We start from the raw sequence: 72089 nt of genomic DNA, 5'->3' as shown, positions 1-72089 counted from the left end.
TGGCTATCCACAATGGTATCGCACTCGGCGGTGCAAAATTCACATTGCAGAGGATCCATACTCGGCCATATATCTCATATTTCGGAGTGTCCTTGGACCAGAATTCTTGTGGGGCAAAGGCCCAATGACCCACAGCACAAGCCTAGCGAGCACAATATAAATACTAGCCCAGCATGACACAAAATATAACAATGTCCAACCATGACTCCATTGCTTCTATCATCCATGTTGTCGACTACTCCGACCGAAGAAGATCGTCTTCAGACACAGCTTCTCTTATCCATGTTGTCAACTATCGAAACCGAAGCAGACGTTGGCACCCCAAACCAGCACTGCAGACTGTGATAAAGTTAGATCAGCATTCATGGTTGACACAACCCTCTCCTCAAATAAGACTCAGAAGCAACGAAGCATGGCCTATTGCAATAAGACTAGGAAGACATCACCAAATATAACTAGCAGGGAGATTCATGGCCAAGTGATAGCAAGGCAAGATCATGGTTAGAACAGAGATATCAAGTCTGGCGAGAGAGTGCAGCAATGATCTGGGGTTGCACAAAATTGGAATTGATCCCAAGATCAGGTCAAAAAAAGGCTAAATCTTAGCAAAAGGGAGCTGGTCTCTGGCCGAAAACACTGGAGGCCAAGAACAGGATTCATTTTCCCTGAATTCTCTCTCTCTAAATACCTATTTGGTTGCCCTTAATGGATGGCTAGGGACTTACTTTCACCAAAGTGACTTCAGAAATTAGGAAGCCAAAGTCACTTCCCGCAATTTTGAGCCTAATTCCTCTTACAGTAGAAACTCACTTCAGGCCACTTGGGTCACTTTGACACAACCAACGTATACTAAAAAGAAATTATCGGTGCCCGCTTATGAAAAACCAAATATGCCCTAGAAGAAAGTAATGGAGAAGCCAGATCCCTTGATTAATATCTTAAATTTGAACATCTAGGTATGGAGGTGATTAAAAGAGAAACTTTTATGATGCAAAATTCAAATAAAAGAACTTATGCGCATGCATGCCTAATTAAATAGGACGACGGTATTTCTTTACCATACATACTAGTTGTCAGTTCTACTTTGGACTAGTTGCAACCCGAAAAACTTCCGATATCTCGTATGACCACATGATAACGTGAACCAATATATGATATGCTATCGTTATTTAATTAATAATTAGATCAAAAGAGGATGCATGATAAGCAATAATAACCAATCTATCACATTAAATTTGCAAATGACACAATCTCGCTTTGTGATAGGTCTTAATTTGACTCATTAAATTTGTTCCTCACCAAATGACATATATGAATTCTAAAATATGGAGAAACATGCATGCCCAACCAGATGTAGCAAACACTAGTAGGGAGAATAAAGTCATCGGTTAGCACATATTAGTGCATGCCACCAATCAACCTTCAACGAAGAGTCACAATATCAAGCTACAGAGTAGTTCCACCATATCAAACTACAAACAACCTAATAAAAATTGAATTAGATTGCTGGTAAAATTACCTTGGTCAACCATGTTCTGCTCTCTACTCCTTACTTTTTTAATGAGCTTGCGAAAGCTATCCCCAGGTTCTTTGGGGATAAGGATGAGAAGCAGCAGCTTTTCCACTATGTTGGCTGGGACACCATCATCATTCTAGAGGAGGCCGGTGATCTCATCCATCTGAAACCCTAAATGAGCCAAAGTTGAAATCATGGGTAAGCATGTAATGAATTTATTGCAGAACTCTAGCTCAAGTTGGGCTCAGCTACTGCCATGGAGCTACCTTGACCCAAAAGGCTCTTCATGGTTCTGGAAGTTTGTCACTATGCGTGATCAGAAAATTTGATCAGGATTAACCTACAGCACAGGTAATGATCAATCTGCCCTGATGCTAGACCACGTACGCTTTTGATTGGCCTCTAAGGTATAAGCCTACTTTTATAAATCCTGTAATTAATGAGGTTTATGTTGTGGACCTTATTATCAATAACAAGCAGAATGTGCCTAGACTTGGGGGACATTTTTGATGCCTAGATTGTTTGAGAAAATCCTGGATAAATCGATGGAATATTTTTTTGTTCATACAAACCAAAAAGATCGATGACTTTGGGTCCTCTGTCGTTTGTATTCTTCCTTCCCCGCCTATTGCCCTGACTTCTTTTATTGTACCGTACTAAGTAGCATAACCACTTTCAGTCGGCTAATTCGTATAAAGCCATCGAACCCTAAATGGTAAAGGGTTCTCCAAGATCCATCTATAATTTGGTGGCAGGCAGCCAGGCATGCGTGCATATGGATCGGTTTGGATCAAAATAAGTTAACAAGATAACCACATCATAATAGAAATCAATATCCATTTTGAGAATATATTTTGTAGGATGAGAGAGAGAGAGAGAGAAGAGGGGGAATAACATGCACTTACATAACATAATTAACATATATAATTACATAGGCTGAAGCCAATACAAACAGAAACTGTAAGTTTTCCTTTTTTTTTTTTTTTTTTTAACGGTCGAGTAGTATCTTGTTTGATCCCTAAGATTTGATTTCTGTAACCAAGCTAGATGATAATATGAATGAGGTAGAATAAATCCAACAGTCACCGAGTAGCAATTGTTCCTCCAGCAGTTGCATCAGGCAGTTGAAGACTGACACTGTACTGGTAGCTACTATTCTGCTCGGCATGATTGAAGATGAATGCTAAGGTAGCTTTAAAATGCTTCAGAGCAGCAGTTTGTCCTCGACTCTACACCTGACAGAAGATGAACTGTACACTACTAATGTTTCTGCTTTTCTTGTTAGCAGTTGGTCCCGGGCTTTCAATCTTTTGGCACCCACAGCAAGTTGATGATGCTTACACCTTCCAAACTTGCAATCATGTTCTACTCAGCTAAAGATAAATTAAGAATGATGGTCCGGCTGAAATGATCCAAAGCAGCAATAGTACTTCTTCCCCAACCTCGCGATCCTGCCAACAGTCCTCGATCCCCGCCCTTGGGAAGTCCTGCTACCACATGAACTACTGGAAGAAGATTGGTCTGAATGACTACCTGGAGATTTGCCGGAAGTAGAAGCCTTCCTGTTATGAGATAGCTCATAAGCAGAAGAGGAAGGGCCGAAAGTCCGTGCCCTTTCAGGGATTGGATTGGCAAATGTGCCCCCTTCAACCACTAGATTACTGCTACTGTTACGGCAAACTGAGCCTGGAAAAGACATGAACAGAATCTAATTTCAGGGTATCTTGAATTGTCCATTCAAGACTAAGAAAAATCTACAGATTGGCACCACACAAAAAGCAAGAAGCTAGACAGTTAAAAGATATAGATCTAAAGGAAATCAAGAAAAAGAGGTAACAAGCAAATGAAATGAAACAAATAAAGCACCCTGACAATATTCAAGTTGGTATGTGAAATAATAATAAAGCTTTGGCTTAATAAAAACAAAAAGAAAATCCACGATACCACAAATTAGCTTATGCTGATATAAGTTGGTCTTAGTAAAGGCAAAGGAAATATTAAAACAAATGAGAAAGCGATTAAATAATGATATAGATCGAGTTAACCTAAAGTGCTTCAATGAGAACTGGACAATAGGGATGTGATGACTGAGATAGATCGTCATCTCCGGGCGAAGATGAATAAAGAAGTATCGTGATGCCATTTAAATGGATATGGATGATGAGAAAACCACAACTACAACAAATGAGAGCCAATCAATGGCATTAAGAGAGTGAGTGATGGAACAAAGATTGGGAAAAACGACAGCAGTATCTTATAGATAATTTGATCTAACAGTAGGAAGATCAATAATGGACACAATTATATACAATAAACTCGTGTATAACCTAGGAGCGGAAAAAAAAGGAATGTAATTAGTGGAATAATATGATATAGCACCACCCCTAGTATAATTGGAAATTACATGTTGCATATACATTATATATAGAATGCTACAATTGTTAAAGACATACACTAAGTAGCTAATAGTGAGAATTAGTAGAACCTGAGGCAAGAAAAGGATTCTCAAGTTTATACAAAGGGTACTTTCTTCATAAAGTAGATTGCTCAAAACTAGAAGATGACTTGGGTACAATCTTATTTTTGGATGATAACAAGTTAATGAAGATACTAGATTAGATAAAATGTTGAATTTGCGGGAGGAAAACCTTCACAAATTAGGGTCTAACAATGAATAAGAGAATAAAGTGTAAACAGGATGAAATTTAACGAACAGTAACAAAAATGCAATCATCTATCATGATTGATGATGATTGATAAAGATTTACTATAGAGTGATCATTAATGTTATTTTGAATGCAATACAGAAAAAGGAGAGATGGATACAAAATGAAAAGAAAGAGAGCTCAATGAAATATAGACATACATTCAGGGTGATAAGTGATTGGCATGTCTTCAGTTCGAAGAATATAATCTGTTGGATAACAAGCCCCAGCATGTTGCATAGTTCAAATGGTTGGGCTACATATACATCTAAAAAATAGTAAGTTCAGCATGCAAAGATAAGAACTTTCAGGTGGGCAGGACAAACAATGAGGATCATTGAGGAATTGTAGAAGTTTAACCTATTAAAGCTGGTGATGAACAAAATGCTGAATGGAAAGTGTATCTGTAATGAAGATTTGGGAGGCCCTGATAAGAAGAGGGGTTAGATCTATTTGTAAGTGTAATGAAAGAGAAGGGGAGGTCTTAGGATAAATAAATCAGAGTCGTGGTGGATACACCATTTAGAATATCTAATAGCAACTAGTAATGTATCCTGTTATCATTAGATGGTACTAGACTTTGACACAGTCAACAGACATGAAAGCAGGTCTAGATGGTCATAGAAAGGAACAGGGCCTTGACTTTTTGAGAAGGGACATTTTGGAAAGCATCAAAAGTGGAGTCTTGCTCAGGGTTGGAGTCCCAACACTGAGTGCATCCATTATACATAGAGAAGAGATACAACTATATGTATTTGTAAAACTGACTTTAAAAGGTAGGGACAAGACTTGCTGGTTATTATTATATAAATTGGCATGTGCTAGGATGCTAGGGGCACCGTAGGCTAAGTCAAAGCAAAACGTATCAGAACCAGACAGAATAAAAAAGTATGTTCGGCCAGCAGCCCTCTTGAGATGTCTATGTTTATATAGATCTTAGATAAATGCAGAGCTATTTGATGAACATGTGACTACAGAGGGACAAGCATACCAGGTGGTGGCCTGATAACCACTTGATTTGATTTGATGGATGCAGAGACACTGTATCTGCAATCTACATGCTCTTCTTCCACCCTCGGGATATGTTCATTCTCAATATCCCTCAACAAGGCATCAGCATCAAAGCATTCATCAGAGTTTACTGACATGAGGCTCGAGTTGTCAGAACTGGATGAAGATGTCCCCGGACTATAAAGGTCATTCAGTTCCAAGTAGTCTCCCTTAGAAAAATCACAAGTTGCATATACATCCTCAGCAGAACTATCAGTTTCTGGACCAGTGACGCTTGCTCCAGATAATACTGATTGCCCCTGCTGATCCCTGCCAACCATCTGTCTTGGAATAATATAGAACCCAAAGTAAATATATGTATACTAAAAGAAATTAACCAGACATTACTCTCATTAGATTGGATAAAAAAATAAAAGCTTCGGTGCCTCCTACACAGAATGATACAATGTAAGCTAATAATTATCCAACAAGTGAACGCCAAAATAGGATAATGAGCAAACAACATGATAAAAGGGCAAAAAGCAAATCATGTATGTGAATGTCCAAAACAAAGACAAGGTTCCTAATCTTACTTTTGATATGCCAATAATGACCCAAATTAGAAATTAGGAGGATACCAACTAAAAACTACTCTTAAAAATACACAAGAGGGTACAATGAAAATTGACAGATTTCAAAGGCGAATTGGAGTTCGTTACATGAACAAAGCACCATAAAAAATCAATTAATGCAGACAAAGGATTGTCAACAAGAAAAAAGAAATGACTTCTACCTGGGATCTGTTTACAGCATCCCTTGAAGACAAATTGTTTTCTTCTTGTTCTAGAAGATTCAGCAAAACACATTCTAGGTAATCACCATCAGCGGCATCTGCAATTATAGAATTATGCTGTTCCTCATGATTTGGCCTTTCATCAATTTGCAAAAAGACTCTACACAGAGAACAGTGGTCCTGTAAAAATCATGCGAGCGCATCAATATTCTATTGGAAGGTCGCGTGAAGGTTCAAACAATAAAAGCATCATCTCAAAACCAAGCACAGGCTGCCAAATATATATAGTACCTGCTCTATATTAATTCCCTGGCGTGTCTTTTGTTCTGCTTGATATTCATGCATCATCCACTGAGTTTTATTTCCATGCGGTGCTTTCCCTATATAAAATTCCCTTGTTGTTTTTCTGCCCACAGTAGGAGTACTTGTCAATATTCTGAGATCATCCATAGATTTCCAGTATCCAGTTCTTGTCACTTTAAATTCACAGTCACCATTCAGAGATTGTGGATCCTCAGGATTGAACAAGTACCACATATCTTCTGCACAACAAGTTTTCCAGTGTCAGCTACTTTCTAATCTAATTATTATTTATTAGTAAATGTAAAGTGAACCGAGGAAAGTTCTGATGCCAGGAGAAGTTAAAGCCTATATGTCTTGACATGGAAAAAGATTTATGCAAAAAGAATTTATTTTTCAGGACTTCATGTACAGCCCTGATTTTAATAGCTAGATGGCACCAGTTGACAATATTAAAATTTCTCTTCTTTTTCCACAAATTGCACAATTCTGATGATTAGAAACACCATATCTAAATTATGTCTGGCCACTTGGATCAGTTAGCATTGGATTTCAGGAACATTTTTTTTTTAATTTTAGGAGATCAAGGCTCACCACAAAAGATTGCCCTTTGCTCCACAAATAGAAACAGTTCAGATATGAGTGACAGATGAATATACATAACGCTTGCAGGCAGTATGTGACTAGTAACGAAAGTCATCTAAATTTCCATCATCCTGAGTTTCAGAATTTGAGTCATTCATATAAACTTGCTCGCTTCATGAGTGTCCATTGCAAATAGCTAAATGTAAGACACATGGTTCACATTATTCGAGGATTCTCTTTTTGAAGTGAGCATCCTGCTAGCACTTAGTTTTAGATTCTTTTAGAAAAGTTGGAAAAAAACTTAGTTTTAGATTCTTTTGGGAAAGTTGGAAAAAATATTTAGGGTTCAGCTAACTACTTTTGGAGGTTATGCTTCTATTTTGTCCCTGTTTGATGCCACAATCAACAGAGCATTCGAGGATTTTATTCAAAATGAACAAAGCCTGAAAGCAATGACTTCTAACAGTTCTTGGTGGCAAAGACTTTGCCAAAGATATCTTCCTCACCCTTTTCTTGCAGGTTACTTCAAGTTTTATGCAGTTCACCTTCATACTTTAGTTGGAATTTCGTTAGAATCATTCATCTACTACCTCTGAATTACTAGTTATTCGCAAACCAGCACCATTGTACCGAGACAATATATGATCTTCTAGTCCACTATCTATCTTTAGGAGTTCTCCCTTGTCCTTTGCAAACCAGCACCATCTTATTTAGACAAATTTTTGATCTTCTAGAGCACAAACCATCATTAGGAGTTCTCCTTTTTTTCTTTTTTACTTCCTTTGGTCAAAAAACCTGAAAAGCCACTGACCCTTTCCTTATAAACCTTGAGTAGGTCTATCACTAATTGATTTCTGGTTCCAGATTCTAGGTTGAATATTCATCACATGGCCACACTGTGGTAGTGACTTCTCAGGCAGGCCTATAGCAATGACAACAAGATCAACTGCCACTTCAAGTTCCCCAAGAAGCCAGTAACATAAAACATGGAGCAATGATGTAGATATTTGGAACTGATGAAATTACACGAACTGACAACCAAGGTACTAAAGAATATGATCAGCATGATTAATTGACATCACAAATGGACCATCCAAAAATAGTAGGGTTCATCATGAACTTACCAACATCAAACTTGCAACTGTGCCTTAAATCAGCAAGATCCCTTTCTTGACAACATCTAACATATCTATGTTCAAAAACTTGCACAAACATGATGCTTTTGCAAGAAAAGATGCTTCTTTTTTTGGGTATGAGTGGAAGCTTATTAGGTAGGTTACACCCTAATGAAGCATGTAAAATGGTATGATATCGTGCACTTTACCAAGATAAAGGTTAACAGCAAGCTGGCATAGATAGTGTCGTGTATAGAACATGTGGTCTTTTTGAAGGCAAGCTCATATATGAAGGAGGCTCATAAAAAAGATGTAGCCAATTTTGGAACACCCAACAATTATGCATGGAAAGGAAAAGAAGTTCCAGAAGAAAGGAACATATCACCTCGACTTGTTTGGATTTTTTGTTTGATCATCTGCTTATTTATCAGCATGGTGATATTTATTTATGATGAAATTCTAAGTGCTCACCATTCAATGTTAGCAAAAACCATAGACAAGCCATCCATGCTTTAAAACCTAGGTCTCAAAAATGGTGAGGGACGACAACTCTGGCTATAAAACTTATCAAAAGGACATGATGACTAAGCAGTGGTTCAAACAACCTTTATTTGGATCATTTGGCTCTGATTCAGCAAACAGACTCGCAGAGAAGTGATCAGTAGGACAGCATGTTGTTTCAGTCTATTTCTGAGCAATGAAACAAAATATCAATTCCATGACTTCAATTGAAATGCAAAGCTACCATACTTCACAGAAAACATACCAATTCGAGCCTGAACGCCGCTGAAAAGGCAGGAAGAAAGGGAGAAGGATGAAGAATCAAAAAGTCAAGTAATCATATAATTCAAGTTCTATAATGTAAAACACCAGAGATCATTTCATGATTTGATCTCAAGACTCATAGCCAAAGTGTACAACAAAACCAAGGATTTTGCAAAAGGAGGCTGGATGTGACAAAAATATTCTCAATGATTCACAGGCATATTAAGGGACAAGCTAGCAAGATCCCATGACGATTCAACCCTCTGAACTAGCCACTGACCATGTGATGACAAAGAATATGCATAAGAGGTTGAATATGAACCCTTTCAATCATAGAAGAAACATCACAGAAATCATCTCCAAGCACTATTTATCTGCCCGAAGAAGAACAACACAAGCATGTAATATGAACAATCTAAGACCAAACCCAAGTTGTCCTTGAGGAGGTGAAAAAGATCCCAAGACTTCATCAAATTCCATGGAAACTTTGAATATACAGACAAATTAAAAATCTTGAAATTCACCAACCCTATATAGAGGCAAGCTTAGCAAGGTTATGAGAACTAAGTTAGCAATGCCATGGACCAATTTGATAGCTAATATCTTTTGCAAGTTATCTGAACATCCCCCATTTCTACGACCATTGAATTTGATTAATGCTGAAAACTGAAGTGAATGCAAATGTCATTATGCCAATAGACCACATATATAGCAATCGTGAAAGAATCACACCTTAAGAGGAAAAAGTTCATCAAGGGTGCCTGAACAAAAAAGAATATATAGAATATCTATGAATGGGCTCTATTCACCATGACCCCGGTGCCACAAAACAACAACAAGAAGAAGAATCGAAAAAAAAAGTAGTTGTCCACACTCAAGATGTGTTACATGAGTTTTTTTCAGTTTTCGATGTCAGCTGGTGTTCAAGCTGCATTTGATGATGTGATCCTCAAAGATTTCTAAATCTTGGTCAACCAGGTGTTGAACCCTGGGCTTCTCCCCAGTGCAACCACTGAGGAGAGGGGGACAACAACCAATGAACCCAATTCATGTTGGCATCTGAAAGCAATTATTAAAAGGTTCTTAAACCGCAACAACAAGCAACAAAGAATGATGTTTGTCCTCGAAATTCTGACATTTTATCACAAAGAAAGACACTCTTTGATGCTAATCTAAATACAGTGCAATTTTGTTTCCTAAAAATTCCATTTTATCATAAAAAGAATCATCTCAACTGACAACCTTCCGATAATTGAAGAATGAAATTAATAATTGCAAGTCTAAGTCACTTAACTAAACCAACTTCAAGCCTGCAATAAACATTGTCTTTACCTGACTCACATCATCATTGCTTACTCAATGGATCACGAAAATTTCTGTCTGATCACATGGAGAAAAAGGCCATAAATGTTTGGAAAGAAAATATGCAAATCTCATATTCAGGATTCATGTCTCTATAAAACCCTTAAAAACTTCAGATGCATAATTAGACAGCAAACATATATATGCATTGTTTGTGTTATGTGCATGTAAGAATACACAAGAATCCTCCTTCCTTTTGCACTTCATCCCAGTCACTTCTACTGGTTGATGACTAAGCTAACACAGAATCTCCCATATTTCCCTTAACTAGTTTATATACACAAAGTCCCTTAACTAGTGTATATACACAAAGTCACTATCCTAAGTATCTTTACAAAAATTGCAAATTTAGAACCTACAACAGAAAATATGGGCAGCAAAAGAATGAAACAAGTACAACACAAGCATTAAAACATAAAGATGAAACTCTGCTTAATTCATTTGTAAATAAATCTTGTTTCCACAAATATTCTTAAGATTTCCTGTAGACCCAGAAAACTATCAAACCACAGAAGAACTTAATTTTCACCCCAGAACAGCAAAAACCATGATCCCTTAGTGACACTGTGCTCCAAAAGCTATCAATATAAAAACCAAATAACATCAAAAAGGAGAAAAAAATTAAGAACGTAGATAGATCTATTCGAATTTTAATGGAGAAAATTAAGAACATATCAATATTAGAATTTTGAAGTACCTTCAGTATAAATGCAAAGTAGCACAAGGAATTAAAGAGGCAACTCTTAAGTATGAACCAATGCTAACCAGGAGAATTCCATGGTTCGATGCTGAAAGGGCTCACTTCAGTGATCACGTTGTCTGGGACGGGATCCCCAACCTTCCTTCCTCCCAAGAACAGTACAAGTTCTTCGTCAGTTGAAGATGCATTGATATCCAGTGGCACAGAGAAAGGCGCCGAAGGACACATGGCGACCCTGATTTGGAACAAGAAACCCTATAAAGGGCAGCCACAGCTAGTATATTTAGTAATTCCCCAATTTATCCAATCCGCCAGGTGCATCCAAAACAAGGAAAAATGTATCCAAAACAAGGAAATTAGGCTAAATCCTGAGATTTGAAGCTTTTTGCTCAAAATTATGTTTCTTTACTTAAAAAATGTTATAATACAGTTCCCGAGCTGATTTTTTTTCCGCATGGGTTATGTCAATTGCCCCAAATAGTAAACTTAAAATAAAAGACAATAAAATGAAAAGAAACAGAACAACCGAGAAATCTAGATATTCGTCTATAATTGGAATTGATTTTAAGATTCTAGATTGGATAACATTAAAAAGAAAATTCTTCATTTCTGTCGGAAAACATAGAAATTCCGCACAGTTTGACTCACCCATACGCAAATAAATCTAAACCAGTCCATTTTTGAATAATACTATGGTTCGATTCAAGAATAATTCCTCAAATCTTTTGAATATGCCGCCATGATTCACCACAAGAATTCTTCATAAAGTGAAAGAAAAACCACAATTTTAGGCCTGATTCTTTCTTTCTCAATACTTCTTCAACGATTCAAAGAAAAATCCCCATCGACCCAAAGATAAGATCTGGATTCGAGAATCCAGAACAACCAAAGAATCCCTCGAATTCTCCTTCCCATATCAACACCCAAAAACATCAAAAAAAAAAAATCGAGAATGATTGTCCGATTCCTCCGATCAAAACATCTCAAACAAACAATCAAAATCAAGAAACTCGACAATTTTTCTCCAATCTAACCTCAGAGCCGATCTATCGACGAGGAGTGGACGTAATAGTCGAGTGACCTACGACTCCTCTCTAGCCCCCCCTCGCTCGATGGCCCGAAATGAGGAAATAAAGGAAGCGAGTGGGGACGTATTTATAGGCGCGGGGAAGGCAACTCTACTCTGGCTCTTAACCATGGTTGTACCTCAGCCACCACGCAGTTAATGTACTGCCCTGCCACTCCCCCCCAGCTAAGTCCGCCAATTTACCGCCGTTACCCCTATTCCCATGACGTGTACCCCAACCGCGCTGTATAACAGCCGTTATCTACGTCATCACTTTCTGCTGCGTTATCGTAAGTTTTAACGGCTGTTATGACAGCTGTCAGCACGCACCGTAAGTGGTGCGGAAGCCGTTGAAAGTGGCTGCCGTTGGAAAAGTCAAGCACTGTTTGCATCCTTGGAGACTAATTAGATTATCAATCTGTTTTAAAATTAAACATAATAATCTGAGGAAGATTTAGAACATGTCTTTGCTTGTTGGATCACATCTTTTGTATGGAGTGCATGCTTGATACTGAGTCAGTTCCCGCACTTGACCATTTTTGTAATTTATTTGTATACTTTAATTTAAAAATATTTAATTTATAATGTATAGTGAGCTTAATTGACGTTTGGCAGAGCTTTAATTAGGCCAAAAAGCACTTTTTGACTCTCCAAAAATACTTTTGGATGAAATATAGGTGTTTGGTAAAAAAATCAAAAAGTTATTTTAGCTTTGTCAGAAAGCTAAAATAGCTTTTTGAGAGAATTTTGGAGCTTCTTCAGAAAATCACTTTTAGCATGCGTCGGAAAACTGTTTTAATTTATAATTTTTTTTTCGAGACTAAAATACCCATGATAAAATATTATAATCACAGAAAATATCTCTTTATATTTGTTAATATATAATGATAATAATGATAATATTTTATACCTTTATTATTATATTATACTATAAATATAATATTATATTATCTTATATATTGATATGTTATGTTATACAATATCAAATTAAGTTATACTATTATGCTACAGCATACAATATTAGATTATTATATTATAATCATATTATATTACATTACAGTAATATTATACTATATCATATATTTATGTATTAATATACATTGTATTTTATTATGTTCTGTTGTATAATACTATGCAATGTTCTTTATGATCATTTTGTCATACTAAAAGTAGTTTCTCAGTTTGTTTACCAAAGACATATTAAAGTTCCACGTTACTTTAGAAGTTGACCTGTTGGGCCAGCTTCTTTCTTCTGATTTCTTTGACTGTACTCATATACGTGTGGTGTGAGAAGCCAGTGTACCAAAAAAAAAAAAATTCTACTTCTGAAAGTTCTACTGCCAACAGCTTTGCCAAACAAGATCTTAAAAAGATGCCATATACAGCATGCAAGCTTGCTTATCGAGCCAAGTAATTGGATATACATACAACTATATACAATTCTTATCATTTTAATATAAGTATTCTAAATTGATTTAAAATATTGATAAGTATACGGTTATTATTATGAGCTCAAGGCTCAAACATCACTTTTTAAGTTTATTTTATCTTCATTTAAGTTTTAGTTAATTTCTTTTGCTAGTCAATAGTTTGAACTAATTTAACATATTATTCCAAATATAAGGCTACACCATTATTTCACTTCATTTTATCTTATTCCAAATTAGGAAATAGAATATACCGTTTTCTTGCTCTAGTTCCACACCATTATACGGACCGGCAAAGATTTCAGGCATTCCTTATCCAACGAGGGCATGAAACCTTATCCAAAGACTTTGGCCGAGGTTCGAACATAACGGTGTTGCGTAACCAGGACGCGCAGACCTACCTTAAATAAATTAAATAAGCACCGGGGGTAATAGCATCTCTTTTGCCGCTTCTGTCACACGTGGCACGTCCTGGTGAGCCAGGGTCTGCGCGATCTCAGTCACCTTTCTGCGAAGCTTCCCCTCGCATAGTAGAATAACGCAAGAATAGCCCCCCAAAAAAACCCCAGGAGGCACTTCACGTGGACAGTGTGGGTTAAAGCGGGTCGAAGGCAAGTGGGTGATCTTAGTTTATTTCTCTCATCCCTTCTAGAGTCTTCCACTTGGACCAAGTCTACGGATTTTTGTGGGCCCTTGCTTGATGGAGCACGGAAATCGGAGTCCGACAATGAGTCCAAGTGAAATGGATTCTTCTCCTAGAAAGGCTTTAATTATTTTCTCAAAAAGAAAGGTTTTCATTAATGGATGGCTACATAAGTAAGCATATCTTAGGGGCAAAATGAGTTAATCATAAGAAATTAGGTATAGTTATGGATAAATTCTTAGGGCTCGTTTGGCTCGTGGGAAGCATTTTTTTTCCTACAAATATGATTTCTGAAAAGCATATTTCTTAAAAAAGGATGCCTGAAAAAGTACTTTTGGCTTGTTTGATTGACAATGAAAAAGTGACAAATTTTCAGAGTGCTTATATTTGGTTGACTATATCAACTTTTCTTAAAAAATTATATGTAATTTCTATTATACCTTTAATAAAAATTAGGTCTTTAATTGCTCTTTAATGCTGAAGGGTTTTTTTTTAAAAAAATAAAAATAGAGTGATTTACGGCTCACGGGAAAGTAACTTGCCTATGTTTCTCATAGGAAAGACTTTTCCAGGAAATGTGGGAATTATATTTTTATGGGAATACAACTTTTTCATCTCTATTTCTTAAAAACTCAAACCAAATAAGAGGTATCTTATTAATTTTTCATTGACCACATTTTTTTTCTTTCTTTTTTCGTGAACCAAACGAGCTCTTGGTGCATAGGTGGGAAAATGTTTGGGGACGCAAAGTAGTGCCCAAGTGGATGCTCAAGACCAATCCGAAGTGTGTGTGTAGGAGCGTGAAAGAGAGCTTGAGCTGAGTTTGACTTCTACTATTCAAGTTGTGTCTCACTTCAGCTCCGAGGATCTCTCGTCAAACCCTTGCTTATTGTTTTTGCAACTGGTTCATGTTCAAACTTTGCTCGTTTACAAGGCGAGTTTCAAAAACTACTTGAGCTTGACTCATTTTCTAGCTAGGGCAAGTCTGGACTGAGTCTGGTCCAAGCTGCTCATTGGCAGCTTAACTTGGCTCTAAGCTGGTTTGAGCTCAAATAGTTTCAGAGGCTCGCTGGTAAATAAGTCAAGCTTGCATTGGATAATTCCAAAAATCAAGGAAGCTTGATTTGGCTTTATAAATTAAGGCTCTTCTCAGAACTTATACAAGCAAAGCTTAAGCAGCTTTGATGGAGCTCGGCACACGATGCTATATATCAATCCAAGCCGAGTTGCCTAAAGCTTGGGCCTAGCTTGGATTGTTTGCTCGCCTCGTTAGTGCATGCACATTAATTTTTATTAGTTGAACTAATCTTTCTATTTAAAATGACATATGGAACTTTTTGTGCACCCGGAATGGGCAGATTCTTAGACTATGCAGCGGTCGATCCTCTTGGTCTTCTTCAAATAATTGGCGACCCTTGTATAGTTTATAATATCCTTATTTTTCCTCCCGCTCTCATTTATTTAAGATATATTTGGTTGGAAGAAATCAGATTCTGAAATATGGATGGAATGATTTTTATACTAGATATTTTGTTGGAGGGACATCTCCATTTCGATTTCAGAAAAAAGTAGGAGGGCTAATCTCTCAAAATTCTATCCTTACTATTTTTTGGTATTCAAATTCTAGTTCAATTCTAATTACAAAATAAACGCATCGAAAGATATGACCATTTTGATTCTCATTATACAATATTCTGATTCTGAATTTATGGTCGCAAACTAAACATGCCCTTAATTTGGGCCAGTGGCAAGTTTTTTTTTCCCCACAATATCTTTCATTATTTGGGCCAAGCCCTTACAAGAGATTAAAAAAAGGAAAAGGCTGGGCACCCATATCAATACCTCAGTGGGAGTCCAGGTGGGCGGCTAGTTCTGTCTGAAAGAATTGAGTACGGAATAGGGAGCACTGGCAACTACCATTCTGCCGAGAACTGCCAAATATGGCTGTTTTTGGAAGTGGGGACACCATTTAAAATCGTCGCAAAGAAAGGATGCAAAGTGGACCGTGCCGGTTTGACCCAGGGTAGCTGTTTGGGTTTCAAGTTCATTAATCTTGGACCAAGACATTACAACAGCTATTGGTTTTAATGTTTTGGTTTGTGATTAACTTCAATCTAGGAGGGTTCTCAATTTTATGATAAGTCCTAAGTATTATATTTTCTTTCAAACGTACCATCGAAATTCCTGTAAATGTAACTTTCTGTTGTCTTCACCAATCATTCAATGCTTGTCAATTATCCTATTTGCTTCTTTCATGATGATGAACATTGTGAAACCTCTAGCAAAAGAAGCATGGTGCTTTTGGGGAGTATGCGGAATGATTGGCGAGCGACTCTGATGCTTTGCTATATGGTATTGAAGTTATTGTTGTTGTCACTGAAAATCGACCTATCCCAAGCACCGAGTAGGAGAGATGTTGAAGTGCTTGACGACAAGCTGTTTGGTTCATGCAAGGCTATGATTCAAAGTAAAAAGTTGCAGTCAGGGTCCTGACCTGCGATTGAGCTCCGACCTAAAACAACAAAAACGAAGAGCTCCTCTTGCTGGAGTGTATCTGGCGGAAGATCCTCCAATGCCTATGCCAGGACAATGCTCAGAGAATAGAGGAGGTTCTTAATGGTATGTCAGGGCACATGAGCATTTATCTGGAAGATCCCTCGAAGAGCCGATTATATAGACGAAGGAGAGCGCCTGTCGCCTTAGAATTCAGGCATGTGGGTTGGCCAGAATTGGCAAGCCTCTGCACGTTTCAAGAATCAGGTGCGAACATTTCGCACGCAGATTGTGTTCTACTCGTTTGGTTGGTGTGATTCAAGAGACTGCTCGAGATTACGGCTGAGCTATCACCAGCTGTAGGGGATTTTTGAAATTCGAAGTTAGTTGCATGCTTTTGGGCTTGCCACATGGCGTGTTTTAATTGTCAATTTAGAGACTTCGTGGCGTGCTTTGGTTTGTTGGCTCTTTTGTATGAGCTGTGACCGATTCTAAGACACATTTGCCCCTACTTTTGTAGCCGAGCCAAACCTGCTTTTATACCAACTGCTGTGGAGAGTTAGAGATCTGCATATAAAAACTGTCATGGAGAGTCACAAATCTGCATGTAAAGAGAAGAGGAAGACCCGGCAGGATGGCTCTCGCTGAGCCTCTTCCAATGCTTAAGTCAAATAGTGTTTTGGAATAACAATTGTCATAACTATTGTTACAGTTGCCATTTTGGCCCCTTGCTAAAACATGCAAATTAATCAATAAAAAAATTAAATAATGATAACTATTTAGCGGTCATTCTGTTATTACAATTCTAGTAAATGCATTGAAAGCTAATGAATTGTATAAATGAACAATCATAGTTTCTGATGCAATGATAAAATGCAATTCCATGGTCCATTTTTAGCGTATGTTAGTATCATAGAGTCCTTATTAAAAGTGAGAGAATTATCACACCCCGAACCCGGCAACCGAATCTGGAATGCGACACGCCACACACTCCCTAGAGCAGAGCCCTAGAGACTATGCTAGGCCCATGAGCATAATTCACACAATACCAACATTTAAACTAATCGACCTATATTAATTCTTCAATAGTTCAATTACAAATTTTCCAATTTTCGTCTGTTTTAGCAAAATAAAATAACTAACTAGTTAACTAATGACTAGCTGCACGAACTCCACATCCCTTCCATTCGAGTCTATGCCTCCTGTGACTTTGAGGAAAAAGTAAGAAGAATATGAACTTTGTCCAGCCTAGTAAGAATCCTAAACTATTACACCATAAGTAATAAAAAATAATCAATTAATAATTCCAAACGAATATTGTATCAATAGTCAAAAAACTTATAAATAATGAACACATAAGGTCTCATTATCATCTTTTTTTTTTTTTTTTTTTTTGCTGAGAACGGGTGCTTCATACAGTACGGGTATGAATACACCCAATAAGATCAAAATACAAAATCTCGCGGAGTGCCAATGGCAGCTCCGCCTCCCCCGACCACAGGGCATACCCCGAGTGGTGGGCCGCATGGGCAGCTACCCAATCGGCTGCCCCATTGGCCTCCTTGAATACATGCTTGGCCAGATAGGCCCCCCCCTCACACATCATCACAATATCGCGAATCAAGGGGTGGTCTGTGCCCTCACCCCTCAATCCCCTCTGTATCCATCGGATGACCGTGGCCGAGTCACCCTCCAAAATAATCGAGCTGGCTCGCAGAACAACCCGTGCGTGTCGAAGGCCTGCCCAGGCTGCTCGCAGCTCTGCTCCAGGAACTGATATATCGAATAACTGACAACCACCGGCAGCCACCAACCTAGAGTGCGGGCCCCGTATGACAAAGCCTGCACCGCCACTCGTGCCGCCATCCAAAACCGATCCATCGAAGTTGACCTTGAGGAAGCTCGGGGGTGGGGGCTCCCAGGTGAAGAACACCAACTGAGGAGCTGCCGAAGCAGAGGGGGAACCCCAGGTATCCCGAGCTGTCAAAGGTCGGTCTGAGTGAAGGGCGGGTCTGATCTCCGAGGCCTGTGCTCGAGCAAACTCTGCCACAAACCTTGGAGACACCCTGCGCTCACCGAGAGTACGGGCATTCCTTGCCAGCCAGATCTGAAGTACTGTGCAAGTAGCTCTAATGCCCTCCTCACGGGTCCGTAAACTGGCTAACCACTGCCGTATCACCCGGAGAAACTGTAGCCGCTCACTCCGGGCCTCCTGCGGGATCCCTGCCCACTGCCATGTCGACCTCGCCCACGTACACTGGAAGATAACGTGGTCCACTGACTCCTCAGCTCCACACGTCCCGCACTCAGCCGGGACCCCCCAACCGCGCCTGCTCAACATATATATACATATATATCACTAATTGTTCAATAGTAATCTTTTACATCATGTTATTCGTTTCTCATTAACTTGATTTTCAGATTTTTTATTATTTTTTTTTTCTTTCGGCTTTGGATTAACCAAGATCATGACCTAGCTCGAGACTAATACTGTATCACGTTATAGCCCATGATGGCTATCCGACCCATGTTATAGCCCGTGATGACTTTATAACCGAACTTGAGGCTAATACCACGGGTAAGCCCGTGGTGGCTTTATGACCCAGTTCGAGGGTGATACAACGTGTAAGTCCATGGTGGTTATCCAACCCACGTTATAGCATGTGGTGGCTTTCCATGTGTCAGCAAGATTAGTCAAAATCATATTTTATCCGTCTGATTTGCCTGTTACTCTTGTCAAATCAATTATTACATAAACAATGATTTTTTTTTCAAATTCAAGATATCTTTGTTCATATAATTATCTTTTCAACATTTGATGCATATAATAACCACATAAATATATTTGTACTAAAAATCATATAAAAGCATATCATCATATGCCAAACTGAAACAAATCTTACGATGCAATTCAACAATACAAACCAATAAATATGTATGTATGTATATGTATATGTATATATATATATATATGTATATATATATATATATATGTATATATATATATGTATATGGTGATTCAAGTACAGAGATTCTTATCATTACCGAAGACTAACTAACACAATGATCACTGACCCACTTCAGGGTCTACAAGCGAGGGTGAAGAATACACTGATAAGAATCTTCTTGCAGAGACAACTTTTCTTCTATAGAATTAAACTGGATTATCAAAAATAAGTTAAACAGCGGACTAGTAACCTAGACCACCTACTTGCATCCACTAGGGGTCCATCACCCGATTTTTCGAGTACCCGTCACTATCTACATCGTTCAACTAGAGAGAGAAAGACATCAAGAGAGAGAAAGAATGAAGAGAGAAACTAGAGAGTGAAAATAGAGAGAGAAGAGAGAAAGAGAGGAGATAGGAGAAAGGAGAAGAGAGACTCTCTCTTCCGACCCTCCTCCCTTCCCTCTCGCAAGACTAAGGGGGTGGTAGCCACGGCGGCCCATCCCCACTCGATGGCGGCCACGACGGCTGCAGCCTCTGTTAGGATCTCATGCATGCCGCAGAAAAATTTCAAAAATTTTCAGATCTGCAGCGGAAGGGCATGCGCAGATCCCGTTCATCGCATGAACGTATTTTAAAATCATTTGTAGATAGATTAGGATTAAATTCTTTTAAACCATTTAAAAATTAATATAAAGATCAGATCTTCACCTTGTGCGGGTAGATGGTCTCCGCAAATCTGATTTACGTGGATTTGTTGAAGGTTCGATGGAAGCCACACACGCGTCCGACCTCTACTGGTATCCACACGAAGTAATGAGTCGATCGAAGCCTTTGGATCTTCCCAGGATGCTAGCTCCCTTGCAGAGATGGCTATTGATGGCTGATATCCTCTCCCTTGAATCAACTTTTGATTGCCTTGAGAGGAGGAAGAAGAAGGAAAGATCTAGGAAGAAGAAAACAAGGCCCTTCGCAGCCTTTTCTTTTTCCTTGCGCTAGAACCAAAAAGAGGAGGAAGAAGGCCACGCCAAGGCTTCCTATTCCCCTTGTTTGCTTGCTGATCAATGGAGGAATGGGAGAGAGGTGTTCACGGCTGAAAGGAGGTGATTTTTTATCTGATTTTCGCAGCCCCTTGAAGCCCCTTTCTTATGGTGTGTGGATAGAGATGAGCTCCTAAATTTTAGGAGCTCATCTTTATCCCTTTGTGAATTCAAAATAGGAGGGGCCATCAGCCAAGGGAGGAGCGTAGGCCCCTCCCTCTTCTCCCATTTGGTTAGCCCCCACTTAATCTAATTAAGTGGGGAGGGTTGGGTCCAAGTGCTAGGATTTAATCCTATTCAAAATAGGATTTGCACCCATTTCAATTTTCTTCAAATTCTAATCTAATTAGGATTTAATTGAACTATGACTCAATTGAACTCTACAATCCTAATCCAATTAGGAGTCTTTTAATTAATTAGATTAAAATTAAAATTAATTAGAATTTAAGAAAATTCTAATCTAATTAGGACTTATTAAATTTCAGCCATAAGACAATTAGGACTTTAGAAATCCTACTTCAAATAGGACTCTAATTTAATTTGAAATCCTAATCCAATTAGGACTCCAAGTAGGACTCATGATCAAGTCCAATTAATTAAATCTAATTAATTAAATTAAATTGCAATCCGATTGCAATTATTCCTTCTTCAACTCACTAACTCTTAGTGAATTAACCAATTATCAATCAAATTGATTATTTGTGATTTCTAATCATAATTCAACTATCGGATCGGTCAATACTTCTAATGTGTGTGACCCCATAGGTTCTATTCTGACTGGTAGTGAGATATATTGCGATCTCTATCATAATATCATTGAAAACTCTTTTCAATGGGTTGAAACAATTCCAACTCAACTCATCAGGGATCATCGACCATCAAGATGGTCCCTATGAGTCTCACCATCCACCAGTGACACCTAGCAGTATGTAGTGGCAACCCAGTAGAATGGAATGATGAACCTCTAGGTGCAGTTATCGTATGATACAGTCCTTCTATCGTAGATCCCTACAGAACGGAGGTCATGGATAACTCGTCAAACCCCGTCGTCTGTCATATGTCTAGATTTATTCGACTTGAGTTCGAGAGTGGAAAACTCTTTTTCCACTATATATACTGCCCTGGCCAAGGTCTTAGAACTCAGTCTTATAAATCACATAGGATCACTCCTCATCTATCAAGATCGATAGATTCCATGTAGGTGCATACCCTACTCCTACACTAAACCTACTGCAGCCAATCTACACTACAAGGACCCATATGACTAGAGACCATGTATATGTGTAGTCAAACTACAATAACCTCACTGTGAGTAGCCGAATCACCGTAGGTCAAAGGACCAGTCACACTACTGCAACATCAAGCAAGTCACTGACGAGTGGATAGACATCCAAGTGACTTCTTGTCTTGGTCACGCTCAGTACCCTTGTTCTCTAACAAGCACCTGCACTATCACTTCAGTATCTCTACACTGTGAACTCGAGTCTCATCCATCCATAAGGAAAGCGATCTGTGCACTGATCTTATCGGATCGATCACCGTCCTCGTGATGATCCATGGATCAGGAGCATTTAGAAATTAATCACCAATGATACATGGCTCAAATTTTCAACTCTTGAGAATATGTATTATCATCTTATTAATTTCTTGGACGATTCACAGACACATAAACAATATGAATGAAAAAGATGCCCATTTATTATTCAATAATAATAAAGTCAAGTACAAAACAATGTCCCAGAATTAATAATGTGTCAGCCAGATTGGCTTCTAGGGCATATATCTAACAGCCTCGGCCAACTGGCTGCCAGCGGTGGCGAAATAGGGCGATGAAGACCGAAACAGAGGTACCTATTTTGGATGCAAATTCGGCAATTGCCGGCTCAAATTAAAGCAAAACAAAATTCAAAACATAGTTAGAAGAAGAAGGAGGGCTCTTACCTTGTTCCCGTGAAGATCTGGCGATGTTTCCAGTGAGGAATCGAGGGAAGAACTTGGAGAGAAACACTTAAATCGGAGGATTTCTAGCTTATTTTTCGATGGATCTCAAGGAGGATGGGGGATTTTAAATAGGCAAGACTTCTAGTTCGATTCACCTTGAATCGCCGGAATCGGGAAGAAGAAGACTCCGGCCGGAAGTCATCTTCCTTATTTCCTCACGGGCCGCGCACGTGAGGTATCATGGGTTGTGGGCCTAGCCACTCCGGGCCGGCCCATGATCTAGTAGGTTGGCATGGCATTTTGGGTCAGGCTTGGCTGCTCTGGGCCGGCCCAGAAGCCCAAAAAAAATTGTTTATTATAAGAATAGAGAAGCTGGTGTGTGCGTGAGTGAGTGCGAGTGTGAGGGAGAGACTGACTTTGCTAATTCTCTCAATTTGTATACAGACTGATACGTGGGATATATATTTTTTTATTATTATTATTTATGAATCGAATATATTATACCATACGTGACTAGATATATCTCTGAGAATCAGGATATAAACTATTAAAAAAATAAACAGGCTGTATACTTTATAAAAAATGAAAACGGGGGACCTACCAATTTTCGCACTCGCTTCCGCGCACACCTGCTTTCGGAGAGCAATGCATGGGTTTTACGCGTTGCGTGCCGCACAAGTCGGCGGGTGGTACGATGGACCCATCCATCTGGAGATTCTGTCGGACGCCAACTTTGTCTGTTATTATAACTTCTTCGCTCGCAAAATCTAACTCCACAACTCTGGCCGACACAGCCGTGGCACGATAGTGTCCGGGTTTAATTTAATGTCTTTTTAATTTTTATTTTTTTATATACATATCTCTTTAAATATTAAAATTTTTATAAAATATTTTTTTAAAATTAATATATATATATATATATCCTTATAAAATATTTATTTTGCATGTATATCTTTCATTTTTCTTTTTTCTTGCATATATATCCATCCCATTTAACGCCGTTAAAAAATTAACGGTTTAAAATTTAAAATGACTGAAATATCCTTAATAGCTAAATATGCAAAAAAAAATCTAATTTTATTTTTTTTATTTCAACTCATTTTAGTTTTCAGTGAAATCTGTTAACCTGTTACCCACTTTAGAAATAAAAAGATACTTTCATAATTTTAATTAAAATTTAATTTAAATAAGTATAATTTTGGCTAATTATGTTAGCTGAATTGTTATGTCAAAAGTATTTATACAAAAATAGTATTTTGTGAAGGCAGGCAAGTAAATATCAATTTGGAGGGCATTCGTACAAATTTTAATATTTAGAAGGGTATTTATGCAAAAATCTAAGAATTTTTTTTGCATATATACCTTCCTAAGTATATTAAATTGTACGAATACCATCCAAAATTGCTATTTCATGTATACCCTTATGAACGTTTTTTTTTTTTTGTATGTTTACCCATTAATGGTATTTTCGTTATTTTAATTTTAAACTGCTAACTTTTTAATGGCATTAGATGACATGGGTATACATACAAAACAAGTAATTGATGAGGGCATACATGTAAATATCAATTTTAGAAGGGTATTCACGTAAATTTTAATATTTAGGAGGGTATGTACGTAAATTTTTCTCTTTTTTTTTTGTGGATAGTTAACGGCTATTATAACAGTTCGAACCTGGTTTAACACAAAATGATGGCCATCATATATATTTCTAAAGTTTTTAAGACAGAATAATACTTTTCAATTTTTTTAGCATTTTTTTCCTCTAAAAGACTAGAAGAATTATCCCTTTAAAAAATCTTTAAAGAACCCCTTCAATGTAGTCCCATCCCAATGAAAATCTCACCATGTACTAATGCTTCACAACAGCTCCAACATGAAGGTTCAACCATACTAGCTGATGTGGATGTTCTTTTCAATCCATTTCAACATTAAGCTTTTCCACAAGTTCAGAAGAGACTACATTCTCCGTTTTGTCACCATCAATAATAAGCCCACACAACTTCCCTTGACAAATCTGAATATATTCTCTCCCATAATTGATACTTTTCCATATAACTCATGTCCTTCAGTTTGCTTTCAAATACCTTGCAGGGCAACTTGGGAGTAGTCAGGCTCACTTTAGGATGACCTCTTCATGATGTGCGGTCACGGATCCTTCTTCTATTTAATTTTTCTTCGATTTTCTCGAATCATGGGCTAATAAGTTCTTGGAGTTTTATCTTCAGCCCTGAACAATTTTGAGATGCCAAGATACCATTAGTCTCATTGGTGCCTGTCCTGGAGGCTAATTCAAAGAACTTTTTAGCATAGACTGTGACTGTTGGTGTGGTCCCTCCTCATGGGACCCACATCGTTTGGGACAGTTTCAAACCGGCTGGCGTGGGGATGAGGCCATTGTCAAAAGAAAAAAGAAAAAAGTTTTACATTGTTAGATGCTCTGATGTTAATTTTATTTAAATTTAATTAAAATTTTAGTATATTATTTTTAATATTGAGAGCTACATATTAAACAGTTTGGATCTTTAAAAAGATTTTTTTTTTTGATTATTTCGAGTATCAATACTTCGTAAGATACATCATCTATTTTGCTGTTTATTATTGAAATCCATCTTATTGGTGAAGAATGTTCTTGTTGTGGAAGCCAAGATTAAATCTTGTCGATGTTTATGCAGCCTCAAGTTGAATTAGGAAGGATCTATTATAGTCTCATTATTCTAAATAGTAGAATTTTTTAGCTCGATTAGGTTCCATAGTTTTTTTCTTTTTATCGAAGGATTTTTCATATTAAAAAAATTATATTGTCTCTTGTTTCTGGATTGCTTGATTATTTTACTCGTTAATTGCTTGAGTAGATGGTATAGATTATTGTTGATTAGTGAGTGATATCCCATTTAATTATACAAAGAGGAAAAATAAGTTTGCGGCATCATTATTTCTTGATTGCATTTTTCCAACAAAGTGGTATCAGAGCAGGTTGCTAGTGGTTGAATTTTCCTTGTGTTGATTAAATGAAAAAACATTCATGTGGCAATATGGTTAAACTCATATATTTCAATTATTTAATTTGGAAGTCCCAAATGGAAAATTTACTATTTTGCAAAAAAATTGTTTGATTCTATTGAATGAGATAGTGCCAAACCAAATGACAAAATTTGAAAAGAGTGGGAGAAAATGAATAAGAAGATGGTTGGATTAATCAGACAGTGGATAGATAATAGTGTTTTTAATCATATTGCTATGGAGACTAATTTTCAAAGTTTATGAAAGAAATTAGAGTCTCTATGAGCAGAAGATTGCAAATAACAAGGCATTCATGATTAGAAAGCTTGTGAATATAAAGTATAAGGAAGGAAGTTCAGTGGCCGAGCATTTGAGTAGATTTCAGAATGTGGTAAATCAACCAAATACTATGAAAATGATATTAGATGATGAAAAATTCTAGTTGTATTACTTAGTAATTCAGCTCCTAACGGTGTGGTAACATTGAGAATGGTAAAAAATAGTATATTGAAAGAGAAGACCGAAAGAAGAGAATATGGTGTGACTATACAATCAGAGGCATTGGTTACAGAAAGGCGGAGGAGGAGGAAAACTAGAATCTTGCAAAATTCTAACAATCATGATAAGTCAAAAAGAATGTCCAAATTCAAAAAAGAGATCAATATTTTTATTGTGGCAAGCCAGGGCACATGAAAAGAAAGTGCAGAAAATTTAAAAAGGAGCAATCAAGAAAAAGAGGTAAAGAAAAGAAGGAAGAAAATGATATAACAACAGTTGCATCTAATGGTGATGTCGGTATTATTTGTGATGATGCTTGTGTAAACCTTACATGCCAGCATTTTACTTAAATTGTTGACCCAGATGCCTCTTTTCATGTTACTTCTTGGTGGGACTTCTTCACATCCTACACTAGTAGTGATTTTGGCAGTATCAGGATGGAAAATATATACTTTATTGTGACAGTCAAAGTGCCATCCATCTCTCAAAAAATTCAACATTTCATTTGAGATCCAAGCACATTGATGTGATATATCATTGAATTTAGGATGCTTTGGAGATAAAGTTACTGTGTCTTGGAAAAACCTATATTGATGATAATGGGTCAGATATCATGACTAAAACTTTGTCCATGAAAAAAAATGTTGCTTGTAGAGAGAAAATGGGTTTGGTGGAACCTCCTACATAACTCGGGAGGGGGAGATTTGTTGGTGTGGTCCCTCCTCATGTGGAACCCATATCATTTGAAATTAAAAAAAAGGGGATAAGAAGGCAGTTTCAAACCACATGGCTTGGGGGTGAGATAATTGTGGAAAACTGTGAGTCTCCGAGTCTATGAAAAGCGGTGAAAAACAGAAAATCAAAGTAGAAAAGAATGTGCTACTTTATTGGATGATCGGATGGTTGATTTTATTTAGATTTGGTTGAAATTTTAGTATATTGTTTCCAACATTGAGAGCTATAGATTGAATGGTTTGGATTTTTAGAAAGCATTCTCTATTGATTATTTGAAGCATCAACATTTGGTGAGATCTATTCTCTATTTTGTTATTTATTGTTAAAATCCGTCTTATTGGTGAAGAATTTTCTTGTTGTGAAAGCCAAAATTAAATCTTGTTGATGTTTGTGCAGCCTCTAGTTGAACTAGAGAGGATCTATTATAATTTTATTATTTTAAATAGTGAAAATTTTTGGCTGGACTAGGTCTCATGGTTTTTTTCCTTCACATCAAAGGACTTTTCACATTAAAAAAATTGTGGTCTCTTATTTCTAGATTGCTCGATTATTTTGCTTGTTAATTGTTTGAGTAGATGATAGAGATTATTGTTGCTTGGTGAGTGATATCCCATTTAATTATATAAATAGAAAAAAAAAATTTGTGGCATCATTATTTCTTGATTGCATTTTTTCAACAATGACAGACTTCCTGTTCTGATGAAACCTAATGTATAATTTTTGGTTCCGGTCAACAAGAAGAAATCTAGTTCGTATGTGGTCTTTCAGCTCCAACCAAGTAGTAGGCTCTCCTCGACCAGAGCATTGATTTAATTCTTTGAATCAACTTCACCAAATATGAGCAACACGTTTTAATTTTACTATAGCAAGTTGAACTTTTCTTTCCTCGGTTAATACTATGAAAATAATTGATCATAATTGGCAAGCCAATCAAGAAAGCTTTTGAGCTTCATACTCTATAAAAATCTGTTGCTTCAAGCTTAGTAGGGTCTGTTGTGCTCTACACTCAAAACTTTCTAAGTAGTCATAATTATACTACAATAAATTTCATCAAGAAATTGTGGACAATAAGTTGTGATCCTCATATTTTTGTAATTTGCAACAAATTGGCAACTGACAGCATGAAGATCTAATTTCATAATGGAAGACTGCAGAGTTACTTGCATGCAAAACCAATCCTAGCCAAGAATTCCAACTATGTATAATTGTGAGGATCCATGTGGGCATGTGTTTAGTCCCACATCAATTATTTACCGAGAAGATTTTGAGTACTTATATAGGACTAAGAAATCCAAAAATACCTTCTAGCTAGCCATTTTTGATGAGGTCTCGAGTTGTTATAAATGATATCAGAGCGGACCTAGCCTATGATCTATGTGGGCTAGAGAATATTGGAGCACAGATTAGTTAAAATTGACCACGGGCTGATTATGGTACTTATGATTAGATTTGAATGGAACCCTTAGCCTGATGAGGATGTTAGTGCTTAAACGGAAAAAGTATGTGAGGATCCGTGCGGACGTATATTTAGTCTCACATCGGTTATTCGTTGAAAAAATATTGGATACTTATAGAGGACTAAGGAGTCCAAAAAATACATTGCAGCTAGCTATTTTGGATAAGGTCCTAGATTGTTAGGATGATATTAATCTAGCCTCAAGTCTTTGACTCAAGGGATTCAATGTCCATGACTAATATAAACTCATAACAAGATTTCGAATGATCATGTAACCTTTTCATGGGCACCTTAAACCGGTGGCAACTCATGCTAGCCTGTAAAATATCTGGCACAGAGGCAACGTGAGCTCCCAATAGGTACAAACTGAGCTGCGCATCAGTGGAGGCACTAAAATAGCATAGATCCACACAGTCTTGCTTCAAGCAAAAGGTTAGTCACTTTCATGGAACTGATCTACTGATTGAGGAGGATCGCATAGTATCAAACCCATCACAAAAATTGCAGCACCAATGATGAAGTATGCATTCAAGCTTGTGCCTTGTGGGATGTAAGGTAATAGCAGCGAGAGAATATAGATGCAGGACACTAGAGGAAAACAAAACCAACCTTTTAGTCCAAGAAAGGAACTTGTTTTTTGATAGCATATCATGCCATTCAAAAAAGCCAATTCCAGTGTTTCATGTCTCGTATTTGTCTATGCAATAAGCAACCTGTTGGAGTTTTTTCTTCTTTATTTGAAAATATTTTAATTTAAAAAAAACCAACCCTACCCTCTAAATTTTAAATTTTAGTTGGTTCTAATATTTTAAAATACTTTATTTATATATTTTATATTTTCTTACACTTCTCCTCATATGTGGGCCGGACTTTTCTTTAATGGGTAAGCCCAATATGTAAAATTTTTTTAATAATAGGGTTAAAGAGTGGGGAGACAGTGTTCGAACTCAAGACGTCTTCTTTGATACCATGTTGAAATCACTAATTGTCCCAAAAGCTCAAGTTGATAGGATGAGGTAGATTTATTTATATATTTTATATTTTTTACATTTTACTTAAATAAAATTTTGGATGCTTTGGGGAAGTACGCTAGTAACCGTGCACACACGCTGCGGCCAAAACAATTGCATCAATCTCTTGATTTCTTTTTATAATTTTTTTAAAATATTACTTTAAAAATATAAAAAATTCAATATAGCAATTTCTAGGTGCCCTTCCCCTAACACAATCCCCATATAAGAATATTCGTTTCATTTGAAAGTTTCATTCTTCTACAGGTGATGCACTTCACTTCTTCGGGTGACACGCACACAAACCTATAGCCTTTTTCAGCAAATTGGCTTTAGAAACCGGCAATGAGTGCATTTTTGTTCTTAGCGTATCAAATGTGTGCTTTGTGTCTGTGTGAGTGTGTTTGGAGGCAACAATGTAGTTCCTTCACAACCCGAACAACAATGTTAACAATCTGAGCCAGATAAATTTATCAAAAAAAGAAAAGGATGTCAACTAATAAATAATATAATAAATTTATTTATAATAATTAATATATGAAAATATGAATAATATTATTGATAAATAATAAATATAATTCTTATATTAAAATATTTATTAGTAAATATTAATTATTAATAAATAATTAACAAACATTTATTAATTATTAATAAATAAATCATGGAATTTATTAATAATAAGTATATTTATTTATTGATAAATAAATTTATAAAATTTATAATTAATATTTATTTATATACCAAAGATATACTAAAATTTATTTATAATAAGATATATATTTTTTAGTATATGTACATTTAATTTAAAAATATTTATTAACTTATGTAAATATATTTTAATATTTAAAATAGTCAATATTGACCGCTTTTATGTAAGTAGACCATAGATAGCTAATAAATAGATTTAACAAAAAAATATCATTACTTAAATTATTTATTTAAAAATATTGTTGAAAATTTGGTAATATTTCTTAGAGCATTACCTCCAACTAAATATAATAATTATTTTATGGTGCTATTTTTTAGAGTAATTCTTCCATTAATCAAACATGTTAAAAATTATTTTCCTTCGCATTTATTTGCAAAGATAAATGATTTTCAAAAAATTCAAAGATTACAGGATCTGACATACTCAAACCAAACGAACCCTAAAGATCTAATCAACAGTCAGAAATTCTCTTTTAAAAAAATATAATCGTTCTTTTTCTGAAAAAAAAAATTATTGAATTATTTTTTTCTTAACAACACCATTAAATACTGCAACTATCTACATTTTGTGTTTCCATTATTTTTCTTTAACAAAGCTGTTTGCTATGCCATTGATTTCTCACTTTCTCATTCCATTGAGAACATCAGTGCAGAAGCTAAGCAGGTTAAATCTGTTATACAGCTAAACAAGTTCACTTGATCTACTTATTAAATAAGTTAAGCAGGTTGGATCAAATTATTTGCTTATTAAACATAATAAATTTAAATTTTAAATGTTATCTATTTAATAAATAGATCAGATTGAAATTTGGGATTTTCTGATTCAACTTTTTCACCCATATAGGATATAGCAGAGGCTGAAGATATCTGAATAGTATCTTGAAACTAACCTTTTGGGATGAGGCGTTGTTACAATTTATATGATAAATATGTAGTCCAACATTTTTATAGGCGTATATAAAAGCATACTTATACGCAAAGTCTGGAAAAAAAAGTTATTTATTAACTCGTAAAATATCAATTAAACGACCTCGTTCGAAACCGCTCTAACTATAAACGTCGGCCTCCGCTTTCCCCTTTCTTTCGGTATCATCTTTGTTAGAGCTCCGATCGGGATCTTCTTCTTCTCGAGGTATCAATCTCCCCCTGATTGTCTTACTCGCAGAAGCATTGATTCATCGAAGATCCGAGCTTCGAACAATCTTTTCTTTCTTCGATGCTCTCTTACATTTGCCTTCATCCAGATCTGCGAGCATTCTTCTTCTTATATACCGAATCTTGTTTTCAAGTTATCTTTTAGTTTATCTCCATTTCTTTCTCAACGATTTGATCAGTTCTATAACAATAAGCATGAGATTTATTATGCTGAAGGACAGAACAAGAGGAATGGTTTTTTTTTTTTAACTCTTTTGGATCCAAACCGCATAAATTTCCAAGAAAAAGAGGGTTTATTGTAGCAGGTTAAGAATCTAGCAGTGGATGGAATATTCAGGAATTTTGATGAATGAATTGGGTGGAAAATGGTTCATTTTATGTCATGTTATGTCTTTGAGGAACTCGGAAAAATGTGATTAGATTAATGCTAAGTCATTCAATGCCTGTCATTAGTAACTACGGTGGATGGCAGGAATACAGGATTTTTGTTCTGGCTTTTTTATGAATTATTGCATCTTGATTGTACCGTCTGAATCCCTGGGTGAACAGTCGATGCTCCACGCATTTAGAAAGAAAAATACTTACCTGCATGTTTGTCCCTCTTGATGATAAGGTTTAAGGAGACTTCTGGTTATGTAGAAAGAATTTCTGCAGCTAAGGGCTGTCGACAGATATACTGTTGGCATAGGCAGGAGGATGGATCACCTAATTATCCATTTAGTATTTTATTTACCTTTCAAAGGCATATATGTGTGGAGTGGTCTCCGGTCAATGTTGAAGAAGCTTCACCATTGAAATGCAAAGATGGTAAGATCTATGCCACTAATGAGATATGTATATGTGGCTAATTGATATTGAGACTTCAAAACCATTTTTGATGAACTCATTGGTTTCACTCAAACCTTTCATTGGAGCAAATTATTAAAAGAACATTGATGCAGTCATTCCATTTTTAACCGATTTTTTATTTGTAATAGTAATTTTCTTCTTTGGAACCATGGTTGTTCAGTTTAAGCTAGCACAGCAGACAAGGTGTGTCACTTGAGTTGAGTCCAAGATTTGGCCAAGTCAAACAGTATATCAGGGGTTATGAATCTAAGCTAAGGCTAGGCAAAGGTTATCATGAAAGGTCTTATTAAGATAATGGGCATAGCTAGTTTCAGGACTAGGAATCTATTAAGGTGAAGTATAGGGCTTATGATGACATTTACAATAAGTTAAACAGGAAAGGGCTCATGGTAGATTTCAATCACAATGGTTGTTGCATTAGAGGAAAAAGATTTTAATCCACTGGTTGCATAAGAGTGGTTGATTCTCATGATAGGGTATATGTGCTGAGGAAGATAAGATTTCCGGGAGCTGTTGAATGAGAATGATGCTATAAGCATATAAGAGGGAAAGGTTCATTATAGAAGGGGGACAATAGAGGAAATTCAACCAATTAAATTATAACAGCAGGGGGCAGATATAACATGGGGAAAACAAAACAAAATCTTTTAGCATGTTTTGGCCCATCAGACATAGTACGGAAATTAAACAAAGATATTTAGTTGACTTCATCAAAATATGTAGTAAATGAGATAACAATGACCAGGAGATTGGCAAATAAATGGAGGGAAAGTAGGGCTAGTAATGAAAGCTGAGCTGAATATTGGGCTGTTTTAGCTTCACTCTAATGCTAAGAGTGTGCTCAATCCTGGCTAGGCTTTAGACAAGCTTATACATATATGTGCATGTCTAATTAATAAGATGAGCATAAAATGCGGCTTAGGTTCCTCTATTGTGATCAAACAAGCATGGTAATCTGATTTCCAAGCCAAGCCATGCTAAGAGAGCTAGCTAAGAAATGCAGTTTATTACCAAGGATTTACTAAAGTCGTATGATTAATTCATGTTTCTTTTCTTTTTAAGCTATAGAAAAATTTCCGAAAGAAAATTAATACAGGTAACAAGGACTTATAAAAGCATTTTAATGGAACAATGAGTAAAGATGAAAACCTGTATATGGTTTTTCTACTATAGGAAAAGCTTATAATAGATGACCAAGAGAGATTACTTGGTGGGTAGGAGAAATAAGGAATCTCAATTGGTTATACTAGCTACATAAAACATGTATACAATAACTCTTGTGTGTTCTGTACTGCTTGTCAGCATGCTTGATGCATGAGTATTTGGTGGTGATGGGCTAACAATAGGAGTTGGCTTATGGCAGCTACCTCTTAACATTATTCTAAATCAACTTTGTGTCAATATTTGAGAGGGTGCTACTTGGTGCATGTTAGTCCTAGAACCGGTTCCAGCCCCTTACCAGCCGGAACCCATATAGAACTGGCCGGAACCGGTTACTTACCGACCAAAACCAGCCGGTAAGTGCCCGAACCGGCCGGAACTAGTCGGTTCGGTGCAGACTCGGTGCAAACTAGCTGGGTCATACTGAGCCATTCTGGTTCCAAGCCCGGTTGATACTGTAGCAGTGTACTTGATGCTTTTTAAAGCATTAGATGTGTGTTGGGAAGGCTAATGCACAATTCTTCCTACACTCGGTCGCTTCCTCTTCCCAAACTCCAAAAATAACACCGATTCAGGCTATCAGAAGAAAGATCTAAGGCTAAATAAGGTGTGCTTTCTCTCTCTTACCCATTTCCTCCTTTTTTTTAGGGGGGCTTGAAAAAATAGCACAAAAATTGCTAAAAAATAAAGGAAGATCATAGCAAAATTTTTGATTTAGGCTTATTTTTTTTATACGTTGTAGATCTATGGACAATCTATATACTTACCTAAAAATTTTTAATTTTTGGATTATATATAATTTTAAAAATTAAAAAAAAATATTTTTAGATTAAATTTTTTTTAAATAAATAGAAATTAAAAAAATTGTAAAATCAGAAACATATTTAGGGGCATGCAAGTTACTCTCCATAAAAATTTGGTATCCATTTATTTAAGTTTTGATGTGATCATGTGCACAGTGGTCTAAGCCTAAATTTAAAAAAAATTAAGAAATAAGTAGCCTTTGATGCATGCCCGAGGGCCTAGAAAAATATATGCAGCATTTATTGTTGGGTTCTACATGGATCTACAGGAGCCGAAGCTTGATAAGCGAGGATCGCCTTCACGACCGCCAGTTTCGTAGCCAGCGAGGCTAGGGTCAATACAAAGCAATGGCTGAGCGCAATATTCCATGCATTCTTTTAGTTGATCAGCCATAGCCACAGAAGAGTTTGTTATCACATGACTCCTTGTCCGAGACATCCTTTCAAGAGATATGATCGAGAGATGCTTAGACGAGGCCACTGCGCTACCCAGTCGACTTGGTCAGAAGGGTGACATACATCCTTCCAACATAGTCAGACAGAGAGGGGCACGAAAGGTAAGAAGCTCAGCACACATAAAAAAAAATAAAAGGCACCTGCAACTCTAATGGAGAGTGTTGAGGAGGAGTCAGTAAGCTCAGATTCAGAAACCAGGAGCAGCAGTGATGACAATTCTGGTGGTCATAAATCTACCGGCTAGAGAGAGAATGGAGGATAGGACACCATTGTTTATGAGACATATCCATAGGGTGGTCTTCAATTCACCGGTGAGTTTCAGTTTATGCATACCACAAAGGATAGGAACCACGGTGCACGATCTGGTAGAGTCTGCGGGGATATGATTGCATATAGGAGATGGGCTCCTCGAGGTTATTCAGGAGGACACGATGTAGTTGCAGATAACTTCGCACGTAGAATAGGATCCATAGATATATCGGGTTCTGAGTCGTATACTAAATCCTATTATCCACAGTCACAGGTAGTCTATGATTCATACGGATACGGATTTGGATATGGTGCGTCTGAGGCATCTTCCGGTGGCTACTTCCCTATGCAGCTCGGAGCATCTTACGAGTCGGATTTTGCTGTCGACATATTTGGATAGACCCCTCCACAGTTGTATTGTCAGTTAGAGGATATCTCTCAGAGCTAGAGCTTCAACGAGAAATCCAAGAGTACTTATGTGCCTTCTGACTATGCCGATGATCCGAATATTTATGAGAGGCATTACCACTCGACCCGATTTTAGATATCGGTATGTATGTTGGATTTTAAATATATGTAATTGACTGCATTATTTTTAAATTTTTACGTCACTAGATTTGAGGATATTTTATGTTGTCCATTTTATCATTTGTATCATTTTAAAGCAATAAGATGCATCATCTAGGTTAAACCGGAATCATAGAAACATCAAACAAATATCAAAAAGAAAATTAAATTAGACTTAAATTCATAGAAAAAGTTTGAAAAGAGTGATTACCAATTAATTTTTTTTTAAAAACTCCAAAAAAAATACCGATTCCGTACAGGTCTGAACCGGTGCCGAACTGTATCGGGCGCCGACCGGTATGGATCCCGGTGGTGGTTCGGTGGACCTTGGTTCAGATAAATGTGTGGTAACTTAATAGCTGTAAATTTGTGAATGGTCACATTAGAGAATGACTGGAATAGATAGACTTAAAGGTGAGGAAAATCATTTGAGATGGTTTGAACAGGGCCAATGTAGAAATCAATGGCAAGGTGCGATTTGTGTAACCTACTCCAAATTGATGTAACAATGCCTATTTCCCATGTTTTATATGTTTATTAGTTATGTTGGTAAGCAAAAGGCAGGCTGTTTTATCTACCATAAGGACCTTGCAACACATGCATGTTCAGTTTCTATGGAACTTAGTGCTTGAGCATCATTATATTTGTTATTCATATATAACAAAAATTACATTGTTGTTGTTAAGATACAATATTCATAGGCAAGGTGTACAAGCGAAATAAATTCAACCTTCTCATTGATTGGATGCTATGCCTTCTTTTGTAGTTATAACTTGTATACCTGATAACTTTAATAGGAAATTGGGATCAATTTATCCCTTAGAATGTTCTTTTCCATGTCTGTTAGGAAACTTTGCAACTGGAACAATTAGCAGTTTGCTAATTGTTCTATCTTTTCCATGTTCTTTTAATAGTTTTATTGTTCTATCTTTTCCTAAGGAGGGTAGGAGCCATATCTTTCAAGAAAGGCATCTGTCCTTTAATCATAACATGTGGCTTGCTGTTTGTGACATTGAATTTCTTGTACAGTTGTTCGAAGTCCAAAGGTCAATCAATTGTGTAAAATGAGCCAATTTGGTACTACTGTACTTACTGATGAGGAAGCAGCTTTTTTTGTGCCTTGAAGCAGTGAAACTATAAGCCGTCCTTAGGATACAGCCTTTTATGACACTAAAACAAAATTTCATGGGAAATGTCTTCATAATTTCGTATATATTTTTCAAAAACAATATGGTGAATTTCTAGTTATCTTTTCCAAGAAATAAAAAAGCTCTTTGTATATGATACATTAGTATATTTATGCTTTACAAATTTCACATTTTGTGAGAACTAGTTACCCTTAATGGAGGTTGAAACTGGAGAGGGTATTTAGGCATGGAGAGGGGAGCATCTATTAATGGAATTAGAGTGCTTGGACCTCCTAAGAAGCAATCACTTGTAGGGTCGGAGGAATCGGTACCGGGTACCATACCGGTTCTCTAGCGGAATAAGTCAGTACGAGCCGTGTCGAGCCCGTATCGAGAGAGAAAACCTGCCAGAGCCGAAGAAGGAGAAGAGAAAGAGAGAGTGAGCAGGGGAAAGAGGGAGAAGAAGTGCTGGCAGACACTGGCAGGGGCGGCAGAGGCTGCAGGAGGGCGGCGAAGGCCGAGGCCGTGGCTGCGGCTAAAAAAATTTAAAATTTTTTTAATTTGAAAATTTTTAAGCTGCGGCCGGTTCCTTTGTATCGAAAGAGAGAGCAATGGCCTCCGCCGCCCCCCTGCGGTCTTCTGCCAGCGTCCGCCGCCGCTCCTTCTCCCCCCTCCCCCGCTCGCTCTTTCTTTTTCTTCTTCTTCTCCAGCTCCGGTAGTGAGCCATTTTTAAAGCCGGAACTGTACTACTGAGCCACCGCTATGGCTCGAAACGGGCGGAACTGTCCGGTTCTGCATTCCATGGCACATGACATATATTACATCATATTTGGATCATGGTTAAGTGGATTCCATTAGAACATCAATGTGTATAGAAAAAGCCATACCCTTGATAAGATACAATATAAATGATATATCATTTTATCTTAGTAACGTTGGGATTAAACTAAAATTTACTGAAGGCACAATCACTATAACAATTATGCTTTTATTGAATCAAGATTGAATTTTGTATTCTCATGAAACTTGCATATGCATTATTTTGGATTTTTGATTGTATGTCCAAAACAAGGGAATTTATAAAGAATACCTTGTTTTAAAGCTATCAGGAATTATAATTTGTGACTGTGGCTCACATATTTTAAACAAAGCATTTCCTTGTCGTTGGGCAATTTGTTGCCAAAAGTTTTCTGCTTAAGAAATGTTGGTTGTGTTATCAAACTGGATTTGTGGGATGTTTGCAAAATTTTTGTAGCTAAGTTGAAAAATCTATGGCAAAGATTTTTGACACCCTATGTTAGCTAGAAAATTACATATTTTTGTCTGGATAGAAGCATATATCTTATGCATTGTAGTATGCATGTTGACATGTTTTATGGATAGGAACTCTAAATATGAGATATGTTTCTTGTTTGTTTTACATATTAGACCATGGTAACTGTGATATCTCATGGGACTCGCAACTAATAGAATCATGTGTTTTTTTTCGTTGGTCCTAAATTACAAACAAATTGATTTTATAATCTTATAATTTTCCATTGTCAAAATGTTACCTTGAACTGTTCATTTGAACCAATATGGTAAAGATCAACTTTTGTGATTTGTAGTGGAAAATCCAATTGATATGATGTTTGCACATTTCCTTAAGAACCCACAAGTGTTTAGCTCAACCTATTCCATGACAAATAGCAAATTTCATGGAAAATAACAACAGTAGGAGCTCAAAGATTTGGTAGATCTGAATTCCAGGACTACCATTTTCTTCCTTTTGTAATATCATACGATTTCTTAATATTATAACAGGATGAAAGCCTTGTTTTGGGCTTGTCTTGTATTCTTATATACATGCACCTCAAGGTTCTTCCAATAGGTCTATATTTATGTTTGTAATGCTGGGATGCACCAGTGCTGCAGAAAATTTACTCTAGAAGTGTTTGGCTATTTGCATAGCAAACCAGCAGCTCTTGTGTCTCTATTTACATATGTACTGGGATCATTTGGTGATTTTAAATGTCTATTAGCTTATTTTCCTTTCAGGACTTGGTCATTGATTGGGAAAACAGAACATTTAAATGCATTTGAAGGTTATTTACAAGCGCCACATTGGATTATGATCATGCTTTTGGTTTGAGCCTTGTGAAAAGATTTTGGTCATGGCATGCCTCAGCATCTATCCACACATTGAATCTTGTTGCAGTCACTTGGCTAAATGCGAGGCATCCATGAAATTTTAATTTTAGCTCCATGAGGGCCTTCTTTTGAAGCATCCAAGCCAAAGATTGTTTTGGACGTTTTGTTTGCAAATAGAGGACAATAGGCTTTTAATCTATTGTTTCTCCCCCTCATTTGGATTTTTTTCAATCATTCATGTCACTTTGGGGGAGGAAAGCTTGAATTGCTGGAGTGAATCTTGGCCATGCACTTTCAGATAGCTAGGGTCTGTCATGCTCTCCAATGATCTTATACCTAAACTCTGATACCACTTCTTTTATGCCCCAAACCTGACACCCGGGTCTGGAATGCGACACGACCGCACACTTCCTAGGGCAGAACTCTAGAGAATATGTAAGGCCTGAAAAATAATGATCCGTGAACAATCTTAATATCTGTGAACAATAATAATCTTAATTCATAACAAGCAATAAAACTGATCCAATTATAGAATTTAATCATCCAACCAGTATTAGTAATGCTCTATCTATTCATTCCTTCCACTTGTGATCTCAACCATAGCCAAGTACTACGCAATCTGCAGCTCTAAAAAAGAGAAAGAGGAAAGGACTTGTTATCTTTATAGCCCTGTAAGAATTCTGAACCACTACACCATAAGTAATAAGAAAATAATCAATTAGAAATATAAAATGAATATCGATCAATACTTAGAAAGCTCAACAAATAACATGCATATAAGTTCTCATTATCATCTTTTCAAAGAAGCATATATATATATATACATATATATCTCAAATATAACCAACTGTTCAATAATAATTTCTGATGTCATTTCATCCGTTTTAATTAATTTAATTTTTATGTTTCTCATTGATTAACTTTCCTCTTTGGACAATCTAAGATCAGAACTCAGTCCAAGAGTAATATACTACCATGCGTAAGCTCGTGGAGGCTATTCCTATATGTCAGCCCATGACGCTACAAAAATCCACGTGTAAACTCGTGGAGCCTATCCTATGCATAAGCTCGTGGAGGCTATTCCATGCGTTAGCCCATGGGTGCTATCCCATGATGAGATTAGTCCAAATCATATCTTGTCCGTTTGATTTACATGCTCCTCTTGTCAAATCAGTTATCACTTATATAACGATTTTTTTTCGAATTCAAGATATCTTTGTTCATATAATCATGTTCTCAATATCTGAGAGTATAATAATCATACGAATATATTTGTACTGAAAATCATATAAAACATATTATCACATGCCAAACCAAATTTATCGATGTAAATCTTATGATGCCAATCCAGCGGTACAAACCAATAAACATATATATATATATATATATATATATATATATATATATATATATATATATATATATATATATATATATAGTGATGAAGTATAGAGATTCTTACCTCTATCGCAATCTAACGCAACTACAAGACTATCAATCCGCATCTAACATGTTCAGTCAATTTAATATCAGTATTACACTAACTTATCCCTTATCAATTACTCACTATATTAATGAATCACTTATTCAATAATTACCTAATTTTAGAGTTCTAATATTTGAATTATCGATATTTTCTATATTCTTCTCTAATTGAAATAAATAAAAGGCTAGGATCTTACCTCAATTTAGATACTAGAGTATAAGATCTTGTTGGTCTTCTTTCTATCCGGATGATTGTAGCCACATACAAAACCAGAGCTGACTATAAAAATAGATTTGTATAGGAAGATATACGAGGTTGGCTAGATGACAACGCTCAATTGTTCGCATCAGTTAGTACAATGTAATCCAATTCATCTGATCAAGAAATTTATATCCAATCAAGAAAAAGGTAATATATCAAGGGTTATCAATTATGGATCCAATGGTAGCTGACAACAGTCGGGTGCAGGACGGACAAGGTCAACTAGGTAGCAGTGTTCGATGATCCAGGTCGGTCCGCTTTGGCCAATCAAATCAGTCAACTCATGAAACAAAAGTCAGACCATGGTATAGATAACACAATAGGGACTAATGATGGTAGAATCCAACGGTACTTGGTGATGGTCAGGTTAAGGCTAGCGCGACGGGTGGTTGCAGTGATACTGGTCCATGACCGTTTACTAGGGTTAACCCGAGTCTACAATTAAAACATCTGGAACCCTTTTGCTGGATCCATAGAATCATGCGAAGAGAGAAACAGAGAAAAAGATCAAGAGAGAGAGGAGAGAGAAAGAAGAGAGGAGAGAGGAGAGAGAAAGAAGAGGCTCTCTTCTTCCCCAAAATAGGGGAGAGACGTTCTCTCCCTTTCTTCTCGGATCAGTGGGTGGTAGTCACCAAGGCGGCCCAACCCTTGGCGACGACGACCACGGGCGGCCCTTCAGCTGCGGCACCACCAATGATGGTGGTCGGCCGGTGCGAAGAAAGAAAGAAGAAGAAGATAAATCATGGAAGAACTTAGCCTAGATCACGGCTGATCTTCTTGAATGACTTCCGCCCAAACATAGAGGTCTTGGGAGGTGGCAAAACTCGGCCAATTCCGGCGGCCAGCAGCGACAGAACACAGAAGAAGCCGAAATTGGGCACCCCTATTTCGAATGGTATTCCGGTGATCACCGGCCTAATCGGAACAATCCCGAAAGAAAGAGAGAAAAGGTAGTTCAAGGGGGTCGGGTCCTTACCTAGTTTTCCAGCGGCATTCGGCCGTGGCAACGGTGCGGACAACGACCAACAATTGGAGAGGAATTTGAAGAAATCCGGCGAGGATTGTTTGGGATCCGCGAGCAAGGGATTTGAGGGAAGAGGGGAGGGGCTTTATAAGTTGAGTCATAGGGCTTTCACCGTAGTCCAGTGAGTCTTAGGATTCCTCTTCCACGAGGAACTCGGGGAGGAAAAGGACTCATCGGGAGTCCTCCTCCCCCTGTTGCACGTTCCAGCGCACGTTGGGTGGCCCAAGCGGCCGGTCCAGACCACTCCAGGCCAGACCAGACTGGCCCAAGCTCACCTTAATATGGGCTCTTTCCAAATTTGTTGTACCGATTTTATCCAGTAGAGTACCCCAAATACTGTGATGTCAGTTATTATTTATTTCACAAAGAATTAGGTCCAAAACTATATAATTGACTCTGGTATACACAAAACCTGCCAAGGTGATTCAATAAGCTAATGTTATGACGATATTAATTTCAGATGTGAGGTTTGTTTATCCTTTGACTCTTTGTAGTGAATGTAATTCCAGAACTATTATCTAGTTTCAATGTCTCCAGGAAAGCTTTTTGAGGCTAATATGAAAATCTAACAGATGTCTGTGCATTCCATCCTGCTGAGTAAAGCAAGCAGCTCATCTGCTACTAATTGCCTGGACATCCTGTAGGAAGAATCTATTTACTAACCATATAAGAACTGATGATTTCTGTGTCCCTGTAAGGCACTCTTCTGGGAGAAAATCTGCTAAAATGTGTAAACTAAGCACTGTTGGATTAAAAGATTATAGAATTACTGGTTCACAGTACATGTTTCAAGATCAAGTGTCTCCTTGTAGTGAAATGGATACTGTTTCCGGACCAAAGCTAACAAAATTGTAGTTAAATGGGCAATGTCAATTTCATCATTTCTTCTACCGAACTTTGATGCAAGTTTTAGTGTTAATTGGGGTAGGCTGTTGCATAAGGCCAAAAAGAATTATACACTCTGATGCATTATCTGGTACTGGATATTGAGAATCCTGGTAACCTAAAGGCCTTTGAATGAGAAGGAGATTCTTCTAAACATGAATAGAACATTCTTACAAAGAGTATACCAAGTAGTTTCTTGCTTGTGCTTAAACTACTACAAAATGAACTTTCTTCCTTTCTCTTTTCATACAATTTCTGAACTTTAATGTTCAGTTTCATCATGTTCATAAGAAATGTAGTGAAACTGCTGGCATGCAGTATAAATTTTAGAAACCTAAAGGGTTTGATTTACTTTCCATAAATAATACTTGTGTAGCTTTCATAGTGTTCATGTGCACAGAATTATTGCAGATATTTTAATGCAATATGACTTTCTATAAAAATTATTCTGATGTCCACTTTCCTGGAAATCTATAAATATTATATCCGTAAACATAATTCTTAAGGTTTTGTGTATAAAATTATAGATTCAGCTGCTATTGTTCGGGCTGTTCTGATTATTCTCAAACTTGAGGAACATGTGTGCTTCCAAATGGAGCGATTTTACGCTGTTTGTTTTTATTCAGGTAATTTTCAGCTATTTGACAGCAATGAATGGCAGTCTTGGTAACCAGTCTGGCATGCAAAGATCCCCACCGAACCCATTTGGAAATGCTTTCTATGGGACTGGATCTGGACTCATCCGTGGTGGACTAGGAGCATATGGGGAGAAATTCCTAGGCTCAAGCTCTGAATTTATGCAAAGCAATGTATGCTGAGGATAAAACATTCATATAGTAAAACAAATCAGTCAGTCTTTTTCTCCACTGGGTAGCAGTGCATTTACATAAAGCAAGGGGCTCACAATCACCTTCATGATTTTGTGAACAGATTAGTCAATATTTGTCTGATCCTCAGTATTACTTTCAAGTGAATGGCCAGTATGTGAGGAATAAATTGAAAGTGATCCTTTTCCCATTCCTACACAGGGTAAGGATGCTTAATTTACTTCTTTTCCTCCTGTATCTGGTCAGCTAGCTCCTTGTACTATAACTATGTCACATGTCCTTTGATTTCCTTCATCCAGGGACATTGGACTAGAATTACAGAGCCAGTTGGAGGTAGGCTTGCCTACAAACCTCCAGTTCATGATATAAATGCCCCAGATTTATACATCCCCCTCATGGCCTTTGGTACTTATGTTGTGCTCTCAGGATTCTCATTGGGTGTTTTTGGAAGGTAAGACAAGTCTTAGACACATCTACAATCTTTCATCATTGTGCCATTAACATGTTCTTATCCAGTGCAGATTTACACCAGAAGCATTGAGTCTACAGTTTACAAAAGGATTAGCAGGCTGGTTCTTCCACATCCTCCTCCTAAAAGGGTTGTTGTATTCCTTAGGCAGTGGTGAGGCACCATTGCTGGACATTGTGGCCTATGCCGGGTATGGATTTGCTGGCTTGTCCCTTGCTGTTCTGGCAAGGATCTTTTGGAGCTTCTCATATTATTTTCTGCTGCCGTGGATATGTGTGTGCATGGCTGTGTTCCTTGTAAAGACCATGAAGAGGGTCCTTCTTGGAGGAACTAGGGGGTATGAGAAGCATTCCACCAGGCATCATTATCTTCTGCTCTTCATGGCTGCAGTTCAGTTCCCCTTGCTGTTCTGGCTTGGTAATGTCAGTGGGTAATAATTTGCTTTTCCTGGCTCTTCTGCTGATCCATGGTTTGAATGAGATATCACTTTGGTATGTGGATTCAAACTTTTATGCAATCTTTGCCATTGCATCTATACTTTTGCCTCATCATGCTCTGATGCTCATTTCATTTACTTGGGGTGTGGATATCATTCTTATTTTTTCGATTGTACTCATCATTGGAGAGCTGAATTGAATGCCAAATACGAGTTAATGGCAGGAAACATTTAAGACAAGAATGGGGTGTGTTCTTAGTTTGCGTTTGGGTTCTGAACTATGATTTAGTATAGTCAGTGAATTCATTTGCCTTCTTCTGTTATCCAAAAATATCATGAGATCTAGCTCCCAGACTGTTTCTGTTCTGTGAAGAGCCTCAGACAAAAAAACAGGGTAAATTGAAGTTAATCGGTTAACTTTTCTGTTTTTCAAAAACTGATATTCTATGCCATAAATAGAGGATGCCGTATTTTATTGAATAACAAATAAAAAGTATGAAGTTAGAAGCTAAATTTTAAATTTCTAAATATTGCACTGATTAAGGTGATTGCTGGCGTTCATCATATTACCAGTACTCTTTTGTTTTGAAGCAGTTATATCCATTATGCATGATTGAATTGCCATATGCACTTTCTCCTTGATTAAGGCACATGAATTTTACTAGCCTATTTTTATACCAGAACACTCTGATGTCCTTTTTTTTTTTGTTGAAGTCCCTATTGTTTCATTGTTTTGAGAAGATCAGTTTACTCATTTTATATGCCGAGCTCATGATACCATAGTTGATATGCTCATTACATACTGAAGCAGGTATTCAATACACTTGCAACAAAAACAAAATATACTTCCAATGTGATACCAGACTTGTTAATCTCGTGGGAGTATTAATATGTTGATGAGAAATGAGCTTTAATATTTGATATTTCTGAACAAGGACTTCAAGATTACTAATGCTCATGGGAGTCTTAGTAAGTGTTTGAACCAGCTTCCATTGGTTGCCCTTCCCAAAACCTTGGGACTCGTTTTTGCAAGAAAATTTTTCTCACTAGAATGTTTTTTTTTGAAAAGCTGATATATAATGCTTGATTATAAAAAAGTGACACATTGTATGGTGGCTTATATTTGGTTGAGCATCTACTCTTGAAAAAGCTATGTAAAATATATGTTATGCCCTTAATAAAAAAAAATATCTTACTCATTCTATTTAAAAGCTTTAGAATATTTTTGGAAAAAAATTCTAATTTTTAGCGGGTGGAAATTGATTTTTTTATATCCTATGTGGATTTATTTTTTCACGAAACGTGAAACTCTTATTTTTATGAAAAAATTATTTTTTAAAAAATAATTAAATATAAAATATTTTTTTTTATTTTTTTGTTGACAATTAAACGAGACCTTAGATCTCAACCCAAAACTTTTTTATTGCTAGCTATGCTGCAAGCTTGAGTACATGGTTATAGCTCGATAGATTTATGGCGTGCTTTGCCCTCTGATTTTACCAAACTGCGCGGTAACAGTTTGTCGGTTATCAGCATTTTGGTACGTGCCATGCATGTTGCTGCGAAGAGAAAATAATATTGCAAGGGAATCAACTCTAACTCTGACATTTCGTTTCTTTTTTTTTTGAGAGGTTTTGCATGGATATTTTTCTAAAAATTCAAATTTGTGCGAATATTTTCTTAAAATTTTTATTTATTTTTGTCCCCTCATAGAACACTATTTTTGCACAAATGCCTCTAACATAACGATTTTTCTAACACCGTTAATAAAAATCATATTTATTTTAATTAAAAATAAAATAAAATTTTGAAATTACTTTTTTGTCCTTCATCGCAATCATTGTTTATTTTTACACATCTACCCATTAAAGGTATTTTAGTTATTTTAATTTGAAATCATTAATTTTTTTAACGGCGTTAGATGGCATAGGTACATATGCAGAAACAAGGATAAAAAAAGGTAGAATAGCAAAACAAGTGTTTTATGAAGGTATACATGCAAATATCAATTTTGGAAGGGTATTTATCCAAAATTTGATATTTAGGAGGGTATTCATGCTCTTTTTTTTTTTTTTTTTTTTTAACTTTTTGGTGTGGCTTTACACTCTTGATTTTGTTGAAACAAAATGTGAAGCGTAGCAAGTAAGAGATGTGGGAACATACTTTTTATCTTAGTTCTCCTAGAGAGAAAACCAAGAAAATTGCTGCTTCAAGTGGAAAATCCAAAGGAAACGCGACTTCACACGAGTCAGTTTTGCATGAGTCGATACTAAGTATTCTCTTTATCGCCAATGATGCATGCAAATTATAGGTAAAGCTCCTAAGAGAACCCAAGCATGCAAGAAGAAATTTTTTCCGGTGATATAGTGGGGCTAGGGCATGCAAGAAAAAAAAAATGATTTATAATTTTTTGTTTGACCAGTTTGGGTGTTTTCTTTCCTTTCGTTGTACAACTCCAAGGCTTCGAGGTTGGCCGCATGAACCCAGAAACTTACCCATTATATACAGCCCAGCAAGATTGGAAGCAGCAGAAGTGATAGAATCACAAATAACTAGTAGTGATAGCCAATCCCTAAATAATTGTGACAAAAAGCTTCTTTGATGCTGGTAATGGTAAAATAACTCAACCATCAATTTTTTAAAACTGACCCATCAGTAATTACGTGATGAAGCAAGGTAAAAATTATTTTATCAATAAAATAGAGATTATTTCATCTATCAACTGCATAGCTAATCTCAACATTAATTTTGTGATCAAATAAAGTAATTTATAAATAAAAAACAAGGGCATGTTAGATATTTTCACGAGGACAACCAAAGTATGATCTTATTTACTTTTTAATACTGTTGCTGCTGGGACTGGCTCGACCAAGATGTCGAGCTGATGGGATTGTTGGAGTGTTCAGCTCATTCGTCGTCTAGATTAGAAAGATCAGATGAGGGTTACTGCACATTTTCATGGTGATGATCTGGTGGCCGTTGAACTCGGTTGGCGATGGCTTCAGCAACGCGTGCCTTTAAGTTAATATTGGATGGCGGAGGTGCTGCTCTAATCAGTGCTCCGATGCTGGATTCGTCATGAAATAACAAATATAAGAAAGTTCATCCATCAGAGCATATTCGGTGGGGATCCTTTGATGCCTAACTCAAATACGGCTTTTAGAAAATAGGAGAAGGCCTAAGAGTAGTAGAGAGGTAGCATAAGAAAAACCAAATAAAACTTATCTGGAGCATATTCCCTCGGAATGCAATATATAGGCGACGGCTAGAACTCATCACCGAATGTAATATATAGGCGACAACTAGAGCTCATCGTTGAGTAGTTAGGGCCTGTTCGCTGGCCGTTATGGTAACAACCTATGTATTTTGCCCGTAAATTATACTCATGTGGTGCGGACACCAGTGCCAGGTCAGCCGGTCGCCACAGGATTCAGCCAGCTCAGCGGATTCCAGCCGATTCAGCCAGTCTGATTTTATTTTAGATTGATTTATTTTAGTTGGATTTATTTTATGTTGATTGGGTTTGTTTGCATATTGTCATTTGGGCTTATTTGCATATTGTCATTTTAGGATTTTTTTGAAATTATTTTATTTGTAGGGGTTTATTTGTTATTTTGTGACCCTATATATATGGGTTCATCCTCATGTTTAGGGTTTTGATGTATGATGAATGAAAATTAGCCTCCTTGTCTTCTTCTCTCCCCTTCTCTTCTCCTCCTCTTCTTCTTCCTCCTCCTCTTTTTCCCCCTTCCCTCTTCTTCCTGCAGTTGTCCTGCATCAGCTTTGGTATCAGAGCAGCCCGGCTTTGCCCCTGCTTCCAAAGCCACGATTTAGTCTCGTCTTCCCTCTATCACACCACAACCAATTCCCTCCCCGACACCACCGCCGAGTCTGTGAAGGCCCAGATCGCTGCCCGTCCGCGTCCAACCCTCCCTCTCTCTCGGTTTGTGTTTTCACCAAGAAAAACGGGACATAAACCCCTTTGCAGGTTCCCTGTTCCCGTGGCCACCCGTCACCACGCTCGCGGCCACCGCTTCCATCCCTCGCCGCCGACAACACCAGCGCCACCGCTTTGATTCGCTGCCGGAGGTCGCCGTGACCCCACGGAAACCCGCCATCTTGGTGTCAACCGCGTGGCAACCATCCTGACGGAGGAAGCTTTCGGCCACGACCCCTGTGGCCACCGTCCGTGGCCAGATCTGGGAGTGGGACACCGCTCTTCCTCTCCGTCGCCGCCGCAACGCCTCCCTCCGCCGCTACAACCCGAGCCGCCCGCATCTGCCGCCGACCGCCTGCATCGGGCCCACAGAGGAGACCGCCGCCGGGAAACCCGAGATCGGCTGCTACCGTCACCGCAGAGCCGCGGCCGCGACCTCCACCCCGCTCGTAGCCACCGCCACGAAGGGCGGCACATCCTCCCGAAACCGTCGGGAGGTTGAAGAAAGGATTAACGGGTAAGTCACAAAACCCTTTAACCCGAATCCAGTAGCCCAGATCAAAAAAAAAAAAACAACGCACGTGACTTGCACGTGATGGACCCTTAATGGGTTTTCGGAGCGGGTCACGCCCGATAACCCGGATCCTAACGGGTCTGAGTTAAAAAGAAAAAAAAAGAAAAAAAGAAAAAAGAAAAAAAAGAAAAAAAGAAAGGAAAAAAAAAACCGTACCTCTGTTCATCTTCCCCAACCGCACCCTGCGCCGCTGCCCTCGTAGCGCTGCTCCGCTCGTGCCGCCGCCGTCTTCGCTGCTTCGCCGTCGCCATTCCCGCCTCCGCCGCCTCACGCACTTGCCCACTTCCCCTCTGCCTACAAGCAGCGCCGCCCGCACGCAGCGCCGCCCCCGTGCTGCGACCGCCTCCATTGCAGCGCCGCCCGCACGCAGCGCCACCCCCGCGCTGCGATCGCCTCCGCCTTCACTGCAGCGCCGCCTTATCTCCCCGCCTCCGCCCTCCGCCCTCCGCCCCTTCCTCTTCCTCCGTCGCCGCTCACCGCTTCCGTCTCCTCTGCTGCCGCCTGAGTCCGACCGCCCCGTCGCCTCATCCCGCCGCCGCCGCCTTCTCTTTCCGTCCCTTCTTCATCTGTCCCGACCACTTCTCACGGCACCTTGTCCATCGCCAACTCTCCCTCCCTCTTTCATTTCATCAAGGGTTTCAACAGTGAAACCCTCTCCACACTCATCTGGCTCATTCCCCCCCTCTTCCCTCTCTTTCTTGTTGGGCTCGAAGACCTATCAGGCCCATCCGGCCCCACCACAGGCCGTACTTCTTTATTTTGGTTCGACAGGCCCATTTTCACAGCAGGCCCGATGAGTTGCTGCGCACAGATCCAATTGGAGCTCTTTGACGAGTCTACTTGCTACGCCTCACTTTTGGTCGTCGCCTCAGCCCAGGTCAGGTTTCTTCCCTTGCTGTAAATTCTATTTGTTTGTCTAAATTTAGTATCAATTAACTCTTAAGTGCTTTATTGATATTACTTTTTGAAAATTTCACAACACCCACTCCAGACAACACCAAAATCCTAGTAGCGGCCTATCTTTGTTATTGATTGTAGGGCTACCTAATCTTTGGGAGTTCTTTAGGGCTCTGTGCTGTCCTGCAACACACTGAAAACTAGTACTATTTGACTGCAACTACTTACCAGAATTTATTACGTAATTTTAAGCTGATTTCAATTGCACGAGCTAGCTTTCGTTTATATTGCGCATATACTTTGCAATTTCAAATTATTTTCATGCATTAGGTCTACTTAGGAACCTCTATAGTTGGTAGGATCATACGTATCTTCATCATATTACGCATCTACATAGTGGTCGTGTCGCATCTCATTCTGAGTCCCAATTAGACATGGATTCCAAAATCGAAGCCCTATTAAAGGCTATCCAAGACACTAATGCTCAAGTCCAAAACACCATTGCCTAAGTCCACGCCAATAATGCCCGAATTCATGACCTAACTACAATGTCCACCCAGGTTAATGCCTGACTTGATTCAATTGAGGCTTCACTTCAGAGGGTTATTCAACCCAAGGAAGCTAGTGCCTCCCATTTATCGGGTCTTGAAGGGAACGAAACCCTAGAACAAATTCTAGAACAACAAGGCTCTGTTTGGCAGGGCAATTTTGGTAATAGGTCTGTTCCAGGTCATCATCATGCCTACCCTCGCCCTAGAGGACCTGGTCCCTTCTCTAATATTGATAGAGGTTACCGACATAATGTAGAGCCCAGAGAACCTTGTGACCATGTTAAAGATGTGATGAAAGGCATCCGGGTTGAAGCCCCTACTTTTGATGGTCGCAATGATCCAAAGTTCTTTTCAGACTGGTTGCATGAAATGGACCACTTCTTTGAGTGGTATAATTTGTCTGAAGAAAAGAAGGTTCGGTTCACCAGAATGAAGCTCATCGGTCGAGCTAAACTTTTTTGGCAAAGCACTGAACATCTGTTAGCTAGGAGACATCAACATGAAATAACTGATTGGGTAGAGATGAAAGAGAGATTTAAAGAAAAATACCTACCCCTTAACTACCAAGACGATCTCCTTAACCGATGGAACACTAAGTCCACATTTGTAAGGCGCCCTGACATATGGAGCACTTCCACGGGCCTTAATTCTTTAGGGTCCAAACCTTCTGTAGGGTCCACTACTCCTAGGCCCCCTCCTACTGCCCATGTCTCAGGCCGAGACACTAATGGCAAGGGAATCCTTGGTGAGCCTCCCAAACCACATTCCAAAATTCGTGTTATAAATACCAAGGTTTTGGTCACGTTACCTCCCAATGTGCTAACAAATTTTTCGTTATTGCTCAGCAAGAGCAGGGAGGTGACATAGATGACTTAGAGGAGCAAATCTATGAACCAAACCTCGATGACATTCGGACATTGAGGAACTGTGTGATGACAAACCTGAAACCCTAGGATGCACCCACACTACGCCTAGCTCGCTTGCACAGTCAGATAGCAAGTCTGACCAGTCTACCATGAGTGTAGTTGGATATGCCCTCGCACAACCCATCGAAACTGATGTTAGGATTCTGAGCCTGCATATGTATTTGCACAACACATTTATAAGTTGCATCAGGAAATCCATAAGGGCATTAATGCATGTACTGCTCAATATAAGATGCAAGCTGATTTCTATGCTAAAGAATTTCAAACTTGGGGTTACGTAATGATCCGTCTTAAGAAATTGCAGTTTCTTAGTATTGGACCATTTAGGGTGTTGCACAAGGATGACACTGACGTCTATACCATTGACTTTCCATTTGATTTTGGTCATAGCCTTACTCTTAATATTAAAGATTTGGTTGCAATCTCTGTTGGCTCTTTTGCTGCACACTCTCCTGCGCTTGATGTTTATCCTATTATTGATTTCATGCCATCTATATTTCCTTTTCTCCTCCATCGAGCACAAAAAGAGTATATTGATTCTATTTTAGCTGAGCAAATAGTTTTTGACGGTGATGGAGGCATTCAGCGTTTTCTGGTTCGTTGGCGTGGATGACCAAAGTCCGGTTCCACTTGGATCCAGCACGAGGAGAGACCGCCGATTGACCCGGACTTGTTGGAGTATTACCGGGGCTTTACCGAGCCACTTTCGTCAAGATCGACTTCTTTCCAACCGGGGAGAGTTGGTGCGAATACCAGTGCCAGGTCAGCCGATCGCCACAGGATCCAGCCAGCTCAACGGGTTCCAGCCGATTCAGCCAGCCTGATTTTATTTTAGATTGATTTATTTTATGTTGATTGGGTTTGTTTGCATATTGTCATCTGGGTTTATTTGCATATTATCATTTTAGGGTCTTTTTGTAATTATTTTATTTGTAGGGGTTTATTTGTTATTTTGTGACCCTATATATATGAATCCATCCTCATATTTAGGGTTTTGATGAATGATGAATAAAAATTAGCCTCCTTGTCTTCTTCTCTCCCCTTCTCTTTCCCTCCTCTTCTTCCCCCTTCTCTCTCCTTCCTGCAGTTGTCCTGCATCATCATGCTTCTCGGTCGTGCGGACTACTAGGGAATCGTGTATGTTTGGAAATAGTCTACAATATAAGCCGAACTACTATTAGCTTGGAGAGAGAGTTTGAAACATAAAGGACCCTCCATGCACCATCTAGGTCGACCATGTAGCAAGCTTTGCGTAGTCAATCTATAGCTAAGTGGCGAGTTTTTATTGGTCGCCCCGATCTATTCCATAGTGTATCAAATACTATATAAGAATCGAATTCCATACGTGTAACTACTTTTGGTGGGACCTTTTGTTGGAAGACTACTGTGCAGCAAAAATCCTAACGATATTTTGGTTACGAAAGGCCAACGACGTTGGACCTTTGAGGTGCTGCTCTCTCCTGTCGGGGCAATATAGAAAACTAGAGACAGGGCGCAGGGTTTCAACTTCCAAGATGGTAAAGTTTATTTAGATCCACGGGGACCGTTGCAAGATGCTTTACATTACCATCCACATTTAATCCCATTTAATCCACTCTTATATGAAAAAACTGAACATAAATATGGAAATCGAAATGAAACACTTACTAAGAAGAATTTAATCCCACCTAATCAACTGTTAAATAAAAAATAAATATGAATATTGTAATCGAAAAAAAACTCGGAGGATTCAATCTCATTTAATCCACTCTTAAATTAGAAATGAATAAGGATATAATAATTGAAAAACAACTCCTGCCGAGAAGAAGAATTCAATTCCTCTTAATCAACTTTTAAATACAAAAATAAACATGAATACGGTAACCGAAAAGAAACTCTTGCACCATTTAATCCATTCTTTATTTCATTTTCACATATATATTTTTTAAAGTAAGAATTTATAATTTGTATAAGATCATTCTAGTTAATTCTACAAGGCCGTTTTAGGAATGCTCTATTTATAGATGAATAAACTTTTGAAACAACAATCAATTGCTTTGAAATTAAAAAAAAATAATATTATCTTTGTATATGCCCTAAAATTTGCAGAACTCTTTGATTTGTAGTAAAACTGTTTATAGCAAGATGGATACTAACTTTCCTCTGATTGCTGAGCTTGATACACTCCACTGAAATTCAGATGTGAATTTGGTAGACAAAATCTATCTAAGATATTTCTGCGTCAGAATGCCCTACAGTGGATGGGATAATTCCCCCCCTACCATATTTGGATAAATGTTGGGATCTAATCGTGATGCCACTGCTCCTTATCCCGGATTCCATACCCTATTCCAACCTTTGAGCGAAAGCCCGTGAGGCCGAGGGGTACTTGCTTGGCTTCAGTGATCACATGGATTCGGGGACGCAGTCGCGTCATTGAGAGGCCGATGCTCGGTGACATTTACAAACTGTCAAGAGAGTGCCGCACCTATGAGGCCATGCATGTATACAAGAAGGCGAATGGTGCCGTGACTAGGACTGGGTTGCCTATTTTTTTGCTGGCCATTTGGAAGGCTTTGGGTGGACCATGTATCGTTGTCAGAGAATTTATTGGCCGCATTTATACTCGTCGTATGCAAGCCGCTGTAGTTGTTGTAAAATAATAATAATAATAATAATAATAATAATAATAATAATAATAATAATAACCGGAAGGCCCGTGCTATGCTCTAGCAAAATGGCTAACGGCCTTGTACGTTTCCCTATCCCGGATAGCTTAGACCGAACGGCTTATCCGCACTAGTCCGGTGCATCCAGCCCGGTACACGTAACCCGCGAACTCTCTCTCTTGTCCCGCGTTCCTTCTTCCTCCCTTCCCTCCCTCCCTCTCCGATCCTTCGGGGACCTATTAATTCCCTCCGCAATTCTCCCCCATCTCTCTCTCTCTCTCTCTCTCTCTCTCTCTCTCTCTCTCTCTTCTAGGGGTTGAATCCTTCTCCTTGACGCCGGTGTCAAGGCGTGGAAAGACGAATCTTTCCACCTATATTCTTTATATAATTCTTGTCCCAAAACCCTCGGTCTCACCCCCAATCGTTGATTTCTTCTCCCACTCGCCGTCCCAATTTTTCCTCCTTGGAGGATTTATTTATTTCAGATTCGGGATCCGGGAGGTGGGAGAAGGGAGCAGGGATTGGTTTTTCGTTGAGAAGGGAGGATTGGGAGAAGGCGGATTGGCGATGAAAATGGAGAAGAAGGTCGTCGTCTCGGATACGGGGGCGTGGGCGATGAATGTGGTCAGCTCGGTGGGGCTTATCATGGCCAACAAGCAGCTCATGTCTGCTGGTGGCTATGGATTCAGCTTTGGTACACCCTCTTTGCTTCCCTCCTCCTCCTTTTTTTTTCTCTCTCTCTCTCTACCTTTCTATCTTGCTGTGTTATGATGGAATTAATGTATAAAGATTCAATTTTTATCTTGAAAAACATGATTGATCCTGGTTTATTGGTGTTATTTTTTTAAAAAAATATTCAAGATGCTATATATCCCATTGTGGGTTTGTATTATGAATGATAACTTAAATGATCTCGGATTTATGCGTAAACCTGTCTGTCAAAATCTTTGAATTACTATAAGTCACTTGAAATGATTATAGAAGCACAAAATATTGGGCGCTAAGAATCGTTTCTTGGAAATCTTGAATTTGGATAGTTGATTAAGGTTTTTGTAGGAGTTTGTATGGATGCAATTTTATTTGGATCATAAAAACTGCATCTTGGGGCGATTTCTGGTGATACTGAAATTAACTGATTTTTTTAGTTGCTAGAAATTATGGGTTAACTCAGATTCACACAACCCATGCTATATAGAATTTTGGATTTTTTTGATTGATTTTTCTAAATTTAAATGAACTTTACTGATGGTACGTGAATTTCTGCAGCAACTACGCTCACAGGGTTTCATTTTACCCTGACGGGAATTATTGGATATGTTTCAAATGCATCTGGCTTGTCTATGTCCAAGCATGTTCCTTTTTGGGAGCTCTTGTGGTTTTCCATAGTTGCTAATCTATCAATTACAGGGATGAACCTTAGTCTCATGCTGAACTCAGTGGGGTTTTACCAGGTCTGTTGTTTTATGCCTGGTTTATCTAGAAATATATGATTTATTGTGTTGGAACAATATATTTGTCAGCCTGAATTCTGCTGTGAAACTTGCAGATCTCTAAGTTGAGCATGATACCAGTGGTTTGCATGATGGAATGGTTACTCAACAGCAAAAACTACTCCCCGAGAGTGATAATGTCTGTAATTGTGGTAGCCTTTGGTGTTGGTGTTTGCACGGTCACTGATGTGGAAATTAATGCTAAGGGTTTCCTTTGTGCATGCGTGGCTGTGTTCTGCACATCGCTGCAGCAGATTGTGAGCATCTTAACATTCTTTCTTCTTTGAACATAGATCTTTAAATTGAATCAGAAATAATTATGACTTTCACTTTTGAATTCTTTCTGCTGGTATCATATGGCAGAGACTTAAAATTTATATGAAGTTGAAGGTAGGAAACGGGTGTTTTATATCATTTAACAATTGCATAGCTTTTGTGATGAATGCTTCATTTTTGTAAAGTAAAATTTGTTTCCTATCTAATAGTTGATTATTTAAGAAACTGGTTTTCTCAATAATAGATTTCTTCTTCTCTGGTTTGCGCATCTAAAAGGTTTGTGCTTGGAATCTCATACGCCAGTTGTGGTAATTAGGTAATTACACGATTATGCTTCTGAGCATTCGGGGTCCTAGGAGGGTCGAATTGGGAATAGACCTACTAGCCTTCTTTTTACACAAAGTAGTTGCCTGAGGACTCGAACCCACCAAGCTCCAGTTGCAGTAATTATCACAAATTATAAAGTTAGAATGAAACAGATGTTGATATAAAGTCTACATTGTTATAATTGTATCATTTGAGACCCCTGGATGTATTTAGTACTTTTACACTGAAACATGTAAAACTTTAATTTTCAAAAAAAATAATGAAAACTCATCTGTTATATCGTTTGAGAATAATACTATATATTTGGGCATGTATATTTACATTTTATAATTTGATGATTGTATAACACATGGTAGTCTAAATTCTGTGTGAGATTAAGGCTCTAGGTAAGCACATTTGTCAACGAGTTTGTTTTTCTAGTTCTTTCCATATTGGCAAATTTCAAGCTTGATTGACACCAGATGCTTCTCAAAATTTGAAGAAATGAAGGAGTGATGAAAGTGAGATTCTTGGCCTTGAACTAATAGTTGTAGATGCTGACTGGGTGAGATATAGGGCCTTTACTCATTGGATTTATTTGGACACAGCTTGAGGCTTTTCATTTCAGAATCATGGTTCCATCCTTTTCGTGCATTTAAAGTTGTTGAATATTGAGAGTCGAGATTCTTTAGGAGGTGCTTGTCTGTTGAAAAGAGAAGGTTTATAAATAGAAAATATGTAAGATGATTCACAGTGAAACATGGGTTTAGAAAATTTTACTCCAGTAGATTTTCAGTTTCATAATTTTATTTTGGAAAATAACATGAATATCAAAATGCAAGTATTTTGGGTGTTGTATTGTGTTTTTTCAAGGGACAACTGCATGCGCTTGTGGATTGTCCATCACATTAGTGTGGTGAATATCCGAGAGGAGGGTTTAAAATGGATTCCATGCCATTGGTTCATCTATGGACAACATGCAAAACCAGCTATAGTCTTGCTAGGTGACAACCACTAAATGCACAGAAACTGGCAGTACAGTTAAAACAGAGTTTGATCAACTTAAGCAATGAACTTGATGTATAATAAGATGTTGACTTTTAAATGTTGTTAACTGCTAAAGCTTGTTTAAGAGTCCATGTTTCATCAAATCAGGTTGATAAAATTCAATCACATTTGCTAAGTAGTTGCTTGCGATGAACACTGAAATATTGCAGAAGCCAGAAACAGAGATTTTGATGAATGAGGTCAGAGTGCAAAGGGTTTATTTGGAAAAATAACTATTGACGAATTAGAATTTCAAAATAGCCGAACTCGAGCTTTGTTTTAGATTTTAGTCTATCAGGAGTTCTAAATACAAAGGAGGCTGCTGGTGTACTTTAGCTAGAGAAAAATGGAAAAAAAATGGAAAGGTGCCTCATAATCTGAAAAGGCTGAAATGTCTTTGTATGACCAAAAATGTCATGCATTTATTTGAAAGAGAAGATGAATGTGAATATTAGGAAGAATTATTGTGAAATAGGGGGTTAATAAATAAACATTTAGCAGAACATAACATCCCTTTATTCCGAGCAAAACAAGCAATAGTTTTACTAAGAATCTCTTCAACCGACAAATGATTGCATGGATGATAGAGGTATTATTTCAGGTAACTCATGATGGGTTTTGGGCTCCACAGAGGTTTACTATATTTATTTTTATAAATTGGGTACTTTTTCTATGTAGTAAGTTGGAAGAAATTTAGAATGAGGTTCTGCTGATAGGACATTTGGATGCTCTCCAAATATTTAGTTGCAGTGTCTGCTTGTCTTTTTCATGCCTATGCAATTAAAGCGTCTTTCAGATCTAGAGAAATGAATAAAGAATGGGTTGCTAGCTTTTGTATTCCTTACTCTCTTTGCCAGCTTCTTTTTTCTGACCTTGTTGGCTATACTCGCGCATGTCGTGTGAGGCGCCGATATACCAAAAAAAAAACTATAACTTGAATTCTTCATAGTTTCTCCTAGTGAAAAATATGATATAATTTTAGTCTTTTTAATCTTTAGCAAATTGTAGTCCATTTGGCATGCCTGTTTAACTGCTTTAGCTAAGGGCAGTTCTCTTCCACAATGTGGGCTGTGGAAGTCTTGTTTAGACAGAACCTGTAATTGTGCTAAGATGCTTGCTGTATTGGTACTATTTGTCTGGGTTAAGGCTTGTTGGTTAAGGTTTAGATATATACTTAAATTCTTATTATGTATAGGGAAGTCTACCTGTATCAAAGATCGTATCGCGGCAAAAAGAGTAGCCTGGTTCATGTGATCACATTCTGTCAATTGAGTTAGTTTGTATGTAGGATAAAGTTCTGCACTAAGGTTTCCTAGTTTTTTCTATTTTTTGATGGAACTCTCCATAGAATTCCTCCAAGTAATGGCCACCTAGGAATCTTATTAAATACTTTCATGTTGTACTGCTGTATATTACTGCTGTTGGGATTTTAGTTGCAGAAAATGCTATGCTGCTTGCCTTCATTTATTCCCCTAACTGTAATGATGGTCATTGATATGCTGATGTTGAATGCTTAATTTTTCAAAATATAAAGGATGGTCATTTTATTGATTCTGTTTAATCTTTGCTTTCTATATCGAATATTGGAATACAGTTAGTATACTCTTGCCTATGTTAGATGTTGCATACCACAATACTTTGGAAATAGTTTGCTGATTCTACATACATTCTCCAGTCTCTGTGTGAATAAACAATCTAATGCTACTTTCATCTTTCTAGACCATTGGGTCTTTTCAGAAAAAGTACAACATCGGTTCTTTTGAGCTCCTGAGCCAAACTGCTCCGGTTCAGGCTATCTCTCTTCTTTTATTTGGCCCTTTTGCAGACTACTACCTCAACGGGCAGTCCCTCTTGAAGTACCATTTCTCTACAGGAGCAACTGTAAGTTCTAAAATTTCCCTTAGAATTGGACCACTTCCTATGAAATTTTACCCAAGAGTTGATATCTTTTTATTGCTGGTTAAATACTTTATCCCCTAATATTATGCAAAATATCATCATGCCATCAATTTTCCATATTCAGCATACACTAAATGATGACCAGTAAAAGTAATGCAAAATAGCGTCCATAATAAAAGACTAGATAGCTTGGCAGAAAAAAATAGGTGCATAAAGAGCAAAGATTGGTTCTTGAAAAGATGGTACAGTTGTGATGGGGACTGCTGTGAGGGAGTAGGATATCAAGTTTTTTTGAAAAATGGGTGCTGTAGAAAATTAAACAGGATTGCTGGTTGCTTGCAGTTATACAAAAGGTGTTGCATCAGTTGCATAACCTAGTGTTCACCCACCCATTCATTTTACGAATGTATATTAATGATATTAAGTTATTCTTGACTTTGGACTAGCTATAGTCACGTTTCCTATATGTGATGGGGCAATAATTACATATCCGATTTAACCGATGGATGAATGTGCAAGCATACATTTCATGCTTATTTGAGTAATAGCAATGAGATTCTCCAATATCATGCTAAGAATAGTTAGGATTTTCAGAAAAAAATGCTATTCATTTGGTGAGAAATAAAAAGGAATAGCAAAAATTCGCGTGGCTAAAACTGAAGCAGCTACTTTTGAAGTAACAGAAAGAAAAGCAACGACTGGAGTGGGTGAGTCAGAGTTGAAATGAGGATTCCTCACTTTTTTCTCTCATTCAAAACCATGCATGAGACGTTCATCTCGCACGGCTCCTAAGTGATAAAAGGAAGAAGAACTCTGTCTTTCTTTTTTGATTACCTTCCTCGCGTATGTATAAGACCGAATCCATTCGATTTCTAAAAAGAATTGCTAATCCTTAACTTTTCGAGGGATAATGCCATATTTCTAGTTTGTGATAGGGTAATCAATAATAATGAGGCTAGTCCAAAGTACCATGCCTAATCATCCAGTTATGCAAGTCTCAATTTTATTAATTGAATATACTAACATGCTCTCATTATAGAATGCAAAAATATTATCACTTTTTTTATACACAATCGAGTTCATTATTTTCTATAATATACATGCACATTGACTTATACATTTATACAAGTTTATGCGTAAAAGGGATTCTTACCTGTAACCGGCAATAGAACTCAAGCAAGGTGCATGGTAAGCTGTATAATTGCACATAGGAAAGGCTCCTGCCCATGCACATCAACATGCATGTTTTACTTGTTTCTATTTTTAGCTGCCCAAATCAAATATTTTTGGGCTATTCATGATTAAACCTCTCCTTTCCACTCTCTTGCAGTTGTTCATACTCCTCTCCTGTTCCCTATCTGTCTTCTGCAACATGAGCCAATACCTCTGCATCGGCCGGTTTTCTGCAACGTCCTTCCAAGTCTTGGGTCACATGAAGACCGTATGCGTGCTAATATTAGGATGGATACTGTTTGACTCGGCGCTTACTGTCAAGAATGTACTAGGGATGTTGCTTGCTGTGGTGGGAATGATAGTTTACAGTTGGGCTGTGGAGCATGAGAAACAGGCTAAATTGGCTTCCCATGTCAAGGGTGATAGAGCATTGGATGAGGAGGATGTAAGTCTCCTAAAGGAGAAAGTAAACAGTCTTTCTGAGTCAGATCTCGAGCTTGCACAGACGAGGAGTTGATTCTTTGATTTGTTCTTTATTATTTAGTCAAAATCAGTTCTTTTTTGCCCCTTCCATAGTGTTAATTACTCTAGTCTTCTCACATCGATCAAAGCTCCCAATCGACTGTGTTGTAGGGGAGTTTTTCTTTCATACCCAATTTATCCAGGATCAGCATGTTCATTTGTGTTATACATAAGACGAGGGTGAATCCCATGGTAATGATAATTGCTCATCAGGAAGACTCATTTTTCATAAAGCTTCTTGTGTTCCCATTTGATCAGATGGTGATTTCCTATGATGATTTGGTACCTTGCAGCTTTAAATTCTAAGTTCTGAAGTCCCAACTATGTTTGTCAACTGCAGACCATCTTAGCAGCATGGTATCTGCATATAAAAACCGAGAAAATTATGGGACCATTGTAGGACTTGTTTGGTTTGCAGGAGGAGGGAAAATGTAGCCGATGGGAATATACAGAATTGTTGCATATTTGGTTGGAGTTTTCAAAAAAGAGAGATAAGAAAGTGGCTTTTTCATAAAAATAAGATTTTCATATTTTATAGAAAAGAAAAGTCTATATGGAATATGGGAAAGTCTAATTTTCATCGGTCGGAAATTAGGGTTTCTAAAGGTTTTCTTAAGCTCTTAAATAGGTTTTTGCCTTTATTAAGCGTATAACAAGTGCTTTACACAACTTTTTTTTTAAAAAAAGAAAAAGATGCTCCATCAAATATAAGCCACTCTGAAATGTGTCATTTTTCTATGGTCAATCAAACATCTAAAAATCATTTTTTCAGGCGTTATATATTCAAACATTGGTTTCCTAGGAAAAAAAATTCCAATAAGATTTTTTTTTTTCATGCAAACCAAAAGTGTTTTCAAGCCAAACTCTCCATTTTGCATCCCAGATATTATGCTGGTTTCAAACTTTTTGGGGAAAAATTTGTATGGCAGTTTGCAGTCTATCTATATTGCTATCTTAATCAGGAACCAAAGTTTAGCCCTTGGAAGAGTGGAAATATAGAAGCACAACTCACCTAGAACTTAAACCTAAAGCCACCTGGTAATGATAAGAACCCAAGCAGCGAATATTAAATTATTTTACTTAGTTTGTCAATACAGTTCTGCAATCAAATAGGTGCCATCGTAGTCTAATATTTTTGGCTTTCATGCAACAGTGTTTGAAGAAATAAAATGGCGGGATTTTGAAGTGTTTGTCCCCCTTTTCCAACCCTAGCATCCTGACTTCAACTGAAACAAAACAGTTAATATTTTTCAACTAATGACTGATTTGGTTGATCATTATTTATTTAACGATAATTACGGTCTTTATTTTTCTATTATTGAAATACAAACTCTCTAAAAGGAAAAGAGATACCAGAGCAAATCATCTCTCTTTGCAGTGCATTATAATTCCAAAAAAAATGAAGTATAGTAATTATCAAAAATAGTGATCAATATAACCAACTATTAGTTGAACAATAGAGTCTATTTTGTTGCAATGACCAAATATCAGATTATATCATTTTTAGTTTTTAGAAGAAAATTAGAATGTTTTGGACTTTCTTTAGAAAAAGAGGTCTGACTAATCAAAAATCCTATGGTGGCTAGTAGGGTTCAAGGGCCCTTAGGTTCATAAACTTGAGGTCAAATGGTCCAACTTATAGTTCTAGAACAATTTGTGCCTAATATGGTTAGGTTTGAACTAGTAGATGTTGGTGCGATGCTAGTTGTTTCTCTAAAAGCGGAGTTTGCTATGTGTTAGATCCTTGAATGATCCATTTAGGCTTGAATTTAGCTAAATGTAAGCTGAGTTGGCATTGATTATCTCAAAAAAGTGGAGTTTGCTTAATGTTAAAATCTTAAATTATCTAAATTTAGATGAGTGTAACACATAAAATAACTTTGTATTAACTTATGACTCTCAAATAGGGTTCCAATGTACTCCAACTTAATTCAGTCCTCACTTGAATCTTATCATATTTATGATCGAAATCATAGATACAAACAAGACTAGCTTGACTTGAGTGCAGAACTGCAGATCAATTGGGGACCAAAACCTATGGCCTCCTATGTGCCTATGCGGCAATTGGTTGGTGTAGAGTGGGTCATAGAATGTGATTATAGTGCTGATGAGTTTGTCTAGTCAATGGTTACCTAATTAGTATAAATCGTATTGATTCTTAATACAATCTAGTATAATACAAAAAAAAGCAATTTAGGAATTCTATACAAGAAAAATAACTCTATTTCATTCGCTCTCCTTTATCTTGTTATCTTGATACTTTTCACTAAAACGTTACGACATTACGTATCTTATATATCTTTAGTAATTCCAACTAATTTACAAAATGGCTTTCCATAAATCACACAAAACGAATTGAATTAATGAATAAAAATAAATTTCCTTGCCCTACTCTAGTGAATCTTTTTTTTTGTTTTAGAAAAAGCAAATCACAAATCTTGAACATGAACTTTAACCAAGTAAACTAATGAATTAGACAGCCATGGTCCGGGTTTTAGCAAGCTTAGATTTCCTTTATTATCCTTACCATATGAGCTAATTCACCAAGGAGACAAAGAACTAAAGAGAATATGTATGTGCTTGAGTAACTTAGCCTAAATTGATCTAATTTGAACCAATATTTTAAGATCCTGATGGATTGATCTATTCAGCTTGTGACTGGAGTATCTATCTACATTAGTTAATCCAAAATCCTCAAATCCATTTGAATGGTTCAATCGCTTGACCTCTTCAGTGTTGAAATTTTATAATTATTATTTTTTTGTTTTTTAATTTTTTTGTGATTCAAAATTCTAATCATTTTATGCTTAATATCAATTTTATTTTTGAGGATGTTTGGAACTCTTGATGAATGATAATTATTTCTCCAAATAACACTGAGGCAACTCTTGGTGAAAGTGTGTCTCCCTTGATTAAAAGAGTTGCGCGGATGGATATTTCTTAAACATTATCCTTCTTGGCTTGTACCATTTTGAAACCTATAAATAAGTGTCATAAGGTAGCATAAGTAAGGGCCAATTAGAGATAGAGAAGAACAAGTGAATTTCCATTATGCCATTCCTTATTTTAGAGTTTTATATTATATTATTCTGTCAAAATTTGCACTCAAACTAGTTTAGGTTCATCCTTGATTCATTTTAATGGAATGCACCGTAAGATTATTATGAAATAGTTCGCCGAATCTTCGGAGTAGACCCTTATTAATTATTTACACCGCAACAAGACAAATCTACTCTAAAGAGCGTGCCATCCAATAGCATGCCCTGAACCCGATTATATTTTCTAAATTATGTTTATTCTTACTTTCTTATTTCATGTTGTCTTATATTAGTTATTTTATTCTATTTGATAGTTAAAAATATCACCTAGTATTTCTAATCATGAAATATAACATAAAGCTCGAAAAGTATGCTATCTTCCTTAGGTAAGATGCATTGACCGAATAGACAATAGTATTTTCATATTTGTTTGATCTTTAATTATATACAAATTGAATATAATACTACTAATTTGTTGCTAATTATTTTTTCAGTCTCGGCAATTTTTTCAAGTTATCATCCAAGGAGTCACTAAGGAACTTTTAACTCTACCTCTAGCAAAAATAACTTTTAACTCTACCCATAGACTTGAATTTTTAAAAGGGAATGATGATAGGACAAATACGTATGAATAAATTTTTAGATATTATTGAAAAGATAGCATATTACAAAGAGGGGGACATAAAAAATAAAATAAAATAAAATAAAAACAAATGTCGAATACATGGTCCATCTGACACACGACACCCACGTATAACAGTAAGATTTTTTTTAATACAATAACGACACACACTAAATGCATGTAAGTACATCCAAAAAATCAAAAAAAATAATTGATGGGGCAGAAAAGGAACGGATTCGAGACCCTTCCAGAAAAACTCTTTTGAATGATGCGTAATATAGAAGAAACCCAGTCAGCAGTACTGTTTGCCTTCCGATAAATATGAGTGGCCTGAAAGAAGCCAAACCCTTTTACGAGCTTGCAGATATCCCAAAACACCAGGTGTTGGTCGACATGGTTGTGCTGGCCTTGAATCTAGTTGGTCACTGTGGCTGAGTCATCTTCAAGATAGATACTATCTGCATCCAAAATTAATTAAGTTTGGAGTCATAATTTCTAATCATAAAGCCTACTCTCTTTCTGCTTCTATTTTTAAAAATACTGCTATTCAAGTTAACCTTAGTAAAGCTAGAAGGTGGGAACTTCCGCATGACAAAAACGGTCATCATCGTTTATACTTGGTTCAGGCAAACACTTTAGGTTCAAATTCATGAAGCGTACCCACTCACTGGGCAAAGCCGTCCTTTACCCCACCAAGAAGTTTCCCAACTTCTTCCGCGCCGTCCATTCGATCATCCCTGGCCTCATCACCGTCCTTTCCACTGCCCCCTACGCTACGGTCCGAATGCGAACAACGTGCCGTCCGTTGCTTCTGACGATCACGCCCGATCACCATCCCACCCCACACCGGCCCCCAATTCAAACCACGGGCCCCACCTCAAAATCATCTACGTGTTAACTTTTCATCGGCCACTACACGTACCTCCCTGTTTGCCATTCGCCCCCCGACTCCTCCCTCATCCCATCCGTCCATGGTGACTTGCGGTGCTCCCCGCAATGTGTACATCAGCGTGGACGCCTGTCACCTCTCTCTCTCTCTCTCTCTCTTTCTCGGTGCTCCCCCCAACGTGTATCTCAATATACACAGCTTCAGTTACCCCGGTTGCGTGTAGAAATTATAACGCATAGTTCAAACCTTATAAAGGGATAACGAACGGGGAAGCCTATCATTACCCCACTCTATCCCCTTCCTCTTCCTCACTCCCGCTCTCCGCTTGTCTCCCTCTTCCCTTATCTAGCCCCTCATCCATTCCTAAACCCTTCCATAATTAATACCCTTGCATAAATTCGCCCAATCCTTCGTCTCCACCACCTGCTATTCTCTACTTATCCCCTCCTCCCCCGCTTTCCGTGAAAATTACACAATCTCTTAATTCCCCCTATTCCATACCGCTAATTCCTTTCCTTAAAGTTCCCAATTGTTTTATTCCCGCAATATCATATCGCTCATTGCCATTTTTTTAATTGCTCCTCCCGGTCGACGATAAGGAAGGAACGAGAAAAGACGAAGAATAACAAAATGGCTTCCTTCGCTCATCTCCTCTGCAACCCGGTGGGCTCCTGGGCCCACCTCTCCACCCGCTCCTCCTCCTTCCTCTCCCCGTCCTTCCCGTTCCTGCCCTCCTCCGCCTCTGCCCCCTCCGCCCGCCGCCGCCGCCGCCCCGCCTGTGCAGCGATGGAGGTCAACGCCGCCGCGTCCGCCGCGGTGCCGTCGGCTGTGGAGTTCAACTTCAAGGGGTACATGCTCCAGAAGGCCGCCGCCGTGAACCGGGCCCTCGACGCCGCCGTTCCTCTCGCTTACCCGGAGAGGATTCACGAGGCGATGCGCTACTCCCTCCTCGGCGGGGGCAAGCGCGTCCGCCCCGTTCTCTGCCTCGCCGCCTGCGAGATCGTCGGCGGCCGCGAGCGCCAGGCTGTGCCTCCCGCCAGCGCCGTGGAGATGATCCACACCATGTCCCTCATGCACGACGACCTCCCCTGCATGGACAACGACGATCTCCGCCGCGGCCAGCCTACCTGCCACCGCGTCTTCGGCGAGCCCGTTGCCGTACTCGCCGGCGACGCCCTCCTGGCCCTCGCCTTTGGCCACCTCGCGGACCCTGCTTCCTACCCCGCCGACGACCCTGTCCCCCCCGCCCGTGTTGTCCGCGCCGTCGCGGAGCTCTCCCGCTGCGTCGGCGCCGAGGGCCTCGTCGCGGGCCAGGTGGTCGACCTCGAGTCCACGGGGCTGGGAACCCCGGTCGGCCTCGAGCGCCTCGAGTTCATCCACCTTCACAAGACCGCCGCCCTTCTGGAGGCCTCGGTGGTGACAGGAGCGATTGTCGGCGGGGGATCCGACGACCAGATCGAGCGGCTAAGGCGCTATGCTAGGTGTGTTGGATTGCTGTTCCAAGTGGTGGATGACATCCTCGATGGGACCAAGTCGTCGCAGGAGCTCGGGAAGACGGCCGGGAAGGACCTGGCCAGCGATAAGACCACTTATCCGAAGCTCATGGGGCTGGAGAAGTCGAGAGAATTCGCCGAGGAGCTGCTCAAGGATGCAACGGAGCAGCTTTTGGAGTTTGATCCCATGAAGGTGGCACCTTTGCTTCATTTGGCCGATTACATTGCCCACCGGCAGAAGTAGAGCTATGGAAAGCAGTGACAGATGGCGGGTAGTCACAGAAGTAGCTACATATGGGATAATTGATCTATCAGTGGAAGCAACCTTCTTCTCCTCTTTCTCCTCTCGGTTACAGGTCAATGTTCTGTTGTTGTTTAATCTTCGTACTTATATTTGCCCCGTTCTTTCTAAGATGTATTGGAACTTGATAATTTATGGCATGTTCTTTGGTGATTAGCATGTTGATATTGCCATCAATGCAGGGATCCAACACCCGAATCGAGTTACTTTATGGTCATACGAATATGTCTGCAATTATTTCATAAAAGTGTACTGCAACAAGTTCTTTCTACTTCCTCTGTTCTCATTCTTTACTTAATTGCTTCTTTTTTATGTCAAAGAGGTTCTGCTACTTTGTGGCACAATAATTGGTAGCCTATTTCTTGAGTGTTAATGAATAAATTGTGTTCAATGCATGTTTGACTAGGTGAGTGTGCTTTATCGGTAACATATCATTCATTACAGGGGTAAAAATTTTGATGAAGGAAGTTGATCTGGGATTGATACTAGGTGAGAATTCAAATGGTGAATCAATGATAATGCAAAGCTCAAGAGTTAAACATACCTTTGAGATTATAGAAATGGCGGACAAGACATCTTTAGAATGCTTTGTCATCATTTTTTGCTGACAGCTTGACCTAATCAAGTTATAATTTTCCTAGCGATTTTGCCATAAGAATGCACCAAAGCCACCAAATCTCTATGGTGCAGTGCACTGCATATAAGTGCGCACTATAGAACATCCTTGTCCTAGTGATTTTGCCATATTTCATGAATAAATGAATGATGGCAGGCATTGAGGATCTCATCAATTGATTTAATTACCTGTCCAGTGAGGGATTAGCATGTGGTTAGTTGCTTGCAAGTTTTGCACAGGAAGTGAATATATGCAGTTTATAGTCCAAAAGAATAATATAGCTAACAGCAGAGGAAGTCTTGAGGCCTCTGAATGAATGGGGTTGCAGATTCTCAGATTTAGCAATCATTTATATGGAATCAAGAGGATCATGAAGAGGAAGGGGGAGAGGAATCATTTACTTTCAATGACGCTTCAAATACAAATGAACCCTGTTTGGACTTATTGACAGGAAAAGTGAAATGGGCAAAAGAAAATAACTTTTCTTTTATAAGGTTTTGGGCGTTATGCTATTTTTGTAGGAGTGAGGTAGCAAAGTTCTCTCTAAGCAAGTTTAGAGTGATGTAGATTAGTTGAGGGGAGAGACCTTATTAGGGTTTCGAAAAAGGGCTGAAATCTATGGGTTGCTGGGATTTCATGTTTAGGCTTGAGATTTCAATAAATTTGAACTATGAAAGTTGGAATTTCATCGCAAAACTGATAGTGAGTTCTGGTAAATCTAAAGAAGGCTCATAGAAGGAGCAAAAGGGTTTGGAGGTGTCTGGGAATAAATTCACTACCTCGCCGTTCATCACTAATCAAATTTAGTTTTCATATCAATGAACTAGCTTGGTAAGTTGAAAGAAGAATTGATTAAATATAATTTAACACAAGGATCTGCGATTTAGACTCGAGGGATAGAGGAAAGACTGTATCGGAGTCACTTCAAAACCTAGTAATCATATCTAGAGTTGCAAGCCTCATGCTAATTCTACAATAGTACACCATAGGAGAAGAAGATATTACATCCATATTCTGTATAAAAACCTTATTGGATAACTAAGATTTTAAGTTTTGGCGACGGGAGGTGTCCCGACCATTTTGTCTTGTTTCTGTGAGAAAACGGTACTGGGACAAGGTCGGGACACCACAACCCGCCATGCGGGGGAAGAAGAAGAAAAAAGAAAGAAAGGAAAGAAAGATGATGGAGAGGAAAAAGTGAAATTAAAGAAGAAGAAAAAGGAAAGAAAGAAAGGAAGGGAGAGGGAGAAGAATGAAAGGAGGAAAACAAGGAAGAAGGGAAAGAGAAATAAAAAAAAGGAAGGAAAGAAAGAAGAAAAGGAAGGACAACAAAAAAAGAAGAAGAAAAAGGAAAGAAAGGAAGGTAGGCGAAAAGGAAGAAAGGAAAGAAAGAAGAAAAAGAAAGAAACTAAATATCTCTTAGATTTCTTCATGCTGAGCTTTTTGGATGTATCAATTGCGTCATGAGATATCAAATTTGTTATGGCAACAGAAAAGTATGCATGTGACGAATCTTCTGGGCCTTTTTATAAACTCCAAACAAATTAAATTACAGTATTTTTTCATTCATCATAACCTAAATCACTTGGTTGCATAAGTGTACTTTTATTCTTTGCCTAGATTCAAATTTTTTGGAAGGTTTAGGCGTGACATAGACTAGTTTTCTTGGATACGAGCCCTAGCTCAACCATTGCTAGGTGATGGGAGTCGAGCTATAACTAGAGCAAATTTGGTAAGAACAAGTGGTTGGGCAATTGAAGCTAGAGATAGCTCATGGTAAACTAGAGCCAAGCTGGGGCCTAGAGATGGTTGTTGATAGCACAAATGTCGTCAAAATTGACATGGCTCGTTGTCTAAAATGGATGGATATTGGAGGAGACACTCATGGTAATATTGGGTGTGTGTAGTTAAATTAGGTTATTGGGTTTTATTAATTTATTCTAGTATGTATTATATATAATATATGCCAGTTTAGGTAGTATTATGTTAATCAATTTAGCCTTGAGGCTTGAAAACAGAGTTTTGCCTGGTCTGAGACGCTCATTTACTTGATCCATGTCTGGCCTAACTAGTGTCTAACTCAACATGCCTCAGACTGGTTACAGTTCATTACCAATCCCTTAAGTACATTCATGACGGCAATGCTCTCGCTTGGATCCATCTGAAATTTCTTCAAGCTGGTCCAATTCAGCTTTGATTTGGATAACCCTCCCTCAACTATGCAACTTCACAATATTATTTGTTCATGCTTGCTTACAGGGAGCACTTGGGAGCAATTTTTTTCCTTATTGGACTCCATTAATTGTAAGACAACTCTTTATGCATGAAAACATATTTCTTAACTCAAAAGTTATGAACACGACCAAGTTTGTATGTAGCCAAGATGTTCTAAATTATGTATGAGCAACTATAATGGAACCATAATATGCGAAATATTTATTACATGCAAGTCAAGGTTGTAGTAACATAAAATCTGGAAATCATTGACAGGTTAAAGCTTGCAGGATAAGAAAATGTATCTATTATTGGTTTCATCATACTTAACTAAGTTACTTACGGAATGAATTGAAAAACTGAGGACGTTTCCAATACCGACAGTAGCTCTGGCTGAAACAATTGTAGCAGCTCCGACACCTATTGATTTCGCACCTTCTAACATCTCGAGACGAGAATTTGCTCGTCACGTTCCTTCGCCTGCTCTTGCCTGGATTCTTCATCGATTCCTCTTCCCCACTCCACATTGAGACTAACATTCCTAGGCACTAGTACTAGAGAAATCCTATTGATTGCTGCTTTCTCCAGACCTCCGGGAAAAGCATGAAAAAAAAAGCTCGAATGGTACGATCCCTCCGTCACCCCAGAATGAAAGGGGCGATCTCGTAGTTTTTGGTCTGTGAAGATGCTTCAGCAAAAGCACACTGTTGGACCAGAGGACATCATTCAATTTTCATAGCTTTCTAGTCTAACATTGGAGTCACTGTATATTTCAGATATGTGATGTCCAAGCTAATAGTATTACTATGGATCAATATTACTATGGGTCGATTATTCTCTGAACTTTATGTCAAGTATACTCCCCTTAGGTGCATCTGTAAGACTAAATATGCCCACTTTTGCCAGTGCATAAGGAGGCCTTTTAAGGATGTCTGAAAAAGTGAATCATAACAATGATATAGGAATCAATAATTGCTATCATCTTAGCCTCTGGTTGCCCCCAAAAGGTATATAACCAGTGCATAAGAAAGTAGGAGACCTCTTTGCCACAATATGCTTATATTTTTATCATGGGTCAGTTAGTCCTTGGACTTTGTGTCCATGTACTTCATCTACATGCTTAAATTTTGATCGTCGGGCTACTAACGTACCTTATTGGAATTTAGTACACAATAATAGCAATATGTCCTTTTTTTAAATGCTTAAGGAGATGTATTAAGAATGTGTGCATCAGGAATCATTTAAACAAAATAGAAGTCAACTGTTGCTACCAGTCTCAAATTTGATTGTGTAAGAAAATTGATCACTTTGCATGGGCATCCACATCTGAAGATTTTAAGGAAAACAAGCACATCTCTTATCCCATTAGATGAGCCACAACCTCCTGCAGTTCCGCTGCATGGATAGTATGTTTTGTTTGTTGGCACTAGCAATTCTACATACTGAGTGGATTATGTAAGTGCAAAGAACTCAACATTCTTTCGTTCTTTACAGTCATTGGTTTCTTTAAGGAACAACCGAGGACCTTAAGTCAGAGCTGCTGGGCTCGGCTTAACATATGGGTATGATTGTTTGTGAGAAATCTTGTAACAAGAACACATATCTCAGATGTCATTTCTGCTTGATACCTTGATATGCAAACAAAGCAGATGATTATGAGTGATATATCGATAAAAGGACAACTCATATTTCTTAAATGAGAAGCATTCAAGCCTTGATATAGCATTTTCCACTATTTTCACCATAAATATTCTGTTGGCAGCATAACTGTCTATCCAATCAATGTCTTGATTGAATACTGAACAATGGAATTCTTTCTTTCTTTTTTTTTTTTTTTTTAAGAAAAAGAAACATATGATTTCTGTTTTTCAGAATTAAGTGTATAAACTTCGAATAGAATATACCAAGGAAGACATACAATTTGCAACCTTCGTTTCCTTTCAAGACTGGAACAAGGGAATAATGCTCTTTGAAGGTTTCAATATCTTGTTGATGAAACATAGCACAAAATTGCCACACAAATTACATAGCCGAAGCTTCTGACATTTCCTTGGTTGTTTCAGTAATATGAATTAAGTGATTAAAATAGAAATAAGAATGAAAGAAGCTAATGTTAGGAGGGGCGCCGGGCGGTCGGGGGGTGGGGGGGTGGGGGGGTGGGGGGGGGGGGGGGGTGGAGTGTTGGGGGTTGTTGGGGTGTGGGAATTAGTTTGAACTCTGGATTATAAGCAATGGTGAATTGCTACTTAGATCTAATTCTTCTGGCAAAGATGTTGAGAGTGAATTATAATACTCGGAAGTTGAAACTGTACAAGAATATCAAATGAGTTAGATTCTTATGTAGATATGACGAAAAGACTGCTTAGAATGCAGAATTTTTGCACAATGGAAAAAGAAGAGAAAAAAATTTGAAGTCAAGGCTTGTGTAGACTAAGAATGTATGTACAGGAAATGATAGAGAGCAGCATTTTTTTACCATGTTTTTGTATTGTGGCTGAATTTGATAGTTAGACGATAGAAACAGTTATTATTTTCAGTTATTATCAAAATCGTATGATTGAGTACCGTGACAGGTAATTTTGTGGACATCAAGGAACAATGGAGTGTATGGATAGCACATTGCAACTGTTGGACATGTATGCTAGGACAGTGACATGTGCAATATATCAGGCTTATATGAAGGACTATTCCAAGCTAGTATCTCTAAGTGCTACTCATTGATGAATTTATTTTTGATAATGAATATGTATTGTGGTGCATGTTAATTTTTGATGATATACTGTCGCCTAATGACACGAATTTTAAATGCTAAGTGTGGAACTGTGAAGGGCAACTTTGTCACAGCTGTGGTCTATAAATGATGCTCCACAACTGGAACACTTATGATTTGTTTCGCCATCTTAGATCTTTTATACAAAAGAAGATAAATTACGAAATATTTAGCATAATTAGAGTTGGATAAATGAAGTAGATAGGTGCTGGCTATG

The 72089-nt window shown here is 38.0% G+C and overlaps 4 protein-coding genes across 13 annotated transcripts; 3 read left to right on the top strand and 1 right to left on the bottom strand.

Moving 5' to 3' along the window:
• Nucleotides 1-2398: 2398 nt before the first annotated feature.
• LOC103718952 (NAC domain-containing protein 68-like) lies at nt 2399-12006 on the bottom strand. Of its 8 annotated transcripts, none has more exons than XM_008807970.5 (6): nt 11866-12006; nt 10897-11086; nt 6296-6546; nt 6005-6184; nt 5213-5552; nt 2399-3202 (listed from the first exon to the last, which is right to left on the bottom strand). In XM_008807970.5, the coding sequence occupies exons 2-6, from the start codon at nt 11057-11059 to the stop codon at nt 2901-2903; spliced, it is 1236 nt and encodes a 411-aa protein (XP_008806192.3). In that variant the 5' UTR covers nt 11060-11086; nt 11866-12006; the 3' UTR covers nt 2399-2900. The 8 variants fall into 8 exon arrangements, with proteins under 8 accessions (XP_008806192.3, XP_088567479.1, XP_088567478.1 ...); XM_088711353.1 differs by having other exon boundaries at nt 6296-6543; XM_088711352.1 differs by having other exon boundaries at nt 10897-11066; nt 11866-11959.
• Nucleotides 12007-30813: 18807 nt separating this feature from the next.
• On the top strand, nt 30814-44006 carry LOC120113224 (uncharacterized). Of its 2 annotated transcripts, XM_088711989.1 has the most exons (6): nt 30856-30930; nt 34036-35021; nt 42578-42760; nt 42882-42980; nt 43078-43229; nt 43300-44006. In XM_088711989.1, the coding sequence occupies exons 3-6, from the start codon at nt 42602-42604 to the stop codon at nt 43679-43681; spliced, it is 792 nt and encodes a 263-aa protein (XP_088568115.1). In that variant the 5' UTR covers nt 30856-30930; nt 34036-35021; nt 42578-42601; the 3' UTR covers nt 43682-44006. The 2 variants fall into 2 exon arrangements, with proteins under 2 accessions (XP_038989937.2, XP_088568115.1); XM_039134009.2 differs by lacking the exon at nt 34036-35021 and having other exon boundaries at nt 30814-30930.
• Nucleotides 44007-53358: 9352 nt separating this feature from the next.
• LOC103698353 (UDP-rhamnose/UDP-galactose transporter 2-like) lies at nt 53359-60178 on the top strand. 2 transcript variants are annotated; one of them, XM_039122284.3, is made up of 5 exons: nt 53359-53910; nt 54483-54667; nt 54763-54963; nt 58055-58216; nt 59565-60178. In XM_039122284.3, the coding sequence occupies exons 1-5, from the start codon at nt 53784-53786 to the stop codon at nt 59922-59924; spliced, it is 1035 nt and encodes a 344-aa protein (XP_038978212.1). In that variant the 5' UTR covers nt 53359-53783; the 3' UTR covers nt 59925-60178. The 2 variants fall into 2 exon arrangements, with proteins under 2 accessions (XP_038978212.1, XP_089783564.1); XM_089927438.1 differs by lacking the exon at nt 58055-58216 and having other exon boundaries at nt 53640-53910; nt 59565-60162.
• Nucleotides 60179-64694: 4516 nt separating this feature from the next.
• Nucleotides 64695-66543, top strand: LOC103698354 (geranylgeranyl pyrophosphate synthase 7, chloroplastic-like). Its single transcript, XM_008780352.6, has one exon. The coding sequence runs from the start codon at nt 65109-65111 to the stop codon at nt 66213-66215; it is 1107 nt and encodes a 368-aa protein (XP_008778574.1). The 5' UTR covers nt 64695-65108; the 3' UTR covers nt 66216-66543.
• Nucleotides 66544-72089: the final 5546 nt, after the last annotated feature.

The sequence above is a fragment of the Phoenix dactylifera genome, chromosome 15 (genome assembly GCF_051530095.1).
Source record: "Phoenix dactylifera cultivar Ajwa chromosome 15, Ajwa_hap1_PhDact_Kaust_v1.1, whole genome shotgun sequence".
In the NCBI taxonomy this organism is placed as follows: Eukaryota; Viridiplantae; Streptophyta; class Magnoliopsida; order Arecales; family Arecaceae; genus Phoenix; species Phoenix dactylifera.
The sequence above is the reverse complement of the archived record's forward strand: the minus strand, read 5'-3'. Positions and strand labels throughout refer to the sequence as shown.

What these genes read in the sequence shown, in the direction of transcription:
- LOC103718952 (XM_008807970.5), bottom strand. Translation starts at nt 11,059, where the DNA reads ATGTGTCCTTCGGCGCCTTTCTCTGTGCCACTGGATATCAATGCATCT. An exon ending in AGGGAATTAATATAGAGCAG is followed by an intron (nt 6,185 to 6,295) that starts GTACTATATATA and finishes TGATTTTTACAG; the next exon opens with GACCACTGTTCTCTGTGTAG. An exon ending in GGTTATCAGGCCACCACCTG is followed by an intron (nt 3,203 to 5,212) that starts GTATGCTTGTCC and finishes TGTCTTTTCCAG; the next exon opens with GCTCAGTTTGCCGTAACAGT.
- LOC120113224 (XM_039134009.2), top strand. Translation starts at nt 42,602, where the DNA reads ATGAATGGCAGTCTTGGTAACCAGTCTGGCATGCAAAGATCCCCACCG. An exon ending in TTTTCCCATTCCTACACAGG is followed by an intron (nt 42,981 to 43,077) that starts GTAAGGATGCTT and finishes TCCTTCATCCAG; the next exon opens with GGACATTGGACTAGAATTAC. An exon ending in TCATTGGGTGTTTTTGGAAG is followed by an intron (nt 43,230 to 43,299) that starts GTAAGACAAGTC and finishes TATCCAGTGCAG; the next exon opens with ATTTACACCAGAAGCATTGA.
- LOC103698353 (XM_039122284.3), top strand. Translation starts at nt 53,784, where the DNA reads ATGAAAATGGAGAAGAAGGTCGTCGTCTCGGATACGGGGGCGTGGGCG. An exon ending in TGGCTATGGATTCAGCTTTG is followed by an intron (nt 53,911 to 54,482) that starts GTACACCCTCTT and finishes GAATTTCTGCAG; the next exon opens with CAACTACGCTCACAGGGTTT. An exon ending in ATTTCTCTACAGGAGCAACT is followed by an intron (nt 58,217 to 59,564) that starts GTAAGTTCTAAA and finishes ACTCTCTTGCAG; the next exon opens with TTGTTCATACTCCTCTCCTG.
- LOC103698354 (XM_008780352.6), top strand. Translation starts at nt 65,109, where the DNA reads ATGGCTTCCTTCGCTCATCTCCTCTGCAACCCGGTGGGCTCCTGGGCC.